This window comes from Bubalus kerabau, chromosome 16, assembly GCF_029407905.1.
Source record: "Bubalus kerabau isolate K-KA32 ecotype Philippines breed swamp buffalo chromosome 16, PCC_UOA_SB_1v2, whole genome shotgun sequence".
Classification (NCBI taxonomy): Eukaryota; Metazoa; Chordata; class Mammalia; order Artiodactyla; family Bovidae; genus Bubalus; species Bubalus kerabau.
In genome coordinates this window covers 64555826-64627914 of record NC_073639.1, presented here as the reverse complement: position 1 = coordinate 64627914, position 72089 = coordinate 64555826, and the positions used below count along the sequence as shown (strand labels likewise).

Sequence of the window (72089 nt, the reverse complement as noted above, 5' to 3'; positions counted from 1 at the left end):
TAATGTCAAAATGTGAAAGACGTGGCCTTCTCCATTTCTCTTTGCAGTTCTGTAGAATTGAATATTAACACCCTTCTATCTGATTGACAGGCCCAGCAGGGCAGGGAATCTTACTGATTAGTAAGACAGTTGAACTAAACAGCACCTATCAGCTACATCTAATGGAAAAAGTATTCAACAGCGCTAACACCTTCCTCCAAGTTCACATGGAACATTCATCAAGAAAGAGCACAATTCTAGGCTAGGCGAAAGCCAGACCCAGAGAAGGTGACAAATTGCTTATTGACGGTAGGACATGTGCTTATTTGGTTGTATGTATTATGAACATGAAAGTAAGCTGGTGCCCAGCTTCTAGCATAAACACCCACAGACAATGCTGACCTAGGATTGTTATGTCCACGTAGAGCATTTCTAAGTGTTCTGCTTTCGGGTTTGCTGTGTGTAATGATCTAACTCAGGGGTCAGACATGAGGATTAAGGCCAAACTATATGCCTCCCATGGAGAAGGCAATGGCACCCCACTCCAGTAGTCTTGCCTGGAAAATCCCATGGACGGAGGAGCCTGGTAGGCTGCAGTCCATGGGGTCGCTAAGAGTCGGACACGACTGAGTGACTTCACTTTCACTTTTCACTCGCATGCATTGGAGAAGGAAATGGCAACCCACTCCAGTGTTCTTGCCTGGAGAATCCCAGGGATGGGGGAGCCTGGTGGGCTGCCGTCTATGGGGTCACACCGAGTCGGACACGACTGAAGCGACTTAGCAGCTACACCTCTCAAGTTTGAGGAATGGGGCAGGCAGATTTTCCTAGAAGACTGCAGATTTGCTGATCCACTTTTTAGTCAAGTGCTAGAAAGACAGCTGGAGAAGGCAATGGCACCCCACTCCAGTACTCTTGCCTGGAAAATCCCATGTACGGAGGAGCTTGGTAGGCTGCAGTCCATGGGGTCGCTAAGAGTCGGACACGACTGAGTGACTTCACTTTCACTTTTCACTTGCATGCACTGGAGAAGGAAATGGCAATCCACTCCAGTGTTCTTGCCTGAGAATCCCAGGGACGGGGGAGCCTGGTGGGCTGCCGTCTATGGGGTCACACAGAGTCGGACATGACTGAAGTGACTTAGCATAGCATAGGATAACATAGAAAGACAGCCTTAGTTTTTTCCAGACACTATCCCCGCAACACAGACGCTACCCTTTTATAAGATACCAGGTGGGTATTTGCCACCCTGTCTACCCGCAGCCCCTGGGAACTGAAACTACTCAGATCCCAGCCCCCACCAATCAGGTCATATTTTTGTACCATGTGACTCTTAGCTGATTGGACTAAGGCAGCCACCTGATCCTGTAGCAGTTTGCCTATTGGCTGGTTGTTTACTCCCAAGACCCTGGTATGAAAGGAGGGGCTGGGCTAAATCATAGGCATATTTGAAATTAAGATGAAATAAATCAGCAGGAGGGACAGATGCTGAAAGGTTGTTTAGACACGAAATCAAAACTTGAAGCCTAGAAGGTCTTCAAGCCTCTATTTTGTGATTCAAATTCCCACCTGTGCCTTTTCAACACATTGTTCTCTTCTGCCTGGAATTCTCTGAGGGAAGCCCATAGATGGGAAGGACACACTGCTCTCTGCTGGGCTCATACCTCTAGGCTTGAAAGCTGGACTCAGTCCCCCCTCGCTATTTTGAGGTCAGTGGGTGCTTACTTCCCTTACACATAAGCCGCCGAGGACCAGGGTCTGGCAGGTCCTAGGAGGCTGCTGTGTTGGGAGCGCAGAATGTATGACTGCCTTCTACCCTGTGGACCGGACACAGTAAAGAACATTGCATGTCGTAAGGGGAGAAGGTGGAGGAGTCATCTCATGTGCGATGAATGGGCAAACAAGGTGGGTTTCTGGAGGGATCTGGAAGTCCTCCTTGGGGCAGAATTTAAGTACCTCCCCAGACTAAGCACCTTCCTCAACCTGACACTGCCATTGACTGGCCATAAAACAAGGCAGGGTAATTTGTAGCTCCAGTTACATAACTTCTGAGACTTAGCACTTCATCTTTAAAATGGATATGTAGTCAAGAACCCAGGGCTACGGAGACACAGAGTTTATGTAAAGCACCTAACAGTGCTCAAGACATTTAAGTGCTTAGGATATGAACTCCCATGAGACCTCAGCCATCTGTAGGCTGTCCCGTTGTCTTATTCTGCTCGCCTTCGGGCTCTAGCAGCTCCTTAGATGTGAGCGTCTTGTCTCCGTGTGCCCCACCGGTGACCACGAGAACACCTGCACGTAAGTGCTGAGGTATATAGTAATCAGTGTCTGCTTCGACAGGGCATGGAGGGGTCTTCAACCCACTTGAAATCTGGAGATGACCTGCTTAAGGATATATGGGCAGAAAAAAACAAACCAATGCAGTTGTGAAGTAGGGCGGGACATCATGAACTAAGACAAACTGACCTTTAAGATTGCCCCTCAAAGCCTGGGCTCGAAGGAAGTGTGCAGTTTTAGTTGCTCCTTGCATGTCCATCCTATGGACTACACACTCATGTGCATAATTAAAACTATCCTGCTTCACAGGTGGGGAAATAGAGGGCACCCCAATATGCCTGCCAGTGTTAGTAGCCAGACAAGGTCAAGAGGTTGCCCCACCAGTAGAACATATCCAACCTGTAGAAGAGGCATCTGTTAGGTTTCAGAGATCTGAAAGAACCTGGCATTTACACAAAATCCATTTCTAGCTCCCCCTTTTTTCCCTTTTTTAAAAAAAATGTCTATTGGCTGTGCTGGGTCTTTGTTGCTACGATTGGGCTTCTTATTGTGGTGGTTCCTCTTGTTGCAGAGCATAGACTCTAGGGCACACGGGCTTAGTGGCCCCACGGCATGTGGGATCTTCCCGGACCAGGGATCAAACCCGTGTCCCCTGAATTGGCAAGTGGATCACCAGGAAACGTCTCTCTAGTTCCTCTTAAAGAGCAATGAGCTAGCAACACTGGGTCTGCATTCCCACGTGACCTCAGAGGTATTGAGGGAGCCCAGCTCTGGTCGAAGACAGGTGTACTCCTGGCCAAGCCTCACATTGCCCATTTCATCTGCCCTATGTGTCTGGTTCCTATGAGTACACTTCCGTTTGAGAAATCTGAAATAAGTTTTGGTATTTATAGAATACATTAGGTCCCAAGAAGGGACGGGGTATCAGGGATATGACTTAGTAAACAATGCAGCTTTAAGAGTGGGACTTTGATGGGCTAAAGCCTCAAAAAATGACCAATTTTATGGGCAGGACATTCTGCTGAGTCAGTGTTAATCGGAAAATTGACAAATTTGGAAATTTGTCTTCAAAGACAACCAGATGACTAAAGACACTGCATCTTATTGGGGCAGAAAAAAAATATATATATACACACACACAACATTATATATAACATATTTATAACATTAAGCTATACTTGCAGTCTTTCTTTTGGCTACAGGCATGCAGAATTTTAATTCCCCAACCATAGTTCAAACCTGTGACCCTGCAGTGGAAGCGTGGTGTCCTGACCACTAGATGGCCAGAGACGTTGCCCATACTTGAGGTCTTCGTGTTTAGGAAACCCTCCTCTATGCACTAAGTCACAGAACTTTTATATATCCTTCAAAAAGTGGTTATTGCAACTCGAGTCTCTCAGTTCCTTGGTTTTCCAGGGTACGTCTTTACTCCCTTCTAAATAGTTAGATGCATTTTTCTTTTTAAACAAAGCTGTAGCTAAATGGTATCCCAGTTCACCAATACACTTTGACAATGACCTCCAGCACTTGCAAATGTGAGGCACACTGCAGGGGTAATTGTGAGGTCTAGAGTTAGGTTTGCTTCCTCTACAAGCATTCGTTGAGATTTCAGGTGAGGGTCCCCTAGATTAGCACTTTCAATATTGAGAAGACCTCACACAACTTTAAGGCTCAACTAAGATTTCTCCCTTGCAGGGAGTATTGGGGAGGAACACAGCTTCATGTCACCTCATTGTGCCTACCTGCTAAGTTGCTTTAGTCGCATCTGACTCTTTGCAACCTCATGGACTGCAGCCCTCCAGGCTCCTCTGTTCATGGGATTCTCCAGGCAAGAATACTGGAGTAGGTTGCCATGCCCTTCTCTGCTCTGTGCCAAGCACTGGTCCATGTGGGATCAAGGGGAAAGTTGGGAGTCCCTACCCTTGACCCAGTCATGTATACAAATCTGACTGTTAAGGCGCTGAGATAAATGCGACTTTGCTATGTAAGGACTAGTGGCCCAGTAGCACTGAGCTCAGTCTTCATGTCTGGGTTCAGTCAACAATTTGCAGCATGAAGTTCATGGAGAAGTATCTTGGCAATACATGATGTCTGTTAGTGCTTTCGGAAAGGTAAGTTTCAAAAGGAGTTCAGAGCATCAAAAACAGATCTTAATTCTTCCAACACCCCTCTCCAGTCTCCTCTGTCTCAGAAAGTGGCAACATTTAGTCACTACACTTCATGCCCATAAAATAAGCATTGTTATTTTGTTTGTTTGTTTTAAAAAGACAAAGGGTGTTATGGAAGTGTCAAGTCCCCTGCAGGTCAGAGCTCACCGACTGTTGAACCCAAATTCATCAACCTAGGCTACTTAAATATAAGCATTCTCCTCCATGAAGGCCTTTTCATCTCAAAGTGGGGCTCAGACTTGGGGTCACAATGGGCTTGTTTACTGGCCTCTATTTCCCCACAAGGAAGGAAGGAAAGGTTGAGAATGGATTCTGTGCCGAGTCAAGGCCCAGACTAGAAGGAAAAGACTCTCCTGGCTCCAGGGATGATGGGTGGAGAGAAGGTTCTGAAAGAGACACCTGCTGTACAGTGTCCAAGCATCAGAGGAAGGAGGCGTGAGGATCTTCCAGGTGTGCAAACCGCCATTACAGCTGGAAGGCTCCTTACTGGTCCTTATCTGGCTTAACAGTCTAGACCAAAGGTCCTCAACCTTTTTGACACCAGGGACTGGTTTCGAGGATTTAAGTGGACCGGTTTTCAGACCTGTGGCTGGGGGAGAGGGGATGGTTTGGGGATGACTCGGGCGCATGACGTCTATCATGCACTTCCTCCCTATCGTTCCACTGGCTCCACCTCGGCTCAGGTGTTGGATCCCAGAGGTGGGGACCCAACATCTAGACAGCTGTTACCAGGTGCTCCAAGGAAGGGGGTGCCAGGGCTGAGAGGTGGCAATTCTCCCCTTCCTTTGGCTTCTCCAAAAGCAAACAGCCCTCTAGTAGAATCCAGTGCTTCCACCTAAACCCAATCCCAATTGCAAATCAAGGTGAGCTTTCAGGGGCCCCCTCTTTTGAACCCTGAAGCAGCAAGTTTGCATTTTGTAAGCAAGATGGACTCACAGGAAAACTGTCTTTGCAATTTGCTGACTCTCTTTATCCAAGATGCTCCTGCGAGTCTTTTTTCCTCCATCCAGGGGCTGGACCACCAAGGTGAACTTTGTCAGCTTGGGAACTATTCCATTTGCTCTCCAGCTCATCTCAGAGGTGGAGAGAGGGAGAGGGAGGGGGTGGGGAGAGCACCGGGAAACTCAGGTTAGCTGGAGTCCCAGGCAGGTCAGGGAAGACCCTGATTTCTTCTCCAACCTGCTGTGCCAACCATCTGTCCTCATTAACTTGCACAGGTTTATGGGTTTTTTTTAATCCTTCCCACATAGACACACACTATGAACATACCACTTTCTTTTTATAGCCTGTACTTTCTTTCATGTTCTGATTGTTGGCCTTGGAGTTATGACATCCTGTAGGACTTGCTGGTAGACTGGAAATTCCACGACCTCAACAAGCATTGCTAGGGTGGAAAGGAATCTCTGACCCCCAGATCTGTGAACCTGTGTCTAGAGACACCTTTGAAAAGTCTCCGAACTAAGGTGTGATCAACCACCTCATGGCTGTGCTCGAGTTCTATGCATCCCAAGGCTCAACCATCTCTGCTTCACCTACACTCAACTCACGTTGAGCTCGTCACTGGCTGCCTAGGGGCTTTCTTGCTCCCTGCCCTGGCCAATAACTATTGTAATCCTTAGACCAGGGCAATACTGCTAGTTTATTGGAAGGAAACACCTGCCCTTGTGATGGTCATTAACCCAAGAGGTTATGAGGGTCTTCCTTCTGGTTTTCTTAGTAACTGATGAGCCAGCTGGAAGTCAATTCCTCCTATAACAAGTTCCTTCCTCTAAGTATGGAGGAAGGATTCTATACCCTGCCTGTCGATTGCTGTACATGATGGGTTGTTGTTCCAGGACTTGGTTTCACATATTTAAGATTCCCTATCCAATAAGTTGCTGACGTCTGTCACTGTCTCCGGGCTCTTCCTTTGGTCTGGTGGCTGGGCAATTCCATGACTTGCAGCCCAACAGCCAACCATGTTTATTTCAGATTTGAAGCCCAGTAGGACAGCCTCTTCAACCCAAAGCAAAAAACCATCCAAAGCCAAACTCTCCACTTCCTTCTCCTGCTGAGGCAGCTCCCCCAAAGTGTGTGGTGTGGGGAGGAACCAGCACTAAGGAGACTCCTCTCCCTAAATCGTTATTTGCCATCTAAAACATTCAAGAGTTCTCCATTCTCTTTAAGAGACTTTCTAGTTAAGTCTAACTCAAGTGAGGAAGCATTTTGCCAAGACCTGAGGATGACCTTCTAGTTTAAGCTTGCAGGAACAAACCGTCCCAATTAAGTTGGCCTTTTATATACCATGATTCTCTCATGTAGGATTAGTTGTCCAATTCTGTCTTCATCTGCATTTCTTTTAAAGGGAATTGTGCTTTTGTTCTGAAGAGGTCAACTGAAACTGTTTAGGAAAACCCTGGGATTTAAAAAAATGTCACTAGAACACACGATGGTCCTTTATCCTCACATGTGCCTGAGACAGGCACATCTTTAAAGATGATTATTTGATTAGGAGAAGACTGGTGTTGGCAGTTGGCAAAGAACCCAAATGGAACATGAGCTAACTTTGCATCATTCCTGCCTTATTGCAGGTGCTTCACCTTTTCTCCTTTCAGAGGTTAGGTGAGCATTTCCAAGCGAGTCCGTAGGATCCCGAGTCCACTGTTACCCCCAGAAGTTTGTGGTTACTAAGTCTGAGACTCTGGTTTATGCAGCATTCAACATTCCTTTCCAGGGCATGTCATAGCTTTTAATATGTAGATATGGACGTGAACTTCTAAGACGTTTATGACGTGTAGCATTCCCTCAAACTTATTTGGGATCAGAACCTTTCATCACGCTGCAAGAAAAAAGGTCAATTCTTGGATTCTACACACTGAGACAAAATTGAGGATTGGTTTTCTGCAGATCAAGAAGTAGAAAAGTTGTTTACCCAAGATCTTCGTGGCCTTAGACCCAGGGCAGATGCAAGCTTCCCCTATGTTCCTTATCCTTTTTCCTGCTTCAATTTTTCTTCATAGACCCTATCACTACCCAATGTTTTCTGCACATTGCATCTAGAACATACCACACAGGCAGGCGTTCTCCTCCACTGAATAATCAGCACCTACAGTAGTGTCTGGAGTATAGTCGGCAGTTTGAATTTGGCTTCCTCCACTGTAACATGCCCAGGCTTCTGCCTAAGGAGATCTGGAACCACATTTTCATATTCTGCTCTATAACCATGTCTTATCAAAATATCATTTCACATCTCAAAGGCTTCACTAAATCATGTCTGACTTTTTGCGATCCCATGGGCTACAGCATGCCAGGCTTCCCTGTCTTTCAATATCTCCAGGAGTTTGCTCAGATTCATGTCCAGTGAGTCAGTGATGTCATCTACCCATCTCATCCTCTCCTGCCCCCTTCTCTGCTTGCCCTCAATCTTTCCCAGCATCAGGGTCTCTTCCAATGAGTCTCATCAGGTGGCCAAAGTATTGAAGCTTCAGCATCAGTCCTTCCAATGAATATTCAGGTTTGATTTCCATTAGGATTGACTGGTTTGAGCTCCTTACTCTTCAAGGGACTCTCAAGTCTTCTCCAACACCAGAATTCGAAAGCATCAGTTCAAGAGAAGACTTAGGCTTCAGTCAATTTGATGTTGATTTGATGCTGACCTTTATTTAGTAATTTTCCACTTTGGGGCCTATGTAATCCCAGATTGAGATGCAAGGTTGGATCTAAGAGCAGTGTCCATCTGTGCATCCTGAACAGATCCCTTTGGAAGCCAAGACCTGAGCATGCTGTGCCCAGAGGACCAGGCTTAGTCATTATTCTTGGCAACAGCTTTCATGATCTCTGGAGGCCTGGAAAGAACATGGGATGATGTGCCTTGATGCCCTCATCTCATAAGCATCTTCAGGTTCGCCCAGAGTCAGCACCTCCCAACAGGACATGGTGGCCTTCAGAGCATCTGCAGTGCATCCAAGAAGGTTGGAGGACCCATATGTATACAGGCAACACCACAAGGAAGAGTCCCCATGGGAGAAATTAAGGCTCTTCAGCCTTCAGGGAAGAAAGTTAGATCAACTCATTCACCCGGCAGAGAACCATGGCCACCCACAAGGCAAAATCTCCAGAGACATGAAGGTAGACACTCATTCTTTTTTATTGGAAAGCAAGCCCCGAGAGGTTAAGAGACTCAGGCCAAGACCCACAGCTGTTAAAACTCAGGCTGGAACTCGCATCTGAGGTTCAGGCCAGGTCTCCTCCCAGAAGCACAATCGCTCTGGAGAATTTGGAAGATCTCAGCCTCAGGCCAGATGACAGCTTAGACTTTCCCCAAACTGACCCGTGAACCTGAGACGACCTTGACTTTGTCCTGAGATTATAACTCTCCAGCCTCATTTGTATGTTGAGCCTGGGTAAGAGGACAGAACTTAACAGCCAAGCTCCCTTTTATTCCCACTGGAGGTTTCCAGATGGAGATTGTACACGAAGCCCCTAGGCTGACCCATGATGCCAGCAAACATCACCCGGACCAGGAAACTGAGGACTGATTCTTCAGAAAGCCATGCTTGTGACTGCTTCAGGAATAACAGATATTAGGCTGCCCTAGGAGGCTGCATTGAGAAAAGGATTCCGCATTCAACAGTAGCTCACTGTGAACCAAGCACTGTTATGGATAACCTGAGACCCAGGGAGGAGGGTGAACAGATTGGCCGTGGGCATCACTGGGAAAGCAGGGTGGAGTCCCCTGTCTTTGATATAGTGCTGCCCTGAACCATCAGACTCATCTCCTAAAAATGTAAAGGAAAACATGGCTAGTGTCTTGCAAGTTTTTAAACGGCAGAAACATCCTCTGAGCGACTCCTCTGATGAGGGAGGAGGGAAGCAAGGGATGCATCGGCACTTGGCTTTTCTGACACTTGACTGATGAACACACGGATGGCCGGCACAATAACTACTCCCTGTGACCCACAGGGGGCAGCACTCACCCAACCATCAGGAGAGAAAGTATTAAAGCCCTTGGAGGAAAAACCCTTGGCTCCGTCCCTTACGAGGGGCATTTCAGTTCAGTTATTCTCATTATTTTGGATGAGCTCAATCTAATCACATGAGCCCTTTAAATGTGTCTCTAGGAGTCAGACATGGAAAAAGTCAGTCAAAGCACAAGTAAGAATTGTAATACACTGTTGGCAGCTTAAAGGAGGTGGGCACGTGGACGGAGGGTGTAGGAGGGCCTCTGGGAGCTGAGGGGCCTTCTGCCGCCAGCCAGCTAGGAGGTGACCGCAGTCATACACTGCACGTGAATGGATTTCATCAGAAGAGGTCAGGTCCGTAACACCCAGGGTGTAAGCTGTGGACCATGATGGCAGTAACAGCAACGGCAGTATCTTCCATGGGACTTTCACAGATGCTATGGACATCCTATACACTGAAGGGGAGGGTGCATTCTAAATAAGGTCTCAGAAGGCAGCCCGCTTGGTAAATTGAGATGTCTTGCCAGTGTTTTACGTTCCTAGTTTTGAAGGCTGTGTCCCCAGGAAGGAAAAGTTACTTCGAAAGAACACCCCTGGTTCTAGTACGAGACTTGCTCCTAGGAGCGCCAACATCTTCTATGCTCCAGTTCTGTCCTAGGTGCTGAGCACAGTGAGGGAGAGAAGACCTCAGTCCTCAAGGGGATCTAACAGAGGATCACAACCATGGATGTGGTTAAGTAGCACCCAGTGACTTCTATCCCATCCACACACCCCCTGGATAACCCTCTGGGTGTGAGTGAACTTCTGCATGAGACCAGTTCTGCGATTGTTACAGGGTAAGAAAACTATTCTACTGAGCATGACCTAATCACATGAACCCTTTCAAGTTTGGGTCTAGAAATCAGACATGGCAAGCCAGAAAATCAAAGCACAAGAACCATAATGCACTTGTTGGCAGCTTGAAGATGGAGGGGCACACACGAGTGGCCTTCGGCTGCCAGCCAGAAAGGAGGTGACCGCAGCCTGACACTGCGGGAAGCTGAATTAGACCAACAAGAATGAGCTTGGAAGCTGAGTTGACTCCTAGTCTCCCGATGAGGCTGCAACCCAGCTGACACCCTGATTTTGGGCTCGAGGCACCTGAGCCGAGAACCCAGCCACCCTGAGCCTGGTCAGCACCTGCGGAGGAGTGAGCTTGTGGAATTTTAAAGCTGCCAGGTTTCTGCTGTGCAGCAGTAGAAGGTTAATACCGTCTTCCTGTGCAGTAACGATCGTCGTGCGTGCCGTGAAGAAAAAGCCTGAATACACGTGCATTACAGGGGAACCACAGCTTGGCTGTGGGGTTTGGGACATCCCCTTTCAGATAACAGTGCCTGGGATGACACTCGACCCTGTCTCTGCTGTTCTCTTGGAACAATCAAGCCATCAGCAGAGGCTTAAAATGCTTAACGAGGCTCATCAGACCAGGGTTGGATTGAATCAGTGCAACTGAGGTCAGAAATGGTCAAACCTCCATTTAGAGGGCCTCCGTCAACTAGCATCGAGCTAGAATCTCCACCTTGTTATCTGTGAATGGAGACCTAAGCCACTGGGACCGTGCAGAGGGCTTCTCAGGAGACATTAACAGCTGACATCTCCCAGGTTGGAGCCACGCTCAGCCCCCTCTGATGTCCGTTCCTCCCATTAAACGTGAGTTTGAGTTTCTCAGTCAATCTTTAAGACTGGTTCCCCCAAGAAGAGAGTGTTTCATTTGGTAAGATGCGAAGAGAAATCCAATTGCTGAGGATCTGCTTTTGAATGCCAAATCTACACCAGGAGCTTCTTCGAGCCTCTTTGTTTCTTGGGAAGGGTGGGATCTTTCCAAGGATGGGGACAGATTCGGAGGAAGGAATTTGTCTGGCCTAAGTTTCACATCACATCTCGTCTTTGCTCCCTTAAATCTCAGAAGGATTTCTTTTAGCGAGTAGGGGGACAAGCAAGTAGAACTCTCAAGCTGAGCATGGGGGCAGAAAGTACCTTTGAGATGGAAGCCAATATCATGTACATGGAAAATCTCTGCAGCAAGTCAGTATCAAACCCAGTTTGATATTCTAGGGCCATCCTGAGCCTGAACTCTAAGACTAGCTGAGCCTGCTATAAATTTGCCATGAGGGAGCCAAATTTGCCGTGAGGATTAACTTGTGCTGATTTTTAGGAGAACAGAAGATGGAAGAAGCTTTGTTACCTCTCCCTTAATTGTCTAAAAAAACATAAAAGCTCTGTTCCCTGGGGCAGCGGGTGGGGGAAGGCAACTGGAGATATCTGCAAAGAATATGGGCTAAACCTGGAGGAAATGGCAACCCTCCAGTATTCTTGCCTGAAAAATCCCATGGAAGAGCCACCTGGCAGGCTACAGTCCACGGGGTCGCCGAGTTGGGTGTGACGGAGCATACACATTAGACACAAGGAAGCCAGCTTTGCCTCTAGGCTCTTCTGGCTGCTCTTATCCACAACTGTGCCTGTTCTTTGGCTTCTCTTTTGAACTTGTTCTGACATCTTAAACAGTTCCCTTACTGATTATGAGTTCAAAAGAATCTTTAACACATAAAATATGGACTAGGTATGGTGGTAGAGACTTGGCAGGGTCGAAAGACCAGAGTTGCTGTGTCCCACTGACTCGACATGTGGCCCAGTGACCAGACACTTGAATGTCCATCTCCATGTGAATTGCCTTCCTTGGCTTTGAGCTACCTAAACTATCCACCCCTCTCTTGTCCTTACTGGAGACGATCTATAGAGGCGAAGGCTTTGACCATTTTGGTGACTTAGTTTTCTTGAACCACTCCCACCTTAACCTTAACCTTTTGTTTTTCTCCAGTTCATCTGTCTCATGTTGATTTAGTTCTTAGAGCAGCCAGAAGAGTCTAGAAGGGTAGAAAAAAATTTCTTCCAACACTGGGACTGTGGACTGAGCTTATTGGACTAATACAGAAGTGATTCCAAAATATCATGGATGTGTGTGATCTTAAGGTTCCACGCCACCCTGGGAGAACATTCCTTTTTAAAAAACTTATCGAGGTACCATTGCTTTCTATGGACACCAAGGGAGGATTGTGGGATGAATTTCTTCCATTTCTATAGAGAAGCTGAGGCAACCTCTTGTCTCCCCCGGAGGCTCAGTCACTTCTGAGTGTCTCCATTGTTCTACAAACACTCCAGGATTTTGTTCTTGTCCTTTCTTCCAGCCATGTGTTTCTGCTCGGTGCTCAATTCTGGGAAACCAAACCTTGGCCAGCTTTCAGCACTCAATCCACTTGGACAAAGCTGGTGTGTGATCTACCTCAAAGTCTAGTCCATGGTGATTCAGAAAGCGGAGAGTTGCCAGTGTCCGTAGGGTACCGTGTCCTAAACACTTGCCAGACCCTATGGAATTTAACCCCTGCTCTCTCTTCTAGCTCACGGGGTCTGCTTTTCCTCACCTCAGGCTCTCCCCTATCTGGCCCCAAGGTCTGTGCAAAGGCCCTTCTTCCCTCAACTTGGGCTTCCAAGCTCCGATTTTTGGAGACTGAGCCAATGCAAGTGGGATCCCACAGAGACTACCTAGGGAGGCCCTCTACCTCTCCCCCCAAAAAGGGATCCACTGATGCTCAAAAGATAATAACCCCTCCCCAGGAGAGAAGGCTGGACTCTACGCCAGCAATTGGCATGTGTGCAATAAGTTCTGAGGGATGTAAAAGCAGGTACTTCTTTACAGAACTCTGTAGTAAGCTTCCCTGGTGGCTCAGATGGTTAACAACAACAACAACAAAATCTGCCTGCAATGCAGAAGACCTGAGTTCAATCCCTGGGTCAGGAATGTCCCCTGGAGAAGGGAATGAACACTCACTCCAGTATTCTTGCCTGGAGAATTCCATGGACAGAGGAGCCTGGCAGACTACAGTCCATAGGGTCTCAGAGTCAGACACGACTGAAGCGGCTAACACACACAGAGTGATGCTCGAGCAAGGCTCGAGGAAGGGCCAGGAGAGGAGGCTCACAGCAGAGTCGGGTCGGACTCTGCTGTTCCTGCTCGTTGCCTTTGCCGAAACCCAGGTGCACGTGCTTTTGTCTTGTCTGCTGAAGAATCATTTCAATTCCTAGACTTCACTTCACATTGTACTGACAGCTGTCCCATCCTCCCCTGGTTCCCCAATCAATGCCATGCCAGAACTGTGTCAGGGCGTGCATTATTTATCTCTAATGGGAGCAGAGTTACTCAAGGCGCCAATGAATCAATGGATTCAGATGTGCCATCAAGACCCTCCTCAATCAATAGGTAGAGGACAGATTCAACAAGGGTGGGGGGGAGGTGAGAACAGGAGGGCTGAAGATTTAGGACAGTAAGTGCTGGCCTGAGTCAGAATCTGAGCTGCAGCCTTAGCTCAGATCCCAACTCTTTCCCCAGATGGGGCCTCAGTTTACCTCACTTGTATAAAGGGGCGGTGAGGCTAAACCAGCTTACAACCCCTCTTTAGCACTCATCTTTTTTAATTAAGAGTATTGAAGTTTCCAGGGACTGTTTCCAGGACTAGCTAGAAATGTTCATGGCAGTTGAAACTAGTTAGTTTAACTAGCTCAGGAGCCTTCAGAAGTTGAGTTTTGGAAAAGCCATTATTTTTACAACATAAATGACTCACATACCCAGAGGCAGCTGAGCCCGGATCATGCTTTCCACGATGGGTATGACTTCTTGGATGGTTCTGCCTAGGGTATGGGTTGATCTCATTTTGGGTATGTTAGAAGTAATCCCCCGCTCATAAAAGATGGTTTGGAAAGTAGGGATTAGGAGGGAGGCTTTAGCAATACATTTCCCATGTCTTAGGGCTTGGTTTTGTATCTTCTTAGAATCATTTAATGGCGTTTAATGATATGCTTCCATGACTTGGACTCCAGCCTTGACTATATGCCTAGCAGACATTTGGGTTCAGTTTTGCTGTCATAAGTCTTTTGTTCCTGAAACTTCTGTCCTCAAGGGGTGAGGTTCTGGTTGTTGGCCATCGCTTTTTGCCAGCTTTTTCCTGGTGAGGTCGTTCTTACTCCCATGGACCACAGCTGTGCTATTGAGGCCTCAGGCTTACCTAGGAGACACCAGGCAGGTAGGATCCCCGTGCCCCCTTAGAGGAGTATTTGAGGTCCCCAACTTGTATTAGAACTAGTTAGAATACAGTCAGGGGCTCAGGCCTGATAACATCTCAAGCATTGCACCCCTTGCCCTTCACATCACTCATATTCCACCCTGGGCTTCCCTATCTCTGGGAACACTGCTCTACTTAGCCCACACTACTGGGAGTTCCAGCTTGGATGGCTCACTCCCCTTCATACCCAACAGCCCATCTTTTATCAAGTCCTATTTCTTCTTCTGTCCCCAATCCATCTTTATCTTAGCATCTTCACTGGTACGGGCTTGGACCCCAGTTCCATCTCCCACCTGGATAACTGGAGTAGCTTCCTGATCTCCCTACTTCTTGCTGCCTGTTATCAACTTGAGACAGCGCCAGTGATTGACAAACATTCACAGTTTTGATTGTTGATGTCTTCACCCATCATCTCTGGGATAAAGTCTGAAATCCGTTCACCATGACAAGATCCCACAGAACAGGGCTCCTGCCCCGCTGCTCTCATCTTAAGAGATGCTGCTGCCACCCCACATGCTTATTATACTCCAGTCACTGTGCTCTTATGCTTCATCCCAAACTGATCCTACCTCAGGATCCTTGCATCAGCTATTCCTCCCACTTTGGATGTTTGAGATTTTTGCTCAGACTTTAGCTAAGTCATGCATCCATTCATTCTCAGTTGAGAACTCTGAGCTACTCTAAAGTAGCCAGTGAGCTCTGTACTGGGTTCAGGCACAGGGGGTGTGAGGTACACTGTATAGTTAAAGTATTCCTGCATCAGGTATTATTTAGTCTCTAAATTGTGTCCAACTCTTCTGTGACCCCCCCAGACTATAGCTCCTCTGTCCATGGGATTTCCCAGGCAGGAATTCTGGAGTGGCTTGCTACTTCCTTCTCCAGGGGATTTTTCCAACCCAGGGACTGAAACCATGTCTCCTGTATTGGCAGATTCTTCACCACTGAGCCACCAGGAAAGCCCACACTGGGATATGGATTCTCCAAATTTGTCATAAGTGCCTTATCCCAACAGGATTAAGAAGCCTCATGCAGATGACAATCTTGAGTTAGGGAGGAATTTCTTGGGGAATCTTTCACAAGAAATGAACCTAGGCAGAGAGCACATTTCAGGAACAGTTATATGCCTTTTTTCATAGAACCATTCTCTTTAGATACTTAGTCTTATTGCCACCCCCAAAAGAGTCTGGTCCTCACACCCAACAAGATAAGGTTCTCATAAATCAAATGCTAGTATCAAAGACCAGATTGATGTCAGAATCCAAGTCTAGGTTTATGGAAAAGCTAGATCATTCCTTATTCTTGTTCTTGGTTCAGTGTCTGACATGTATCAGGTGCTTAAAGTTTCTTTCTATCCTCTTATTCAACCCTAGATACCAATGTTTTTATTGCCTTGGATCTCAGGTAAGATGTGCTTATTAGAAGCAAAGCCCTTAAGATCTAACAGCAAGAATGATCAGGTCTAGAGATCAGAACTGCTGTCCCTCCAGCCCAATCTTGGCTCTAGAAGGGACTTAAGTGTCCAATCTTTTCTAGACTTCCAACTAGGATGCCAGGGAAAGTTGACCATTCCTAAACCAGCATCATGCCAACTTCCCATGAGGCTCCCTCATCCGTGACTTGGCTTTCTCTCCAGAGCCCCCAGTTGCTGCACAAAGTGATGGGCAAGAGCCTTCAGGGCTCTGACAGTGTCACAAAGGTAGCCCCAGCTCTGATCCCCTTGCTCTGATTTCTGTAGGGCTGTTTGGTGGAGAAGTGATCAAAGCCATTAACTGCTGGGAACCCCAGAACCCATAGTTGTCTTGGTTATAAGGTACTGGGCACAAAGTCACATCCATGGCAAGTGAGTGAGACAAGATCCTGTGACTTCAATCTGACAGGTTATCTGGGGGAGAAAGAAGGGGGCACTGGGGGTGGGGAGAGAAAGGATAACCTAGGAGGTAAGAACGGGTGTGTGTGCTCACTTGTGTCTGACTCCTTGGGACCCCATGGACTGTAGTCCACCAGGTTCCTCTGTCCATGGGGATTCTCCAGGCAAGAATACTGGAATTCATAGCCATTCCCTTTCTTCAGGGGATCTTCCCAACCCAGGGATCAAACTCATGTCTCTTGCATTGGCAAGCAGATTCTTTACCTCTGCACCACCTGGGAAACCCAGGTAAGAACATAGAGGCAGTCAACCCGTCCCCCATCAGGCTCTTTAGGGGCACAATAAGGAGCTTGCAAGGGCTACCAGTGCTCATGTCACATTATCAAATGGCTGAGGTGTGATGAATGCCAAAATTTTGGTAGTTGCTATCTGCCTAGAGATTAATGAACATGCAGAACTTGGAAGGATACCATGGAGACACTTTGGATGGCCTCAAGCTGAGCTAAGCTAAATTCAGACTGAGTCACAGGACCCAGGGCAGATGGTTTCCTCCCCAGCTTTCCTCATTTGATGAAGGTGATGATGGTACCTAGCTGGCTGGGTGATGAGGGTCCACTGAGAAATGTCATCCCAATTGAGGCAGACATAGGCCTAGTAGAGCCTAAGCTAAACTTGAAGTCTCTAACATACAAGATTATGAATTTGGAGTATGGAACCCAGCTTAAGCTTCATCTTTAGGGTAAATCAGAACATTCAGAAGCAGATCAGTACTTAGTACATGCTAAATGCTCAGCACGTGGGAACTGTTATCGGTGACCTAGTTAGGAGAGGAAAAGTCATCCCAGAGCCGTGAAGTGCTCGTTATGTTACCACTGATGGGCTTTCCCTGGTGACTCAGTGGTAAAGAGCCCCCCTGCCAATACAGGGGATGTAAGGGATGAGGGTTCGATCCCTGGGTCGGGAAAATCCCCTGGAGAAGGAAATGGCAACCCACTCCAGTATTGTTGCCAAGGAAATCCCAATGGTCAAAGGAGACTGGCAGGCTACAGTCCATGGGGTTGCAAAAGAGTTGGACATGATTGAAGTGGCTTAGCATGCATGCATGCAATTCATAGATTATCTAGTGTTTGGCTACAAGGAATGGGTGCAGAGGGAATGAGGCAGGAAAACATGAAAATAAACTGAGAGGGGGCCCTATAACGCGTGACAGGGTTAAGAGAACTTAACTTCAGGTAGAACTAGTTGAGGCTTAATGACAGACTTTGTAGCTTACGAAAATCTCAGTCTACTGCAAATGTAATGCCCTCAACAGCAGCTGAGACTTGAGAGTGGGGTAAGCCTCACACTAGAGGTTGATCAAGCAGGGGGGACCCATGGGGCACAAATCTACTCCCAGGTCCCTGGACTTAGTTCCAGCTGTGCTGAAAGGTGGGCCCTGGGGATGGGAGCGTTGGGCCCTTTCAAGGGTGTTCTCAAATTAGCTTTTTTTGTAGGAAAGGGGCTCCCACAACTTGGCATAAGTTGTCTTGACCTCCATTGGGTCCACAGGGTGCCTTGGGGGGAAAAAAGACAGCTGTATAAGGAGGTCTGAGCCACCAAGCACCCCCACTTCCTTCCTCCCTGCCCTGTGCACAAGGAGCTGAATTCAGAGAAGAGGCAGCAGAAATACAACCACGGGGATCCTTGGGGACCCTCGCCTGAGCTAGTTGGGGCTGCCTCACCAGAAAGCTCTTCCCGCTCACAGAAGTTTGAAGTGAAAGAACTATTTTTTGATTTGAGGCACCACTCTTGCTTTCCCCAGATTAAGGGTCAGCTTTCTCTCACCTGTGCTTTGTACCAACACAAAGACTTGATCATTTGAGCGATATACCCATTTACTTGACATTGCATGATGATGTACATATGGCACATATATATTCCCCAGTTTAATGAGGAAAACTTTAAAAGTACCAGGGCGACATGACTTGCCCAGGAGGACTTCCAAAGGAGTTGCCAGGCTAAGGTTTCAGCTTGCACAGCTGACTTCAGAGCCCTAGTACCCAATACCCTGCATGACTCGGACTCTCAGTGAGAAAGACTCTGGGCTTTCAACCTTACTTTGTGCCAACCCTCCTGCTCCCCTGACCCCTCCTGGGTCATTGTTGACCTGCCTCCCTCAGCTGTGAAAAGTTTGGAGATGGAAATGAGAAATGCCTACCGAGGTAGAACATTGTGAGGTTGTAGTGACCAAAAGCTTTTCCTTCCCCAAAGAGAAAACCCAGATAGCTTTTAACCCATGCCAGGAGCTGCTCCCAGCTGTCCAAAGTTGAGCTGTAATTAACCTTCTCCACCTCCTGTCCCTTCTTGCATGCTTTGGAAGGTAGGCTTTCAGAGCCCAGCATCCCTACAAGGTTACATAGTAGCCAGCGTGGAGCACCTCCCTGGAGGAACTGGACTGGAAGAGGAGCAGGTTCACAGAGCGTGCCCTCTTTGGTCAGACAGCCCCGCTAGTAGAAATAGAAACTCCATTTTTTTCCATCGCATTTCCCTATTATAGTCAACATGCCCCATGTGGAGCCTACAGACTGCTCAGAGGCTGGGGTCCTGCCATAGACAGGACCTCAGGGAGAGCTTTGAGATACCTAAAAGTAGCTTTTTATTTCTTGCAAGTTTCAAGAAGAGAACAAGGCTAGCTGAGTGGCCTCCCGGACAGACAGCGTGACTCCTTCCTCTTTCAATTCCCTCTTCAATTCCCTTCACAGCCCCTGGAGGACAAGCAAGACTTGTTAGGGGTGTCAGAGCCTAAAAAAAGGTTCCTTGTAGACAAATCCCCCCTCACTATAACTCTGGACCACCCGTGCCCCCCAGCCACAGTTCCAGCATCCTTCTCGTCTCTGATTCTAAGGAAGTTCCCTGCTGCTCTTTCTTCCTCCTCTCGGTCAAAAAAACGTTGAAGCCTACACCAGGATTTTCTTAAACTCTAGAACATCTTAAGAAAGAGAAAGCCTAACCAGCAGCCACCCACCACCCACCCCCTACCCCCAATAGGGCATCCTTGGTTTAGATAAAAGAAAGCATCTTCTATACTGACCCCTGCCCCTTCCCCTAAAAGGATGGCAGGCTCCAGAGAAAAGAGTTGAGGACGGGCCCAAAGCGGTGCTTTTAAGGCTTCCCGTGGTGCTGTCCGTGCTGCCTATTGGCTGGTTATGTTCCTCCCAAATGCCGTTCACCTGGACCCACGAGTGGCTCCTGCAAGTATTTCATTCCAGGTGTTGCTTATTAGGACTGTGACTGGAGGCTCCCAGTTGATGCCAGCTGTCCTGGTGTAATTAACAGCGCCACCTTCCTCCGTCAAATGTGTCCCTGTTTAGATAATAAAGGGATGCTCTCCCTAAAGATATGTGTCCTTCTATAGCCAATGTGAGCCTGTGGAAGCTGTCTCCCACCAGAAGGTCATCATCAAGGACAGAGCCATTTGCAGGGGGCGAAGGAGGTGTTAGAGTGTCCTGGCGATTTCCCCAGCTCCTGTGAATAAGCTGGGGCTGTGAACTCAGCTTCCCAAAGCCTGGCCAGGCTCTAACATAACCAGAGCCCCCACATATACCCAATTTTAGCTCGACAGTTGCTTGAATTTAGGGTGTTCTCTTGAGAGCTGGGGGCTTCCCTGGTGGCTCAGCGGTAAAGAACCCACCTGCTAAGCAGAAGATGCAGGTTCAATCCCTGGGTTGGGAAGATCCCTGGAGAAGGAAACGGCAGCCCTGTCCATGACGTTGCAAACAGTAGAACGAAACTTAGCAACTAAACAGCAACTCGACAGCTGGATGTGAGATTTTCATCTATGGTTTTGTGTAAGTTCTCCCTTCTTAAACTGTTTGTATTGGGTTGGCTAAAAAGTTCGATTTTTCCTGTTATATCTCACAGAAAAATCCAAATGAACCTTTAGGCCTAACTAATACTAAAATCCATACCACTGCAAATCCAAATTCCAGTTCTGCCAACTGAATCACTGTGAAGTCTGGCTAAGTTCATTCACCTTCCTTTGCCTCCATGTCCCCCTCTGAAAATTCTCACAACCTAGGGATGTTATGGGAGAAGGCAATGGCACCCCACTCCAGTAGTCTTGCCTGGAAAATCCCATGGGCGGAGGAGGCTGGTAGGCTGCAGTCTATGGGGTCACTGAGCGACTTCACTTCCACTTTTCACTTTCATGCATTGGAGAAGGAAATGGCAACCCACTCCAGTGTTCTTGCCTGGAGAATCCCAGGGACGGGGGAGCCTGGGGGGCTGCCATCTATGGGGTCACACAGAGTCGGAAACAACTGAAGTGACTTAGCAGCAGCAGGGATGTTATGAGGATGAAATGAGTTAATATCTGGAAGTCTTCAGAACAGAGCATGGGATGTAAGTACTATAAAGGTCTCTGAAAAATAAGCAGAAGGAAAAAAGAAACAGAAAGGATAATTCATCTATGAGCTGGCTTTTTAATTCACGCCCAGCATTACGGATTGGAGAAACTGCTGTTACCAACATCCGCGCTTGGCAGAAAATTAAGATACAGAGGTTCAAAAATATTCACAAGAGTACCTAAGAAGAAAGTGACAGGTTTGATTTAAAAAGAATGAAATAATACCATTTGCAGCAGCGTGGATGGACCTAGAGATAATCACACTAAGTAAGCCAGATGGAGAAAGACAAATATATGATAACGTTATCCATGGAATCTAAGAAAAATGATACAAATGAATTTATTTACAAAACAGAAATAGACACACAGACATAGAAAACAAACTTGTGGTTTCCAAAGGAATAATGGGGGGGGATCATAAATTAGGAGTTTGGAGCTAAGAGACACACACTACTATATATAAAATAAATAGATAACCAATAAGGACCTACTCTGTAGCACAGGTAACTCTGCTCAATATTCTGTAATAACCTACATGGGAAAAGAATAGATAAATATGTATAGCAGAATCACTTTGCCGTCCACCTGAAGCTAACACAACACGGTTAATCAACTATACTTCGAATAAAAAAAAAAGTGGCAGGTTTGGATTTGAATTTGGGTGCTGCCAATTCCAAATTGCATGCTCCTTTTACTGTACAACCAAGCATGTATTTTATGTATGTTCAACTTAAAACCCCCACATTGCAAGGGCATCTCCTTGTTTAGGCATATAGGAATTTGCTAAGGCCAGCTTTCCCCTATTTATAACCCCCTGATTGTGCAGACTTTGATCACATGCTCCTTTGGCCATCCTATTTCGAGACTGAAGAGGCGACACGATACAGTTACTGAGTCTTCTGGGTATGCACCCATACTTGAGGGGATTCCAGATCCTTTTAAGAAGGATGTGGGGCAGAAGATTGTAAAGAGGGATCATTCAATTGCTGTTACTGTTAATAATAATTAAACAAATTCCTCCAGGCTTGGGAAAATATAAAGCCTGTAAGGATACACAATCATTATAACAAAGGAGCCACTACCGTGTCAGCTCTGTGATGGCAGAGGGTTTATTCTGTTTCCTTCACCTCTGAGCCTAAGAACAATTCCTGGCACATGGGCTTCCCAGGTGGCACGGTGGTAAAGAATCCGCCTGCGAATGCAGGAGATGCAAGAGATGCAGGTTCGATTCCTGGTTGGGAAGATTCTCTGGAGTAGGAAATGTCAACCCACTTCAGTATTCTTGCCCGGGAAATCCCATGGACAGAGGAGCATGGTAGGATACAGACTATGGGGTCACCGAATCAAACATAACTGAGCATGACAAAATAGGTATTCAGAAACACTTCTATAATGACGATGAATGTGTGACTGAACAGAGAGCACAGAATGAAGGAAACAGTGTAACCAAATGGATATGAACATACGTTTTGACATCAGACATGTGAACTGAAGCTCTAGCTCCATCCTGGCTTACCCAAGACCATCCCAGGTTTTAACGTTGAAAATCTTGTATCCCAGGAAAGCCTTCTGGATAAAACAGGACTGTTGATCACCATATACACTCATCGTGAAAGTCCCCTGACTTCTCCGAGCCTCAGTTCCCTTAACTGTAAATGGAATAGCAATATTATGGAACCTTATGGGGTTGCTATGAGGATGAGATAACTGCATGGAATACCTACCACGGGTGCTTTGCACATGGAAAGTACTTCCATCTACTTCCGGATCTTGAAAATGCTTCCTGCTTCTTGATACATGTCCCTGACCCTGCTGAGATTAGAGTCCTTGGTTTTAGGGCAGAGGAAGGAGGCGAGCCACCTAAAAGCCAAAAAGCTGGTGCCTCTTGGCGGTTTTCCTCGGCAGGGAAGTGGCCTCCCCCTGTCCCCCACCCCCACCACCCCCAGCTGCTTTTTTAGCCATCATATCTGGCGGCTCCGTGCTGATTTCCAACAGATGTTCCTCTAATGAACCACACTGGAATCTCAGGCCCTTAATATAGTGCCGGGGTGTGATAAGTTCGAAATGGCTGTCATCATGGCCCGTGAGGATGGTCTGGCCATTGTTTTAGACTGTCTTCCTCTGATTGTTCTGTGAAGGGGAATTTATTTTCTTCCATCACCTCTTCGCCCCATACAGTCCCCTGCCCCCCTCCCTACCCCCTATTCTGGGGCCCCAGCTCCTGCCCGAATTAAAAGTCTGAACCTTCGAGAGAATGCTCAGTGTACCACAATGAGGGGGGATGACAGAGCGAGGGGATGGGAAGGAGGGGTGGTTCAACAGAGACCTGAAATCGATATTCTCGGGGTACGATCATGCAGATTCACAGACTCCCAGGCGAAGAGCTGGCTCCTGGGGGACCTGATGCAGATATTCTCTGAGCAGGAGGGATTGTGGTCCAGGGGGGAGGCCCTGGTGTCTTGCAGCTGGGACTCAGCGGGGGGCGTCCATTTACACAGGCGCGGACCTTCTGGATGAACAGGGAGAAAGAAGCCAGGGATGGGGAGAGGTTTCCAGTCCCTGTCTGGTCACGTCTGGTTCGTCTGAATGATCTCGGTGCCCTGGTTTGGTGGGGTCAGGAAGCCTTCCTGAGGGTTTCCTAAGTGCCAGCCACTGATACACACAGTCCAGAGACAGACTGCCCTGAAGGTGTGACAGCAAATAGCTCATTGATAGAGAATCAGAACCCCTACCCTCTGGCTGGATCTGTTTGCTATTTGCATCAACAGCAAGAGGCTGGATGCTGTTTCTCAGAATACATAATTTCTGCCAATAACAATAAATCAATAAATAGCAAACATTTCTGAGTTCTTACCAAAGCTCAAGGGCCTGGCTAAATGTTTCCTATATATCATCCATGTAATTCTCTCGATGACCTCATGAGGTTGTTGCTCTCATCTCAATAGGTAACAAAGGCCCAGAGAAGTTAAGTCACTTGACCAAGACCACACAGCCAGCCAGTGGCCAAGGCGGCATTTGAATTTGAAGAGAGCTGACTCCAAAGCCTAATTTTAACCACTCTCTAAAGCGGGCATCCAAATTCTGACTATTCCAAATTTCTGGTTGTTGAGAAACTAGGAGAACAATTTCACCTATTTGGTTATAAGGTACTTAAAGAAGTCTATTTAGCTTCATTCTTAACAAAAGACTAGGACTGGGTTTTTCATCATGTAATCAGAGCAACACAGAGAATTCAAAGAATCTGTTGCATCGAGGTTTCTCATTTTATGGGAATTAACCTATGATCCGTGGTCTTTCTCCTGACAATAAGTTCTTCAATCCTCTGATATTCACTTGGGGGAAATTTAATCCATACAGAATTCACACTGTACAGCAACCATCCCTATAGAAAGGACCTTACAAATTATTCCTGTATGGAAATATCATTGCTATCCACAATATTCGGGGGGGATTCGAGGAAAGGTAAAAACCAAACACAGCAATAAGAAGAGAGAACATAAATAATCCTCACTCAGGATCTTCAATGAATCGGTGCAGAGGTCTACAATTTTTTTCTGCAAAGGCCCACAAAGTAAATATTTTAGGTCTGGCAGCCACACAATATGTCACAACTCTTCAACTGTGCCATTGGAGCAAGAAAACAGCCATAGACAAATGAATGTACAAGTGAATTAGAGTGGCTGTGTTCCAATAAAACTTTATTTATAAAAACAGATGGGGAAGGGGCTGGCATAGTTGATAACATACAGATAGGAGGATTTGAACCTGGTGACCTGACTTGGCAGTGTGTTGATAAGCTTTTAATCTAATAAATTTAAATGTAATATCAAAATGAATAATCCTAATAGATAGCCTTATGTGAAAGCTTTATAAATGCCAGTTTCTTTGTGTGTTAAACACACAAGGGCTTCTCTGGTGGTCCTTGCAGTGCAGGGGACACAGGTTTGATCCCTGGTGGGGAGAAATAAGATCCCACATGCCATGGAGCAACTAAGCCTGCGTGTGCTGCAACTACTGAAGCCCATGAGCCAGAACTAGAGGGCCCGTGTGCAAGGAAAGATCCCACAACCAAGACCCGGTGCAGCCACATGAATAGATAAATAAATAAAATAAATGAAAAAGAATTAAATACACAACAAGTCCTACATGTTCAACCACTGAGCAGTCATCCAAACCTCATGATGTAGCTCCTGTCATTCTGGTTCTAGGGCAGTACCTGCCACCTAAGAAGGACTCACTCCATCCTAGCTGAGTCAATCAATTTGCATTTTAGGGATGGGGGAACAGAAGCTCAGAAAGTTTAGTTGTTTGCTCCAAGCTTTTGAGCCCATAATAAACACTCAGTAAATTTCAGCTCCAAGACAGAGCTAGAATTGGAAACCAATTACGTACTAGCAGGTGTGAGGCTTGGGACTATTAAAGGTAGTTTATGAGGGGGGCAGACTGGTCCTAGCAGTTGCCTGGACTTTGCACTTGCCCAAGTGTGCAAAGGCTCATCTATCCACACACACTGCTATGTCTCCCGCCACCTGCAGCTGACTTTTTTGCCTTCACACGGCTTCCTAAGCACAGATGTTTTGGGAGACCATCTAACCCAGCCAAGCCAGCCTAGCTCCTACTCTCAAGCCTTTCTTGCTCTTTGGTGAAATCCCAACTCTCTTGAGTGAAGCTTCTTGAGGGCAGGGGAGGGGAAATGGGCCAAAAGGGGCTCTGGCCACCTGCAGGCAAAGAGCAGATGTATATTGAGAAGCAGCAAAATGCCAGATCGTTGTCTAGACAGTGGACCCCAGCACTGCAAGCTATCCCAGCCCCCAGTGAGATGATGCTATCGAACACATCCTCCTCTTCATCCTATAAGTCGCTTCAGTCATGTATGACTCTTTGGACTCTATAGACAGTAGCCCACCGCGCTCCTCTGTCCATGGGATTCTCTAGGCAAGAATACTGGAGTGGGTTGCCATTTCCTTCTCCAAGCGATCTTCCTGACCCAGGAATTGAACTGGCATCTGTTATCTCTCCTGCATTGGAATGGAAACTGAGTGCACCCATCAAGATCTTGCAGGAGGTCCCCTGGTCCACTGGCTAAGACCCCACACACTCCCAATGTGGGGGGCCAGGGTTCGATCCCTGGTCAGGGAACTAGATCTCCCATGCCACAATTAAGTATTGGCATGCTGCAGTGAAGATTGAAAATCTTTCATGCCATGACTAAGACCCAGTGCAGCCAAATAAATAATAAAATATTTTTAAAGATCTTGCAAGAAGCTGATGGTCTATTCATGTGGTAATAAGAGATGAGTTTAATAAAGGGATGATTTACAAAGGCACAAGTGGATTTGGTGCAGCGCCCCAGAGGAAATACCAGGAAGGAACCTCTGTACCTCACTGTGGTAGACAGAATAATGTTGACCTCTCTCCCACTAAAAATGTCCACATTCTAATCCTAGAACCTGTGAATACAATACCTTACATAGCAAAGCAGACTTTGCAGGTAAGATTAAGCTAAGGATCTTGCAACGAGGGAATGATTGGGTGGGATCAATGTAATCATGAGCCTCCATCTGAGAGGGAGGCAGGAGATGTGCCTTGGAACAGTGGGAATGCACTTTGAAGATGAAGGAAGAGGCTACGAGCTGAGGAATGCAGGCAACCTCTAAGCATTGGAAAAGGCAAGGAAATGGATTCTTGCTCAGCACCTCTGCAAGGAACGACCCTGCTGATACTACAACTTTAGCCCCAAACTGATTTTTAAACTCATGACCTCCAGAATTGTAAGGTAATAAATCTGAGTTGTAACAAAATGATAAGACAACCCACACATTAGGAGAAAATATTTGCAAATGATGTAACCCATAAGGGATTCGTCTCCAAATTTTACAAACAGTTCATGACACTTAACAGCATCAAAACAAATAACCTGCTCGATAAATGTGCAGAAGACCTAAGCAGACATTTCTCCAAAGAAGACAGATGGCCAACAGGCACATGAAAAGATGTTCACCATCGCTAACTATTCAGTTCAGTTCGGTTCAGTTCAGTCGCTCAGTCATGCCCGACTCTTTGCAACCCCATGAATCGCAGCATGCCAGGCCTCCCTGTCCATCACCATCTCCCGAAATTCACTCAAACTCACGTCCATCAAGTCGGTGATGCCATCCAGCCATCTCATCCTCTATCGTCCCCTTTTCCTCCTGCCACCAATCCCTCCCAGCATCAGAGTCTTTTCCAATGAGTCAACTCTTCGCATGAGGTGGCCAAAGTACTAGAATTTCAGCTTTAGCATCATTCCTTCCAAAGAACACCCAGGACCGATCTCCTTTAGAATGGACTGGTTAGATCTCCTTGCAGTCCAAGGGACTCTTAAGAGTCTTCTCCAACACCACAGTTCAAAAGCATCGCTAACTATTAGAGAACCCCCAAATCATAACTAAGAGATATCACCTCACACCAGCCAGAATGGCTATCAACTGGAAATCCACAAACAATAAATGCTGTAGAGGATGAGGAGAGAAGGGAACCCTCCTACACTGTTGGTGGGAATGTAATCAGTGCAGTCATTATGGAGAACAGTAGGAAGGGTCCTTAAAAAGCTGAAAATACAGCTACCATATGACCCTGCAATCCCACCCCTGGGCATATATCTTGAGAAAAACACGGTTCAAAAGGACACAGTCACCCACCCCAGTGTTCATTGCAGCATTGTTAACAATAGCCAAGACGTGGAAGCAATCTGAATGTCCACTGACAGAGGAATGAATAAAGATGTGGTAGATATATACAATGGAATATTACTCAGCCATTAAAGAGAATGAAATAATGCCATTTGCAGCAACAGGGATGGACCTAGAGATTCTCGAACTTAATGAAGTAAGTCAGACAGAGGAGAAGCATCGTTTGATGTCCCTTACATGTAGAATCTAAAAAGATATGATAGAAATGAACTTACTTACTAAACAGAAAGAGACTCACAGACTTGGAGAAAGATCTTATGGTTGCTGGGGGAAGAACTGGGGGAAGGGATAGTTAAGAAGTTTGGGATGGACATGTACACACTGCTGTATTTAATATAGATAAAATATGACCTACTGTATAGCCCATAGAACCCTGCTCAATGTTATGTGGCATCCTGGATGGCTGGGAAATCTGGGGGAGAGTAGAAGCGTGTATATGTATGGCTGAGTCCCTTCCCGTTCGCCTGAAACTATCACAACATTGTCTGTGAATTGGCTGTACCCCCATACAAAATGAAAAGTCTTTAAAAAATAAATCTATGTTGTTTCAAGCTGTTAAGTTTGGGGTAATTTGTTACAGCAGCGACAGGAGACTAACACACATCCCTAGACCTGAAGGAGCAGAGAGAGGAGTACCTGAAGGGAGCTGGGTTGTTCGAGAATATAGACAGCCAGCCAGAACTGAAGGATCCAGAGGGCAAACACCCTGAACTCCTGCCCCTCCGTCGGCTCTCCCACCAGGCCCCCACTGGCCAACTCTAGCTGGAGGACAGAGGAGTGGACAGTTGCTGGGGAGGGGTGGTGAAGAGCTGGGTAGACAGATATCTAGCCCAGAGGCAGACAGAACTGTTAGCACTGGGCTCAGAGAATAATCGCTCACCTACGATGACACAGTAAAGGTCAGATTCCGAAAGGATGTTGTCAAAGACAGCATGAGGAAGGATGTAACGTGCTACTTTTGTGTAAGAGGGAGGGGAATGAAAGTTTATCTGCCTATTTACTTGTTCATGCATAAGAAACCCGAAAGAATGTATAATTAACTAAGAACAGAGGTCACCAGGTGGGGGTGGGAATTGGGCAGACAAAAGGCCTGAACAGGAGGTAACCTTTTACTCTATTTTCTGGGATATGAACAAGATAATTTCTCAGGAAAAAAAATGGAAGAAAGAGCAGGAAAGAAAAGGAGAGGAGAGGAAGAGAGAATATGAACATTGATTCTCTCCAGCTAACCTTGGACACATTGCTTTTCTTTTCTTTTCTTTTTTTTTTCTTTTGCAAGGACTGCAACAAAATAGAATTGCAAGAAAATATAAGCTTCCTAAAATGTTTTTGGAACACAGTGAGGGTGAAGAGAGAAGGGAAGAGATGGAGAATAAGAGAAGGAAAGCAAGAAGCTTCCAAATGTTCTCCCATGAAATTAGAGTCATATAGTCACAGAAATCTAAGCTTGACTTTATTTTTATTTACTTATTTATAATTCTTTATTGAATTTGTTACACTATTGCTTTTGTTTTTTTATGTTTTGGGTTTTTGGCCACAAGGCATGTGGGATCTTATAGCTCCCCAACCAGGGACTGAACCCACATCCACCTGCATTGAAGGGTGACGTCTTAACCACAGGACCACCAGGGAAGTCTCTTGATTTTATTTTTAATTGAAAAAAAAAAACAACAACCAGTTCTGAATGATATACCACATCACGGTAGCAGTTGTTATTTTATGGGCACAGATTGAACTTATCCAATCTTCCCTCCCTTTTGTAGGTTTGATATGTGATTTGAGGAAAATGGTTTATACCTCTGGTTAACAAAATTCCCCCATTCATGTGAGATGGGAAGACAATTTTCAAAAAAAAAAAAAAAGTTTTCTCCCATGCAAGGAGTTTTTGCAGTTTTGCTCTGATGATAATTCTAGTCATTTTCACACTATAGCAAAAGAAATCAGATGGGTCATTCTTTTGAAATACATAAACCCATTAGCAATATAGAGAGGCATAAAGAAAGGCAGAAAGCCAAAATTAAATATAATCAACTCTTTAATGTGGACAACATTTAATATGATAGGTGTGTAGAACTCCATACTGTTCCTACATGACCATACTTTGCAGAAAAATTGTCATCCAATCTATTTTGAAACCTGTCTTTGTGAGTTAATAACATGCCATTCAAATGTGCTGGTCATGAATTCTCATTCTACAACCTATTTTAAAATAACTGCTTTGCCTTCATCTTACAAAGGACCGTGACTTAGTCAATCCCTTGCATTAGACATTAGTTATTTTCCTTCACGGTTATAAATACTGCTACTGTGAACGTCTTTCATGTGTTAACTGTGTGTGCATCCTTGATCATTTCCTTAGGATCAATTCATGGCTGTCAAATTTCTTCATCCAAGACGACAATTTTATGGCTCTTGTTGTAACAGGGTAAATCCCAAATTTCAGAAAGGCTATACCAATTTAATTGCTTCACTGTGGCCTTTCAAAGGGATCATTAGGGACTCTCATTCTGCTTTGGTTCACCAAATGAGCAGAGATTTCATTTTTCCCTAATTGGAAAACATTCGGTTAGGAGCATAGCCTAACAATGGTCACTAATAACCCCTTTGATCTGCCCCAGGGAACGTCAAAACAAGTTTGCCCTCCTCCCTCTGAAGGCAATTGGAATTCAATTGTCCAATGAGCTCCTCTTTCTGTCCAGTCATTGCTGACCTTTGGGACATTAAGGACTGTCCCAAGATGCCTCTGGAGCCAGGGAACTTGGCCTCCTTGGTCTGGCAGTGGCAATGGACTGTCCCTGACCCCACACCCTCCAGGGGCCAGTGGTCCAAGGCACCTAAAATGATAATACATTCAAATTAAACCTTATAGGATGAGGAATTTCACAGCCATTAGACATACCACCATTTAAAAAAATTATACATGGAATATGTCTTTTGTTCGACTTAGTCCCCTGGGCTGCTACAGCTAAATAGCACAGACCGGGTGCCTTATTAATGACAGATTTTATTCCTCATTGTTCTGGAGATTGGAAGTCCAAGATCGGGGTGCCACCACAGTGAGGTGAGGGCCCTTTTGGGGGTCACAGACTTCACCTGTGTCCTCGCAGGGTGGAAAGGAATAGGACAGTGGTTCCCAACATTTTTGGCACCAGGGGCCAGCTTCATGGAAGACCATTTTTCCACAGAATGGGGTTGGGGATCGGGGAGGGGGAGGAATGGTTTCAGAATGATTCAGGCTCATCACATTCACTGTGCATTTTGTTTCTGTTATTATTACATCAGCTTCACCTCCTTAGATCCCAGGGGTTGGGGACCCCCCAGGAATCTCTCTGGGTTCTGTTTTATAACAGCAGCAATCCTATTCATGATTAGTGAATGAAAATACACATTCACTTCTCAAGGCCCCACCTTCTAATACCATCACATTGGGCTTTAGGATTTTATCATATGAATTTGGAGGGCACACAAGCATTCAGACTATAGCAGGCTCCCTAGGGCTGGAGCCTGGGATGGAAACTTTTGTTCAAATGCATTATTGAGGAAGAACTCTCTAGAGAAAAGCCAGGAGGGAGGTGAGGGAAGCAAGTTCAGAAGCCACGGTATCTTGTGGTTCAGCTGAAGTCTGGCCTTGACCTGATCTCATGAGGAGTTCAGGAAATCAGACAGCATCACAGAATCATTTCCCAGACCCCTCGAGGCCAGGGGTCTTTGTACCCTTTGTTAGTCAGTCATTCAAACTGCCTGCCTCTGATGTGGGGGATACATGATAGGCAGGAGAGAGATTCTCCATGGAAGGAAGGAGCTCTGAGCTCTTAGCAGCCAACACTTCCAGCAGCTGGGAGAGCGGTGCACCAGCCCAGCAGAAGGATCTACACCAGGTGCCAACAGCATCTACGCCACATACGAATAAATCATCCGCATGAAACACGGCAACATTTCCGATAAGACTCAGGTCACAGAGGATGTTCATAATAAGCCCCAGGAACTTCCCTGGTGCTCCAGTGGTTAGGGACTCCAAGCTTCCACGGCAGGGGGCACGAGTTCAATCCCTGGTCAGGGAACTAAGATCCCACTTGCCTCGCAGTGTGGCCAGAAAACAAGCCACAGATTAAAAAATAATTAAATAGGGACTTCCCTGATGGTCCAGTGACTTAAACTCTGCACTCACGATGCCAGTGCCCGGGGTTTCATCCCTGGTCAGGGAACTAGATCCTGCATGCCACAACTAAGACCTGGTGCAGCCAAGTAAATAAATACAAATAAATATTTTAAAATTAATGAGTTTAAAAAAATAAATAAATAACAAGTCCTGTTCCTTCCATCTCAACACAGGAGGCACCGCTGTTCACAGTTAGGTATCTTTCCAGGTTTTATTGGTCTGTGCACCTGCACGTATGTCTAAAGAAAACAATAAACAACATCGTTTGCATTCAGAAATTGCTTCATACTGACTGTCATAGGCTGAACTGTGTCCCGATCCCCTCCCCGCCTGAGGCCTAAATTGAAATCCTATCTTCTGGTCTCTATGAATGAGGCCTTGGGTAGAGACAGGTTCTTTACAGAGATCATCAAGTTAAAATGAGGTCAGTCAAGAAATCCTGCTCTATCCTTTGCTACTCATATTATTTGCACAGGTTAGCCAAACACTATGCTGTGAGCCAGGCTTCCCCCGTGGCTCAGTGGTAAAGAATCTGCCTGCAATGCAGAAGACTCAGGAGATGTGGGTTCGATCCCTGGGTCCACCCTACTCTAGTATTCTTGCCTGGAAAGTCCCTTGCACAGAGGAGCTTGGCAGGCTACTGTCCAGGGGGTTGCAAAGAATTGAATACAGCTGAACAGTTATGTGTTATAAGCTCCAAAATACAAACTATGAAGTTTCAGATTCCACATATGAGATAAAGGCACTGACATTTGCATTTAAAATTGGCCTTGCACCACATACAGAAGGGTACAATTCATGCTCATGGTTTTTGGTGTTGTTCAGTCACTCAGTCGTGTCCAACTCTTCGTGACCCCATGGACTGCAGCACGCCAGGCTTCCCTGTTCTTCACCATCTCCCGGAGCTTGCTCAAACTCATGTCCTTCGAGTCAGTGATGCCATCCAACCATCTCATCCTCTGTTGCCCCCTTCTCCTGCTGCCTTCAATCTTTCCCAGTATCGGGGTCTTTTCTAATGAGTCAGCTCTTCACATCAGGTGGCCAAAGTATTGGAGTTTCAACATCAGTCCTTCCAAAGAATATTCAGGCTTGATTTCCTTTAGGATGGACTGATTTGATCTCCTTGCAGTCCAAGGGACTTTCAAGAGTCTTCTTCAATACCACAGTTCAAAAGCATCAATTCTTGGTGATGGTTTACATCTTTATTTATGTTTAACTTTGAACCATATTAAATAGCAAATAAAAACCATGACAACAGGTTAAGAAGAAGAAACCATAGGAGAAAGGAAAAAGTTTTATAATTTAGTACCTTTCCTGGGACTTTCCTCCTGCTTCTTAGACAAGAACCCTGCGTTTTAACTTTTTTATGGGCCCCACAAATTGTGTTTCTGGTCCTGACCTGGAGATTTCCCTGAGTTTCGACTTCAGCTCTATATTTTGTTAAAATGCTATTGCTGTCCTTTCTTATGGAGGTGTCTGTGTTCCTTGTTCCCCCATCAGTGTTTAATTTGTTCTTCTACTCTGCTCCTGTCTCCCAGCCTCTATCTCCTTTCTGCTTGTCCAGACTGTCGGGTTGAGGTCTGAAAACAGACCTCAGATGGAAACTGGGAAGTCACTCAGTCTAACTCACTTCCCCTGGAAATGCAAGGGTGGGTCCTGGCGAAGGACTCTGAATTTCACTTTGAGGAACAGTAAGGCTCTCCTTTCCTAGGACTTCTGGGACCCGCACCCCACTTCCTGCCTCCTTCATCAGACCAGCTCCTCTACCATGCTTGTCCTGCACCCACAAATCCCACAGGTGACTTGGGGAGAGGTAGGATAGATCAGGAAATAGGGAATCCCAGGACAGAGTCTGGGATGAGATGAGCTGGAAACTTAGTCATAACCAGGTGCCCTAAATGGGCAGGCAAGGTGCCTTCTATATAAGGGCATAGAAAGCCCTGGACGGACCAAAGGGGGAAGAACTGGGCAAAGTCACTCCAAGAAAATAGGGGCAATGCTGGGCATTTGTCCAGCTCTGTTCCTCAGCCCAGGGCTCCTTTAGTAAGGCCCCAGATGGTCTCCAGACATTCCAGGGTAGTTCCTAAGAACCAGCTTATGCCATCACTCTGGGAACCAATAGCCCTGCACCTGGAAACTCACATACAACCCCAAATGATATATTTAATGAAGAAAGCAGTGGGATGGGGGTACTGCCCACTTTCCTCTCTCTCTGTCTCCCCTCTTGGTTCCATGCAGTCCGTATTCACCTATGCGGTACTCACCCAGATCCTATCTCTACAGTCCTGATTCTGGAACATCCCATCACTCGGCTAGTTATTTATCCTTTGGAAATGGAGAAAAGTGCATCAGGAAGGCTGCCAAGAACCAAAAGATCCACCCTGAGAGGAAGCCCCTGGCCACCCACACCCAAGTTCTCAGATTTCACCCCATGGCCTTAATTAAAACTATATACCATAACTGTCAGAGGCTCCCCCAGCCTCTCTGGCCTCCCTGCCCCTACCTCCGTGTGCAGTCTGTTACTCCCCAGGCTGGTCTGGTTCTCCAGGGTCTATGCATTTGGTCAAAGAAGAAATATGAGTTTTGAAATCAGATCATCCTGAGTCCAAATCCAGCTCTATCGTCTTGCCAGGTAAGTGTCTAGGGTCAGGTGATTTCATGTCTCCAAGCTTCAATTTTCTCCTCTGGAAAATGAGACAACAACAAGACCCACCTCAAAGGATTGTCAAGAAGGTTGGATAAGCAGTATTTCAGCATGCATGGCTTCCTGATGGCTTCATCGAAGGAGGCGTGGGTTCAGTCCCTGGGTCGGGAAGATCCCCTGGAGGAGAGCACGGTAACCCATTCCAGGAGTCTTGCCTGGAGAATCCCATGGACAGAGGGGCCTGGTGAGCCATAGTCCATGGGGTCACAGAGTTGAGCACAACTGAAGTGACTTAGCATGCATGCAGGCAAGATTTGACCACTGCAGACCTCTCCAGCCACAACCACAACGTGCAGCCACCCTCACCCTTGCTGGGTGGCCCCAGTCCTCCTCCCTCCCCCTCTGGCTCTGTCAATTCCTCTAATGGGCTGTGCTCTCTACTGCCACAGGGACCTTGCACATGCTGTCCCTCTGGCCCCTCCCCTTGGATTTTAATTCCATCTCCAATGTTACCTCCCTGGGGGCAACCTTCTATGACAACATGACCTAATTCACATTCCACCGTTACACACGCAGCACCACACACCTGTTCTTCATAACGCTGAAATTTGTGTGGCTTTACGTTTAATGAGAGCAAAGAGCTGACTCCTTGGAAAAGACCCTGATGCTGGGAAAGATTGAAGGCAGGAGGAGAAGGGGGAGATTGAGGATGAGATGGTTGAATGGCATCACCTGCTCAATGGACATGAGTTTGAGCAGTCTGAGAGAGTGAAGGACAGGGAAGCCTGGGGTTGCAAAGAGTTGGACATGACTGAGCGACTAAACAACATCTGTCACCCCTCTGGAGCATGAGCTTCATGAGAATGGGGACCACATATGATTCAACATTGTGCCCCCTTAAATCCCCTTACCAGCCCAGTCTAGTAGAACCTACTTCCTACTGCCAAGCCCTAAACTGGTCTTTCCTCTTAGGGTTTATTGGTTTAGGCATCTATCTCAGAGTTTACTCTGGTACTGAAGTCTATGTCTGCCCATGCACAAGGCCCAGTATTGGGTAATTAACCAGGTGCAGCCTCAACCAATGAATGGTGGGAGTTGGCATTTGCACCCTCAGCTCCCTCATCGCTTGGGCAGGGTAACTCTGGGGACATGCCCAATACTGGTTCCCTGAATTGCCCAAGTGGGATTAAGCTCCATTTTTCCACCTGAATAATCCACTCTTTTTTTTTTTTTTTTTTTTTTTGGCTGCAACACACGGTATGTGAGATCTCAGTTCCCCAACCAGGGACCGAACCTACATCCCCTGAATTGAAAGCAGGTCATCTTAACCACTGGGCCACCGGGGAAGCCCCTGAATAATCCACTCTTGATCATCTGCCTTCCTTGCCTGGGTTCACATCCTCCTTTCCCTGTGCAGACTTCCATCATAGCCCACTTACCCTCAAACACTTCTCTAAAACCTTGGGGCTTGTACTCGACTTGTACACAAACCCTCGGGTTTCTGAAGAAACTCAAACTAAAACATCACTATTTCCCCAGGACCTAACATGGCACCAATGCCTAATAAGCGCTCTGTAAAAATCTTGCTTGAGTGAATGACGGAATGAATGCATGCATGTAAAGAAAATTCCACCTGATAACAACTCCTTGGTCTCTGGTTGGGCTCACAGAAGACCCTCGGGTCAATTGACTACCCCTATCTGGGCCTCAGTTTCTCTATGTATAAAATCAGCAAGGTTGAAGCTGGGGATTTGGGGAGCGTAGACCTAGGAGGACTTTAATCAAGCAGCTCTCACAGGGGAAGATGTGAACCATCCCCTGACCCCTGAATATATTTTTCAATGTTTAAAGACAGTTTTGGTTGTTATCATACAAGTCGGGGAGGCCAGGGATGCTGCTAAACACCGTACAAGGCACAAGACAGCCCCCGCCTCAAAGAATCATTCAGCCCCAAATGTCAATAGTTTTGAGGCTGAGAAACACCGTTTGAACTTCTTTCAAACTCTAAAAAGTCTATAATTCTAAAATGGCAGACTTCCCAGGTAGTCCAGTGGCTAAGACTCTGCACTCCCAATGCAGTGGGCCCAGGTTCAATCCCTGGTCAGGGAACTAGATCCCACATGCTGCGGTTAGGAGTTCACATGCCATAACTAAAGATCCTGTGTGCTGCAACTGAGACCTGAGGCAGCCAAATAAATAAATAATTTTAAAGACAACCAAAGAAATAAATAAATAAAATGGGATAAAAGTCAAACCCAAAGGGTATATTCGCCTGAACTTTCTTTTAGGGGCACAGTTACTGTGGTTCATCTACTCATGCTGCTGCTGCTGCTAAGTCGCTTCAGTCGTGTCCGACTCTGTGCGACCCCAGAGATGGCAGCCCACTAGGCTCCCCCGTCCCTGGGATTTTCCAGGCAAGAGTATTGGAGTGGGTTGCCATTGCCTTCTCCATCATCTACTCATAGGTGTACATTTTTCACTTCTTTTTATCTCCGAAATCAGGATGTATCTGATAATCAATGGTGCATAATAGTTGAATTGGCAGAGGTCTTATTCCTTATTCCTTTGTTAGTCTGGGACTAACAAAGTAACTGCATTTCCTCTTCAATTTGACAACATGTGGTCCCTTTTCCCACTCCTGGATGTATATTTCATTGGAAATGAGAGAGTACCTTCCTGTTCCAGGAATGTTTGAGACTGTATCTAAGCTTTGTACATAAGAACCCACCCTTTACCAGACCATTTTCCCACTAGAAAGTATTCTCTCAATATGTGATATCAACAGACATTAAAAAAAAAAAACTTGCTCTAGAGCCTTGCACACTAAAAAAAAAAAAAACCTAACAAAATCAAACAAACAAGAAAAAACCCAACTTGCTCTGATCCGAGTCCTTATTTTCTCTCTCCACACCCACGGGGAAAGCTGTTCTTGCTTTATACCATCAACATTCTCATTCTTGAGACATCCTCTAGATGCCTCCAGACCTTCAATCCTCAGAGAAACCCGTTTGTCACAATTTTAATAAAAGTCAAAGCACTTGAGAGGGCCTCCCCGCAGAGCCCAAGACTCCAAATGGTCTGTGTAGCATGAGGCACTGTTCATCTAAGCTGAACTGTTCTAAGGATCTCCAAAAGGGGTGACCCTATGAAACACCCTTATAATGATGCAACCTAGGGTAGACCAGATGTTCATGCCCATTCTCCCCACCAATCACTATAACTTTGTCTTAGACTTAGTGGTCACCTGGGAGATCATTAAATTCATCCTCCTGGTTCCAGGAAAGGGGCTTTTTCATTATTTATCCTTTATGATTCAGTTCATGTTCTAACACCTCTATGAAGCCCAATGAAGTTGAGTTAATGGCTGGCTCCTCTCTGTGTTCCCACAGCCTCTTAGATTTACCTGGACCACAACTCTCATCACAATAAATTGTACTTGTCTTTTGACTTGCCTCTCTCCCATTGGGCCAGTGTACTCAAACTTGAGTCTGCATCAGACTCCCCTGGAGGGCTTGTTAAAGCACAGAATGCTGGGCCCTTCCTTCACATACTTTGGATTCAGGAGCTCAGGGTGGGGACAAGAATTCACTTTTCTAACAAGATCCCAGGTGATGTTGATGCCGCACTTTGAGATCCACTGACATCATCTACGAGTTCCTTAAGGTCAGAGATCTTGCTTCCTTGAAATCTGTACAGTCCTATCCCATGGTAGGCAGTTGACACATTTGTTTAAAAAAAAATTAAATCAGGTATTAATTAAAGGTATTAATTAAATTAATTAATTAATAATGGCATTAAACTGTATTTAAAAGATGCATAAGAGGAGTGGCAACAGGTGCTTTGTCTTTTGGGAGGTACTAACCCAATCAAGTGTCTAATACAAAGATGCCTTACATGGTTTTTTTGTTTTTTTTTTTGCTCCTCAGAGTCTATACTTGGCACTTCATACACATTGTCTCTTTCAATCTATCCCCACAAAACTCAGTGACATATGTTTTGTTATCCCTGTTTTTTAGTGAAGTTGGCAAAGACTTGGAAAGTCTTTAATTTTCAATGTGAATTTTCTTACCCCTGGGGTCCTTGGATCTGACAGCAGGCATTTAATTAGAACCATGTGTTAAATAGAATAAATTTTCCTAGAGGTTAAACTTTACTGAAGGAGCTGGAAAAGGGAGAAGATGTTTTGACACATGCATATAAGTAAATTGGCAGGGTTCTGTTTTGCCATATTGACCATATCAGAATAATTTTTATCACAAACTATAACACTTAAAGGGCAATTGGCCATGATGCTCTCACAACTTCCTGGTAGTAAAATTCACTCTCCTCCAATTCTGGCTGTATTTGAATGAAGTCACTTGCCTCAAATGGGATTCAAAAGTGTGCTAGTCTGAATTCCAAGCCTATGCTTTTAACAACTTCCTTTTTAAGGGAAAAGGGACATGGCTGGTACAGAACAGGTCGACCAGTTAACTGAGCCAATTTTTTTTTTACATAAGTCCTGGGAGTCTGATGTGTAGAAGGTGAAGTTGAGACTATTTCAAGCAAGCGTTGTGGAATCTACACCCATTGTCCCATCATCCTTGCTAACAATATAGCAGTTTGGTTTGGGGTATCAACAACCCTACTGATAAAACATCCTCCTTGTAGGCAAATCATTGCTAATGCATTCTAGTGTGTCAGATACTGTCATCGATGGGCTCCCTCACAACTGGGAATTACTATGTAATCCCTTTCTGGGAAGGATAAGAAGACAGAGCTTTCAAGGAACATTTTGTATCCTTTCTCTTTGGGGATATTTGTATGATATCTGGAGCTGTGGCAGCCACCTTGAGACTGTGAGGGGAAAAGCATGGTGAATGAAAGCCAGAGGATAAGAATGGCTGAGAACTGGACTTTAACACTATTGTTAAAAGCTCTTATAACTGTCTTAGACTGCATTCCTCGGGTCTCATCTGAGCTAACAGGAAATATTCTTTTGGTTTAAGCCACTACCTGTCACCATAAGTATTCCTATCTGATATATAATCCCAGAATTCATCCTTCCAACACACGCAGGGCTTTGTTCTCCTGCATAGAGAATGCTGTGGAAGAGATTAGGCTAATCCATCCTGCCCATTCATTTTCCTTCACAGCCCAAACTTTATCTCTGAGAAATCTAAATTTCAAGCAATGGTTTTCCTAGGTTCCTTAATCCAATAGGCATCTATCGAGTACCTTCTCCATGCCAGGCACTCCTCAGGGCATTGGCATACGGCAGGGAACAAAAGAGATGAAGTCTCTGCTTTTATGGTGCTTACATTCTAAATAGGAGACAGAAGGCAAAACACAGAAATATGTCAGGTGATGATTGATGCTACAGAGAAGAGAGGAGGAAAAAGCAGGCTTAGGAGAGAGAGAGAGGCTGTCTGGAGGGAGGGATGTCCTGCAGACAGAGGAGATTGCAAGTACAAAGGTCTTGCTCATGTTCCACGTGCAGCAAAGAGACAGCTGTGGCTGGGAATGCTGGCCTCATTCATTCAGGTGGCGCTAGTGGTAAAGAACCCACCTGCAAATACAGGAGACGTAAGGGACAAGGGTTCGATCCTTGGGTCAGGAAAATCCCCTGGAGGAGGAAATGGCAACCCACTCCAGTACTCTTGCCTGGAGAATCCCACAGACAGAGCAGCCTCATGGGCTACAGTCCATAGGGTTGCAAAGAGTCAGACATGACTGAAGAGACTTAGCACATGTGAGTGATGGGAGAGTGAAGGAAGCTGAGTTCCCAGATGCAGTGAGGTCTTGCAAGCCATGGTCAGATTTTCTCAGCAGACTTGGAAGCAACAGTCTTTTTACCTCTGGCTCCGAGTTCCTCCATGACACTCCGTGCTTTCCTTTTCCTCTCATGCCTGCTCTGCCTCTGTTTCCATTTGCTCCACTCCAGGCCAACCCTAGCACAGTGCCTGATACATGGCACTCAACAAAGAAAAAGAATTCTTGAATGTGTGAATGAACATCCTTGATATATATATAAAACCCACTGATGAATAAAAATCCCCTCTCTGTGCTCCAACTCAACCTCTCTCTGCCTCAATTCTCTTACCAATAAAATGGTTGTTGTTGTAATAGCCTTCATGTTTTTCTAATTTGCTTCCCTGGTGTTGCAGATGGTAACGCGTCTGCCTGCAATATGGGAGATGCGGGTTCAATCCCTGGGTCGGGAAGATCCCCTGGAGAAGGAAATGGCAACCCACTCCAGTACTCTTGCCTGGAAAATTCCATGGACAGAGGAGCCTGGTAGGCTACAGTCCACGGGGTCACAAAGAGTCAGACATGACTGAGCGACTTCACTTTCTTTCTTTTCTAATTTATTTACTTTTAATTGAGGGATAATTGCTTTACTATATTGTGCTGGTTTCTGCCATACATCAACATGAATCAGCCATAGATATAAGGTATGCATCCTTCCTCTTGAACCTCCTTCCCACCTCCCATCCCATCCCACCAAGCCTTCTTGTTTTTGTAAGAATAAAAATAAGTAAATAAAAAATAAAGCCATAGGTACCGTTCTAAATGCCTACAATCCTGTGAAGAGGACCATCTTATCATTCCCATTCTACAGATGATGAAACTGAGGCACTGAGCGCTTTTGACCTTTGCCCGAATTCTCACAGCCCTTAAGTGATTGAGTTAGAACTTGAACTCCCAAGCTTGGGGGCAGTCTTAACTCTGACTATAGAGATGACGCATGTGGATGAAGAGAGAGCTTTGCAAACTCTCAACCAATGGTAGCAGGAACCATGTTGATGGTGGTTGTGTGTTAATGTCATTACTGCTTTTAGTATTGTGCTCAGCTGTCCCAGGTAGCCAAGGACAACCCCACTCAATTGTTGTTGTTTGGTCACTCAGTCATGTTCAACTCTTTGAGCCCCCATGGACTGCAGCACGCCAGGCTTCCCTGCCCTTCACTATCTCCCGGAGTTTGCTCAAACTCATGTCCATTGAGTCGGTGATGCCATCCAATCATCTCATCCTCTGTCACCCCCTTCTCCTCCTGCCCTCAGTCTCTGCCAGCACCAGGGTCTCTTCCAAACAAGTTGGATGTTTGCAGGATGGGTGAAACAGGTTACCCATTTAGGAGAATAGAACAAAGAAAGCAGAGAGAATTCTGCCTGCCTTGTGAGAGATCTGTATATCCCTCCAGAGGGCCCAGGGTTGGGGTGGGCGATGCAGAGGTGGGGGCGGTGAAGAGATGCAGAGAGGAGACAAGCACCTTCACCTCCACCCCCTACCTTACGAGCCAGGCAAACCACACACCCCCAGCTGAGGAATCACATAACCATGGCAGCTGTCCAGACAGGAGAGGCCCGCACCTGTTTGCAGTGTTATTTAGCTATTATCAACCTTCTCATCCAGCTGAAATTCAAAGACCGAGGAATGAGGAGGGGGCTGCATGGGGGGAGTGGGGGCAGCCGGGGAAATGGAGGTTAAGAAGTTGGAGAGGAGAGACGATCAGATGTCCTAAATTGCTAATGCCTTATATAAAAATTTCCTGTAATGCATGTTACCATAAATAAGGGTTTGCTGAACAAGCCTCGGGCAAGACGGGTTTCTAGCGGAATTCTCCCAGAGGGAACATTTGGAGCCAGCCTGCTTGTGCCCCACCTCTCAGATTATCTCATTGTAAAAAGTCTGACTCCCAGGGCCTCCATTTACTGGGCTGAACTCAGCTACATCATGTCCTTTGCAGAACACTGCTTAGGATTCACTTAGCGGAGGGCCGGTTCCCTTACAGACTTCATCTCTGTTTACAGAGCTGTTGGGGGGTGAGGGGGACGGGCTCTCTCTCCAGCTTCCTCCCCATCCAAATCCAAACCAACCTGTCAGAGCTGGCAGAGGACAACAGCATAATCCCCAGTCCTGGCCCAAAGGAACACAGCCAGATATTGGGGTCACTGGGGCACACTTTGACAGTTCTTAAGGGAAAGCTCGCAGGATGCACCTGGACAATTGGTCCCAGTTTCTCTAGAGGGAAAGATGGAAGAGGCAATTTCTGTGTTGATAAGATTCAGATTCAACTGGTGGTTTATCAAATGCCTGCTGAATACCCAAGGATTGACCTAAACTAGGATAGACGTGGTGGTGGTGGTGGTGGTGAAGATGGTGATGGTGGTTGGCAGCGGTAGAGGTGGTGATGGAGGTGGTGGTTGGCAGTAGTGGTAGAGATGATAGTGGCGGTGATATATAGGGGAGACTGAGAAGGAAGGGCTAACATACAGTATCACTTACTACATGCTCTTAACATGTACTGAATCATTTGATTTTCTCCCAATGACCCTAAGAGCCAGACACTATCATATACCCATTTTACAGATGGGAACAACAACAATAAGCAGGTTGCCCAAAGATCACAGTCTTCATGGTTTTGACTTCACTTTCACACCAGTTTGGGGCAGGTCAGTATTAAAATCACCATGTCTTGGCAAAGAAAACAGAAGTGAAGAGTGATGAGATGAGTTTGTTGGCTCCAGGATTACAGATTGAGTCCATCCAGCATGCCAAACACTGTTCTGGAAACTGCAGTTATGTCAGCAAACACAATGGACATGCCCTCTTGCTTGTGGAGCATGAATTGTAACACCTGAGTCACCTGTCAGTGTCCCGCTGGCAAGAGAATCCAGGAAAGCAAGAACTTGGCATTCTGTTTCTGTAGACAGAGGGGGTGTCTGCCTTCCCCAGGATTCATTAAGTGGGGCGTTCCCTGGACACTGGAAGGGGATTTGGAGGCTGAGCAGCCAAAGCGAATGCCTAGTGTCTATACTGCATACGGGCAAACAGAATGGAGTTCAAACATTGGGTGCTGGGACCCAGAGGTGACTCTGATTGTCCCTTTCCCTGTGTGAAATTTTCCCATCTAAGCTCAGAGGTTCCCTTTTGCAGTCAGCATTCCTCTTGGCCATAAAGAGGTAAAATCTAGGCTTAGGGAGAGGGGGACATTGATACACCAAAGGCCATTGGATGGACAAGCAGGATCTCTTCTGCTGCAGCCCAAGGTGTGAGCAGAGAAGCCCAGAGCACCAGCAGAAAGAAGGCTGACCACAGTGCATGGCTAAGAATTCCTGGGGCAGGTTTACTATAATAATAAATCTCATTTATTCCTCAAAGGCTTACTGAGCCCCTCCCACATATCAGGCTTGCCTGAGACACTGAGAGTATGCTGACTTTACCCTAAGTCACTGCTCCTTGTCACACCCGCTTCCTGGCAGCATGGAGACATGGCTGTGTGCTTGCACTTGGCCATCAAAGTGCCTGAGTGGAGGACCTAGATGGAGGACCATGGCCGAATGGCTTACTCTCACTTAGCCTCTGTTTCCTTCTATGTAAAATGAGATCAGCGATAGCTGCTTACCTCCTCGGGTTCATATAAGGATTCACGGAGATAAAACAAAGCAAAAAGCCCAGCATGAACTTTGTTCAATAAACATTCAGTTCAGTCGCTCAGCCGCGTCCGACTCTTTGCAACCCCACGAATCACAGCATGCCAGGCCTCCCTGTCCATCACCAACTCCCGGAGTTTACCCAAACTCATGTCCATTGAGTCAGTGATGCCATCCAGCCATCTCATCCTCTGTCATCCCCTTCTCCTCCTGCCCCCAATCCCTCCCAGCATCAGAGTCTTTTCCAATGAGTTAATTCTTCACATGAGGTGGCCAAAGTGCTGGAGTTTCAGCTTCAGCATCATTCCTTCCAAAGAAATCCCAGGGCTGATCTCCTTCAGAATGGACTGGTTGGATCTCCTTGCAGTCCAGGGGACTCTCAAGAGTCTTCTCCAACACCACAGTTCAAAAGCATCAATTCTTCGGCGCTCAGCCTTCTTCACAGTCCAACTCTCACATCCATACATGACCACAGGAAAAACCATAGCCTTGACTAGACGAACCTTTGTTGGCAAAGTAATGTCTCTGCTTTTGAATATGCTGTCTACATTACTTATCGTTATCATCATCCACTGGGAGATGCGGGGTGAGTATGGGTGGTACCCACTCTTGGCTACCTGAGTCTCACCTTATAGTTCTTATTTTCCATGCCCTGCCAAGGACGTAACTCATTACTGTCACTTAGCGGTGATTACAGTAAGAAATATGTTATAAAGCCACAGCAATAACAATCATGGACTTCCCTGGTGGTCCAGTGGCTAAGACTCCACCCTTCTGATGCAGAGGGCCTGGGTTCAATCCCTGGCCGGGAAACTAGATCTCATGTGTTGCAATTAAGAGTTCACATGCTGCAACTACAGATCCCACGTGCTACAAGGGAGATCAAAGATTCTTCCTGCTGCAACTAAGACCTGGTGCAGACAAATAAATAAAATACTAAAACATTACAATCATAATAGCAACTATAATTATTGAGTACTTGCTAGAGAGCAAATGCTGAGCTAAGCTTAAGGTCTCCTATTCAAAATACGGTCCTCAGACCAACAGCACTGGCATCCCCTGGGGGTTGAAATGCGGACTTTCAGGTCCCACCCTGGACTGCTCTCCACCACCCCGTCCAAGGTGGAAGTTTCCAATCACTTCTGCGGCCTGAGCATTCAGGCAGAGTCAGGTTTTGGCAGGTGAGGGACAGCGACACAAGAGGGATAGCACAAAGCAGAGATCTGGACAGCAGCGAGAAAGATCCCTGGAGGATGGGCAGAGCAGCAAGCCCTGTGTCACGAGGGGCCAGATCCTTCCACACTGGAGGAGAGCAAGATGACAGTGGACTGTGCATAGTCTACTGAACCACGAAGAGAGGACTGAGTCCGTCCTGCTGCCTGGAGCTCTTTGTGTTTTCAAGTGCACTTTCAAAAATAGATGACAAATATCCTTGCGCTTTCCCAGGTGGCTCAGCGGTAAAGAATCAGCCTGCAAAGCAGGAGATATGGGTTCCATCCCTGGGTGGGGAAGAGCCGCTGGAGGAGGGCATGGCAGCCCACTCCAGTATTCTTGCCTGGAGAATCCCCCTGGACAGAGGTGTCTGGCCGGCTACAGTCTGTGGGGTCACCAAGAGTCTGATAGAACTGAGCACACAGTGGACAAGGGATTACTGCACTGGTGATTCCGGGCTTGCAGTTCCCCAGTTACAGAATTGTTCTTCCTGCAGAGCTTTCCAAATTCAAGATCTCTGCCCACAGCGCAGGGTGTGTCTTGTCACTGCAAACCAGAAAGAAGAGAACTGCCCTCGACTCCCAGCAGCAGCACAAGGGCAGGCGTTCAGAGCTCTCTGGTTCACAGCTTTGAGTTGAGGGCTTCAGACAGGGCCCCACCTGGATGTTTGAGAGAAGGAATAAATGGTTGGTCCAAACTCACAAAAGTTGTGCTAGCCATCATTGAGAAGCAGTTTTAGCGTGAATGCCAGACCCAAATCAGCAAGTTGCTGGACAATCAAAATAATTTATAGCAGCTGTTTGCAACTGCTGATCACAAACAAAAAAGGTTAGATGCCCTCAGTTAAAACACACACACACATACACACATATACCCACACAGCTGTGCCTTACTATGCTGTACACACAATAAATTTTTTTCACTATATGCAATGCTAATTATTATGATTGTAATAATAATAATAGTATTATTATACCAAATCAAGCATCAGAAATTGTTCTCCAGTTTATTGATTGCTTCATTTTCTTGAAACTTCATATTCTATTTTTATTTTTGATTTTTATTTTTTTAATTGAAGTATACTTAATTTACAATATGGTATTACTTTCAGGTATACAGCAAAGTGATTCAGTTATACACACACACATTCTTTACAGATTCTTTTCCATTATTGGTTATTTAATTTTATTAAAATATATAGTTTATTGAAGTATAATTGACTTACAATGTTTAGGTACACAGCAAGGTGATTCAGTTATACATATACACATATATTATTTTTGAAATTCTTTTCCATTGTAGGTTATTATAAGATATTGAGTATAATTTCCCTGTGTTTTATTATATGTCCTTGTTGTAAAGATTACTTCCTATTCAACACTCAGACAGTAGAAGAGATGCTTGTGGGGAAACTTATGGATGAACCCTGAGCCACCTTTCTCCCATGTGGAATCATCTGTCTGAAGCAGGACAAATCTTGCCAATCCCACCACTGGCTTCATTTGTCTTTAGAGATCAGAGAAACCTGTCCTTTGAGAAAAGCCAGGCTGGCCTGAGCCAGGGGGGTTCTGCAGGACCTCAGAGGGAGGCTCTCATCTCAAGAACCGGGTTGCCCTTTTAACCAGCCCTTCATCTCTGGCCTGAAGCACAGACAGTTGACATCCTCTCCAGCATCCTGTTTCTCTGAGGGCTCACAGAGCATGCCCCTGAGATACAGATGGAAGTGTGAGAATCTTCTGGTTTTGTTCACCAGTATCCGCTCGCTTACCATGGTGGATGGCAACCTGGAATGGAAAAGGAGGAAGTGGGGGAGAGGAATGAGGGAAGGGAGAAAGGAAGGAATGTAGAAAACAAAAGGAAGGATGGATTTCACAGTCATTCACACTCCTTAGCTAGGGGCTCTGTGTCTCAGAAAACTACATTTCCCAAGCTCCTCTGTTCTCTGGATAGTTGGCCCGAGGGAGGTCCTAATAGTAGATACCCTAGGTAGATATTTAGGAGAATCTCTCTCTCTCTCTCTCTCTCTCTCTCTCTCTCTGCTTCCTGTGGCATCTCCAGTCTGGACTGGGTCTCCTCTGGGACTCCAGCTCCCTTCAGACATTCTCCTCCTGCATAGTCCCAGCTCCTTCCAAGCAGCCCTTATTCTGGTTCCAACTTACTCTAGATGTATCTGACTTCTGGTAATATCACCTCCTCTGTTTCTCCAGCCCTAGGGCCAGTATCAGCTTCTTGATGTTGCTAGTCTCTGGGTAACGTCACCATCCCTTGCTTGACTGCTGTCAACTCCTGTGTCTATGATGTAACCAAGTCCCTGTTTTAAATTCCTTCTGCTTGAAAATCCTAGGGTGTTTTGCTTTGTTTCATTTTCTTTTCTTAGCCAGATCCTGACTGGTGTGGATGGTCTCATTAACCCAATTATTAAATGTTGGGTAAATATGTACACATATCATATCCTCATATTATACACCTTGTGTGTGCTCAGTTACTCAGTTGCGTCCGACTCTTCATGACCCCTGCCAGGCTCCTCTGTCCATGGAATTTTCCAGGCAAGATTACTGGAGTGGCTTGCCATTTCCTTCTCCAGAGGATCTTCCTGGGATCCCTCTTCCTGGGATTGGCCCAGGGATCAAACCTGCGTCTCTTGTGTCTCCTGCAGGTGAATTCTTTACCACTGGACCACCTGGGAAGCCCTATTATACACCTTAAGCTAATACAATGCTATACATTGATCATCTCATTAAAACTTGGCATGAAGTGTGATGTAGATAAGGTCTCTCTCTATTATTATTCTACCTTCTTTTCGACTACCATCTTCCACTCTCCTGAATGCCTCATCTCCAAACGGCCTAAACTCTCAGGCTCTGCTAGTTTTTCCTTAAATGTAACCTGTTCTCAACTAAACTTCACTCCATTTGCTATTTTTGACTAAAATGTGAGCCACAAAACACTTCCTCTTTACCTCTTCCAGGAATCGCTGCATTTGAACCAGAAGTTAACTCTTAACATGAAGAGCTTTACAGGAGAGGGTCATGGGCAGAAGCTTTTTCTGATCCCTTTAGAACACGCTTCAGGTGCAGAAGTCACTGTGGCCACTTGCAGGACAATGTCAGATGATATCTGGAGAGTGAGAGCTGGTGGGGTGGTGAAAACAGGGTCTCACAAGCTTAAGTGTGCAACAGGACCACCCGGCTAGTGCGTTGTTAAAACACAGACTTGTGGGGCCCCACCTGCAGAGTTTCTGATACAGCAGGTCTGGGATGAGACTCAAGAATGTAAATTTTCAAGTTACGCTGATGCTGCTGGCCTGGGGACCACACTCTGAAAATCACTGGGTTGGAATAATAATGTGCACTCAGAATTTATTATATACCCCCAAACTGTTTTAAACCCTTCACAAATACCAAATCTTTTAATCATCACAACAACTAAACATGGAAATCGAGGTACAATGAGGCAAAAAAAAGTCTTCAAAGGAATTCCCTGGCAGTCCAGTGGTTAGTACTCTACACTTCCATTGTAGAGGGCACAGGTTCGATCCCTGAGGGGAATTAAGATCCCACAAGCCATGTGGTGGGCCTTCCCTGGTGGCTCAGTGGTAAAGAATCTGCCTGCCAATACAGGAGACCCAGGTTCTATCCCTGGGTCAGGAAGATCCCCCAGAGAAGGAAATGGCAACCCACTCCAGTATTCTTACCTGGGAAATCCCATGGACAGAGGAGCCTGGTGAGCTACAGTCCATGAGGTCACAAAAGTTGGACACGATTTGGTGACTGAACAACAAAGCCATGTGGTATAGCCAAAAAATAAAAATAAATAATTTTTTATCTTTAAAAAAGTCTTCAAATCACATTACTCATACCTGACAGATTTAGGATTTGAATACAGAAGGTCTGGCTCCAAAGTACATGCTTCTAGCCATGGTGCCGCTGTGTGTCCCAGTGTCCAGGCTGTGGGGAATGGAGAGACTTGGATTCTGGCTCTCATTTTGGTGTGTGGTCCTGGGCAAGTCACTTGACCTGTCTGTGCCTTGGTTTCCTTGTCCCTCAAAGGCACATCCTCACAGTATCTGCCATGTAGAGCTGTAACCACGATTTCATGAATTAGGCAGATTCAGATTCCTGGCTCCACAAGTCCTTCGCCAGCTCCCAGTCCATCCCCAGCTGAAGTTCAGGGTTCCTGGGCTGGCTGGTGGTGCCCTTCTTTTCTGCCTAAAGGTGTTCTCCCATGCCACTGTGGGGTGCGCAGGTGTCCTGAGCCTCTCTAGGGGCAGTTCGGAGGCGTGTTCTACATGGCTCCTCAGAGAGACATCAGGGAGATCTGCTCACGAACATGCTGTCTTGTCCGTTCAGGTTGCTCTAACAGAATACCATAGACTGGGTGGCTTAAACAGCAGACTTTATTCCTCACAGTTCTGGAGTTTTGGAAGTCCAAGACCAAGGAGTTGCAGATTCAGTGTCTGGTGAGGGCTCTCTTCCGAACTTGCAGAAGGCCACCTTCTTGCAGTGTTTGCATGTATAATCCCACCATGGAGAGCTCCTTGCTACAGACCTCATCTAAACCTGCCTACTCGCCCAAAAGCCCACTTCCTATACCATCCTACTGGGGGTTATGGTTTCAACCTATGAATTTGGGTAGGGGGTGGTGCACAAATGTTCAGTCCATCACAGACCTCTACTTGTCTTAATCCCTGCTTTTGCTCTCTCCTAAATTTCTGCTTCCCAGAATCAGCTCCCACATTGTGCATGCTCAATCACTAAATCGTGTCCGACTCTGCGATCCCATGAACTATCGTCTGCCAAGTTCATTTGTTCATGGGATTTCCCAGGCAAGAACACTGGAGTGGCTTGCCATTTCCTTCTCCAGGGGATCTTCCTAACCTGGGGATCGAACCTGGGTCTCCTGAATAGCAGGCAGAGTCTTTACCACTAAGCCACCAGGGAAGCCCTAAACCACCTACATCTATTTTCTGATGTCAAGATTTGCTTTTGGGGAAACTAAGATAAAAGACATGTACAAACTATGTAAACTATTTAGTTCAATGACTGGCAATCAGTCCAGTACTCTTTCCAGAAGAATCCCCATGGACAGAGGAGCCTGGTGGGCTACAGTCCAGGGATCACAAAGAATCAAACATGGCTGAGTGACTAAGCACAGCACTGGCATGTATAATAATAATAACAACTACAACAATAGAAGTACTCACAGAGAGTACTTCTTTTATTTATTTATTTTTGGCTGCCCTGGGTCTTCACTGCAGTGTGCAGGCTCTTGTTGTAGAGCACAGGCTCTAGGCGCAGGCTCCAGTTATGGTAGCTTGCAGGCTGTAGAGCACAGCCACAGTTATCGTGGCACATGGGCTTGGTTGCCCTACTGCATGTGGGATCTTCCTGGACTAGGGATCAAACCTATGTACTCTGCACTGGCAGGCTGACTCCTAACTACTAGACCACCCAGGATGTTCTGAGAGTGTTTCTTAAATGCCAGGCCTTTTATATATTTTAACTTATTTAATCTGCGTTGATAAATGTATGTGCTATTGGCTTCTCATTATTATTATTATTTACCTCTAATCTCCCTAGCTCCTCACAAAAGTAATATTCACCTCAAGTCATTTTTCTCTCCTTTGTTGTATTTTATATTACCCTTCTTAATCACTGTTATAGCAACTATGGATCTGAATGTATCTCATCCATTTATTTGTTTCCATGTGGATGGCTTATCTCCCTCACTCAGGGCCGAATGATGAATTTCCCTGCCCTCATGCATTTTTGCCTTTGTGGGCTTCTCCCTTCTATCACAGTAATATCAACATTAGAAATTGTTTTTGATGTCACTTTAAATACTTAAGCATTTTATTTTTCTTTCCGCATAGGTAAAAGTCAATTTTCATGGCCTAAAAATTTTTTTTTTTTGCATCTGCTAATCTCAGACTCCCAATCCATCCCTCCCCTCCCCTCCCTCCCTCCCCCTTGACAACCATGAGTCTGCCCTCTATGTCTGTGAGACTGTTTCTGCTTCATCAATAGATTCATTTGTATCATATTTTAGATTCTACATATAAACAATAAGGCCCTACTGTATAGCACAAGGAACTATACTCACTCTCCTGGGATAAACCATTTATCCAATGGTTTATAAACCATTATAAAAATTTATAAATATTTATATTTATAAATATAAACCATCTTTATATTTATAAAGAATATAAAAAAGAATGCATATATGTATAACTGAGTCACTTTGCTATACAGCAGAAATTAGCACTATAAATCAACTATTCTTCAATTAAAAATAATTAATTTTAAAATATTTTTCTGATGAGAGAAAAATGAAAACATTTCTATAACTATTTTTTTCTTCTGATTTTAAAGAATTGAAAACATTATGCCTAGTGGGTAAGCAGGTGCTTCCTAGGATGTAAACCCCAGGAGAATAGGAATCACTTCTGTCCCTCTCTCAGCATGGCTCCCAGAGGTAAGCACCCCACCCCCTACCAGCCCAGAGCTGGAATTGGACCCCCATCCTGGAATCCCTCCCTGGACAGGGCTGCAATAAGGCATCCTGGGAGACTCTATGCAAATAGGGCCTCTGGGCTCCACCCCCAGCTTGACTTTTACGGGGAGCAAAGCTTTGGGCTCATTGTCACCCTGATCCTGTCCCTGGGACCTGATCCCTCCAGCGCTGGACAGTAAAAAACACGCCTGGTGGCCCCTAAAGCACATGCTCCGTGCCTGTCCTAGCAAGGATGGAGCTGCTGACTGATCCTCGCCCTCCTTCCCCGCCAAGTCCCTGGCAGACCTGTTGAATGGGGCTTTCATTTCCCTGACCCCGGGGTCATCTGTTCTCAGAAGGTGAAATATGGCGGCCTGGCGGAGGACAGAAGCCGGGGAGATAAGCGCCAGGGAGGAGCCTCCCGTCCAACAAGCCGTGACTAATGATGATTGGGACATGTTTGGTGGGGCAGAATTTATTTGGCTCCTGGTTACCTGGGGATTAACTCTTTGTAGGATCTCGTGCCCGGGCCTGGAGGTGCCTGGTGTACACACACACGGGGCTCTAGAGCCTGTTCACCCAAGCATAGATAGGCTTTGGTGCAGAGCAGGCGTTCAAGAAATATTTGTGGTAGAGAAGGAGGAAAGGAGGGAGGAAGGAAAAGAGATGCACATATATTCTAAGCTTTGAGCATAATAAAATCAGTTCACTTTTATCATGTGCTTCCCGTGGGCCAGACACTGACAGCTGAATGATTTCCACACATCACATTTAACCCTCACGAATCTACCAAGCACATACTTAGAGCAACACATTTAATAGATGAGCAAGTTGAGAGTGGTGGATTATCTTGTATGCTTTAAAAATATATATATATTTCTTTACAGCTGTGCTGGATCTTTGTTGCTATATGAGCTACTCTCTAGTTGCAGCAAGCAGGTTTCTCATTGAGGTGGTTTCTCTTGTTGCAAAGCCCACTCTAGACACATGGGCTTCATTAATTGCAGCATGTGGACTCAGGAGGTTACGGCACAGGAGCCTAGTTGTTCCGAGGCATCTTGGATCTTTCTGTACCAGGGATCAAACCCATGTCTCCTGCATTGGTAGGCAGGTTCTTAACCACTGCGCCACCAGGGAAGCCCTGTATGCTTTGTTAAACCATGAAAAAGCAGAGTTGAGAGTGGTTATGTAACATGACAGTCACACAGTGGCAAAGTAACAGCACAGGGCGGGAGCTTGAACCAAGACTTGGTATTTCTGCCTTCCATTCTTGAGCTCTGAGCCAAACTTTCCAGTGAAAACTCTGGAGTATTTCCACCTATTGCCTCATTCAGGGTTGCTGTACTTTCCTTTGTAGTAAACAACCTCAAAATCCCAGGAGTGTACAACAACTAACATTTATCTTCAGACTTGTGGGTCTGTAGGTTGGCTGTGACTTGGCTGGGTCAGGCTGGGCTCAAGGCTTCCTACTGAAATCAGCGTTTTTCTATCCACTGCTACTGCTGCTAAGTCGCTTCAGTCGTGTCCGACTCTGTGCGACCCCATAGACGGCAGCCCACCAGGCTCCCCCATCCCTGGGATTCTCCAGGCAAGAACACTGGAGTGGGTTGCCATTTCCTTCTCCAATGCATGAAAGTGAAAAGTGAAAGTGAAGTCACTCAGTCGTGTCCGACCCTCAGCGACCCCATGGACTGCAGCCCACCAGGCTCCTCCATCCATGGGATTTTCCAGGCAAGAGGCTCATGCTAAAGGCGCAGCTGTGACTTGAAACATACCTTCTTCTTGGTGGAGCCCAAGAAAACAAATCCAACCCATCTAATGCCTTTGCTCCGCCCACATCCCCTAGCATCACATTGGCCAAAGCAAGTTACGTGGTCAAAGTCAAGGGGTGGGCCTTCATCTCTCCGCCATGATGCCAGGAGAAGGATGCGGGAAGTACAGTTCTGTATTATTGAAAGAGTGAAGAATGGGGATTAACCGATCGACATGTGCACCATATGAGAACAAGTGAGCAATATTCGATGAGGTGGGAGCTGCAAAAACACAAAACACATGGTATTACCCCTGCCTTATTAACTTCCCTGGCTCTGTTTTTATATACAGATGGCTTCACAATTCACACCCAACAGAAAAACACACACGCAAGTACACACCGCCGCAAACAATTGTCCATCCTCTGATTGGCTGGCCACTTTAAAGTCAGGTGGAGCAGGGACTTAGTTAGTTTGCCTCCCCTCCACCATCACCACCGCCACCACCAGGGGAAGTTTGGCGATGTCTGGAGACATTTGCATTGTCGTGACATTTCACTTGATGAAAGTGAAAGTGGAGAGTGAAAAAGTTGGCTTAAAACTCAACATTCAGAAAACGAAGATCATGGCATCCGGTCCCACCACTTCATGGGAAATAGATGGGGAAACAGTGGAAACAGTGTCAGACTTTATTTTTCTGGGCTCCAAAATCACTACAGATGGTGACTGCAGCCATGAAATTAAAAGACGCTTACTCCTTGGAAGGAAAGTTATGACCAACCTAGAGAGAATATTCAAAAGCAGAGACGTTACTTTGCCAACAAAGGTTCGTCTAGTCAAGGCTATGGTTTTTCCTGTGGTCATGTATGGATGTGAGAGTTGGACTGTGAAGAAGGCTGAGCGCTGAAGAATTGATGCTTTTGAACTGTGGTGTTGGAGAAGACTCTTGAGAGTCCCTTGGACTGCAAGGAGATCCAACCAGTCCATTCTGAAGGAGATCAGCCCTGGGATTTCTTTGGAAGGAATGATGCTAAAGCTGAAACTCCAGTACTTTGGCCACCTCATGCGAAGAGTTGACTCATTGGAAAAGACTCTGATGCTGGGAGGGATTGGGGGCAGGAGAAGGAGGCGACAGAGGATGAGATGGCTGGATGGCATCACTGACTCGATGGACGTGAGTCTCAGTGAACTCCGGGAGTTGGTGATGGACAGGGAGGCCTGGCGTGCTGCGATTCATGGGGTCGCAGAGTCGGACACGACTGAGCGACTGATCTGATCTGACTTGGGTGGGAGTTGTTATCAGCATGTAGTGGGTTGAGACTAGAGATGTTAGCAGCACCCTCCCTGGCACGGGTCAGCCCCCACGACGAAGTTATGTGCTCTCCAAATGCCAATAGAGCCAAGGCTGAGAAACTCCGTTGTCGAATATAGCAATTAACCCAAACTGGTGCCTGGAAATCCTGTTAAAAATACAGATTCCAGGGGCCCCATTGTAGACACCTTGATTCAGAAGGGCTGGGATGTGTCCCCTTGGAGTCTGTATTTCCAAATACAGAATCGCTCTTCAGGAAATTTAGATCCACTGATCAGAGCCTGGAAACGGCTTCTTTAGGTCCTTGTTATGTCTGGACGGGAATCCAGAACCAAAGAGGACTTGAGGATTTAAACAGAAGAATCTTTTTTTTGAGCACTTCTTAACGTTACCCTCACCAGAAACCCGGCAAATGTTTGCTACCCAGCCGGCCCATGGTTCACGGTGTTCGCCCACGAATCGAATCTCCAAACAGCCCGGGCAAGCTACAATTTCTCCTGCTTCTCTGCCTTTCACTTTTAAAACCAGGAGGAATTTGAGGGAAATGTAAGCCATATGTTTCAGAATCATTTACACTTAAATCATGAAAGTACTGCCGTGGTTTTTAAGAGCTATTTGATGTCCAAAACACCTTATGAGGATTTTCAAAATAAGCTTTTTAAAGTCTCTCTTTACTTTCAGTTGGATTGCTCCCTGGGTAAGTGAATTCAAATGATATGAAGCTGGGGGAGGGAGGGAGGGCTGCTGGAAACCCCAGACCAGGAACTTGAAGGAAATTTGACACTCAACAAATCAGGTCTTCTGCTGTCACCTAAAGCATCCATTTCATGCAATAAAATCGATCTTATTTTTCCTGATGATTATGGATTCAAGCGGTCACTCACTGAGGTCTTTAGACATCTTCCTTCTCATTTAGCGCCTCACTGTTCCTCAGGTTCCATTTTTAAACCATTGCCACTCACTCTAAATGGAGATCCAATTCCTCCTTCCAGTGGGCTTGTTATTTCTAAATCACAACCCCATTCTGCTGCCAACATCACATGTCACTCTTCTCTCCTCACCCCAGGGGGACCGGGGTGGGAGGCCGAATCCTAAAACTGACCATCTACTCGCTTACAGCACAGGTGGGCCTGCCCATTTGGAAAAGCCATTTGGCAAAATATCTAATCCAAGACATGCTCATTCACCACAATTCTGCTGTCAAGGATCAAGCCCAGGGAAATAATCCTAAGGGTGAAGGGAGACATAGCTACACCTGGAAATATTCAGCATCGTTGATCACAGAGAAAAAAAGGAAAACAACCTACCAGAATAAAAATAGCAAGTGGGTTCATTCAATGATGGTTTCTCTGCTTAAATGCCAACATAAACACTGATGGATATTCAGGTTGCATGCTAGCCATAGAAAAGGGAAGAGAATGAACTCTGTCAGCTTAGAGGAGCTGAGTTATAGGTACCCCAGGAAATTCTTGGGAATGTGTTGGAATTAACTGGACAAAGGGAAGAGGGAAAGATATTCCAGCTAGGTGGGATAACATAAGCGGAGGAGAGAGGTGAGTGGAAAAAGACATGTAATTTAGTGCTCATGGAACTCAAGCTCCAGGCAGTGAGGAGAGAACTCTAAGGTCAGAGAAGGGACAGAGGGCAGAGCATGGGGTCCCCATGGCCACTTGGAGCAACGTGGAGGCAGTGAGGAGCCACTGAACTTGTTTGAACTGGAAAGGGACACCGCTGAATCTACACTTTTATGAGATAGCTGTGGCCCCCGTGTGGAGGCCAGGTGGCAAAAGATGGAGAGGAGACTAAGAGACTTCACTGGAGACTTTTTAAATGGTACCCGAAAGAGATGCTGAACGCCATGAGGAGTCAGGTTAGAATTCATTCATTCTGCCATCATTCATTGTGTTATCAGCAGAGGTGGGATTTGTTAGACTCACGTCTATAGAGGAGAGTGGCTGAACCTTATGACTAACAGGCCATGGGGAGAGAGGCAGAGGGATGGGATGGTTCTGGAATCTCTGGTTCAAATTTTGGGTGGGTGCTGGTGTCATGCACTGAGCTAGAGGTAAAGGAGGGTGGGACAAATTTGAGGAAAGACACTGAGTTCAACTTGGGGCCACGTGGGCTAAGATGAAGATGCCCAGCCAGAAGTTGGCTGTTCATGCCTGCAGCCTTAGGACCAGGTGCGGGCAGAGAGACCCACAGGAGAGGTGACACTTTCTGGTTGTGTTTGAAACCATGAGAGGGAATGAGCTCACCCAGGAGGGGTTGTGCTGGGAAGGCTAGGACCAGAGATACCCTAGGGAAGGTTTTTATCAAAATGTCATAAAAAGCCTGTAGGTCCATTAAAAAGGCAGAGGGGCAGGTGGTGGAATTTTTCAAAAAGACATTGCTAAGCAGGTGCTCTCTTTGGTCTCCTAGCTGGATGCGTGTGAAGACATCTATGCAAATCACACAGTGGGGAGAAAAGAAAAGCAGACATGAACCAGGCAAGGATTTCAGTGAAAACATAATTTAAAGAGAAGCTGTGGACATGGATAAGACAGTGTCCATGGAGGGAGGAGCAGGGACAGAGGATTGTGGCACAATGGGGGACATGGACAGGTGAGAGAGGAAGAAGAAGAGGGTGGGGAGATATGGCTTTATGAATGAATGAACCAAGAAAGGAAAAGAGAAGAAAGGAAGAGAATAACAAATGCTGGAGAGAGTGTGGAGAAAAGGGAACCCTCCTATACTGTTGGTGGGAATGTGAACTGGTGCAGCCACTAGGGAAAACAATATAGAGGTTCCTTTAAAAACTAAAAATAGAATTACCACATGATCCAGTACTCCTGGGCATATACTTGGACGAAATTTTCATTTGGAAAGATACATGCATCCCAGTGTTCATTGCAGCACCATTCATCACAGCTAAGACATGGAAGCAACCTAAGTTGACAGATGAATGGATAAAGAACATGTGGTACATATATACAATGGAATACTACTCAGCCATAAAAGAAGCATTAAATAATGCCATTTGTAGCGACATGGATGGACCTAGAAATTATCATACTAAGCGAAGTAAGTCAGAAAAAGAAAGACAAATACCATATGGTATTTGTAGAATCTAAAATATGACACAAATGAACTTATCTATAAAAAAAGGAACAGACTCACAGACATAGAAAACAAACTTATGGTTACCAAAAGGGAAAGCGGGTGGGGAGAGATAAATTACGGGTTTAGGATTAGCAAATACGTATTACTATATATAGAATAAGCAACAAGGTCCTACTGGATCAGTTCAGTTCAGTTCAGTTCAGTTGCTCAGTCATGTCCGACTCTTTGCGACCCCATGAATTGCAGCACGCCAGGCCTCCCTGTCCATCACCAATTCCCGGAGTTTACCCAGACTCATGTCCATCGAGTCGGTGATGCCATCCAGCCATCTCCTCCTCTGTCGTCCCCTTCTCCTCCTGCCCCCAATCCCTCCCAGCATCAGAGTCTTTTCCAATGAGTCAACTCTTTGCATGAGGTGGCCAAAGTCCTACTGTATAGCACAGGGAACTGGTTGGCCAAAAAGTTCATTCAGATTTTTGTATAACACAGTCCAGAAAAACCCATAGGAACTTTTTGGCCAATCATATATTCAATATCCTGTGATAAACCATAATAGAAAAGAATATGGAAAAGAATATATGTATGTATAACTGAATCATTTTGCTGTACACCAGAAACTAACACAACATTATAAATTAAGTACACTTCAATTTTTTTAAAGAAAGACTGTAAGAGACCCAGGACCTGGGACTTTTCTTCTGTGATCCTCTCCTGCCAAGAAGGGTGGTGTAAAGTCCAGCTGATCTGAGATGAGGGGTCCCCAGGAACCTGATAGGAGTGAGCCAGGTGGGGAGTGACCACAAGCAACCAGGAGCCGCTCCATTCCTGCCTGCCTCTCAGATCCCAACACGGCTTCAGCAGTCTTCTCCATCTGCCTCTGGTATCAGCACGCGGAGCTCAAGTTGAAGTCTTATGGCCTCGCATCTCCAGAAGGGCTGCCTCTTGGGAGATGAAGCGAGTTGATTCCAGGTGGCCCGGTCCCCTGATGGAAATAGAGTGTGCAGATTTGAGTTCTAAAGAAAAAAAGATTTTAAATATGTCCAGTGGTGTTACAGAGAGGACAGCTTCACTAGGTAGTGAGTGCCTTGTGCCCGAGGAATTTAAGCTGATGCTGGGTGAGCACTGAGCATAAGCTGTTGTGGAATGGATTCCTTAGCACCTGAGGACACAGTCCACCTTTTATTTTCACCTTTTCGCATTGTGCTTAGTATGTAGTGAGCACTCAGTAAACATTAGCTATTACAGTGCTTTCGAACTGTGCTGGCAAAGGCTCTTGAGAGTCCCTGGGACTGCAAGATCAAATGAGTCAATCCTAAAGGAAATTAACCCTGAATATTCATTGGAAGGACTGAGGCTGAAGCTGAAACTCCAATACTTTGGCCACCTGATGCGAAAAGCTGACTCATTGGAAAAAACCCTGATGCTGGGAAAGATGAAGGCAAAAAGAGAAGTGCAACCAAGGATGAAATGGTTAGACAGCATCACAGACTCAGTGGACACGGATTTGAGCAAACTTCAAAAGATAGTGGAGGACAAAGGAGCCTGGCATGCTATAGTCCATGAGGTCACAAAGAACTGGACACAACTTAGCAACTGAACAACAACAGTATTATTGTTAACATTCTCATATAGTTAAGTGTTCAACTTGAAATGACCGTAGGTCAGTAGATACCCTAAGTGGTAAGTAATGGGAACTCCTTAACCTGGACAATGGCTATCCCTCCAGCAGTCCTGCAATACCGAAAAGTATTCTGATTTTCCAAGATAATCCAGAAATCCAGATTATAGGTGAGATTTTTAAATATCGCTTCCAAGAACACTGTGCAGGTCAGGTCTGCCTATGGCCCCCATTTGTCACGTCTGAACTAATGACTATCAGTCTGCTTTTTCTACCTGCCCAGTGTGTGACCTCCAGTAAGTTACTTAACCTATCTGTGCTTGGTTTCCTTAGCCACGAAATGGAATACTCACAGCTTGCCCCCCAGGGCCATTGTGCGGGTTAAATTAGATAATGCAGTCCAAGCCTCTGTGGAGTGTCCACACATGGGAAGACTTAGGAAGTGATAATTGTTGTTGCTGCTATTGATTTTTCCTGTGTTCAACTCATGTTTTATGTTCCAGGCAGAGAGATTTCGTGGCAAATAGCCCACCCGCACCCCATGCTGAGATCTGGTCTTTTCCAAGCGTGTTGCCCTGGATCTCGGCCGGCAGCTTCTTCCTATTACAGGCGTGCCGAGTGATTGCTGGCTTTATACGTACCTGGTGACAACTTTAACCTGGCTGCTGGGGATTTAGGGAGGGGCGACAGAGGCATGAAGGGGGCTGTTTGGGAAGAGCTGAGTGATGAAATCTTAGTCCCAAGAAGATGGAGACGGGAAGAGAAAGGGGCCCTCGTGGCTCCGCTGCTTCCCCGGGACCTGTGGGCTCCACAGGGAGCGCAGTTCTGCTTATGCTATTAAGTGGTATTGGGGGCATATTGTCAAATACTTGTCTGGCTCTCCAGGAACCCATATTTGCATGTGTGTGTGAACCAGCTGGGAATTGTGTTCAAATGTTGATGATAACTTCCCGGTTGGGTGGGGCCCAAGATTTTGCATTTTTAATGAGCAGGAGATGTGGGTTCAATCCCTGGGTGGGGAAGATCCCCTGGAGAAGGAAATGGCAACCCACTCCAGTATTCTTGCCTGGAAAATTCCTTGGACAGAAGAGCCTCATGGGCTACAGTCCATGGAATCTTAAAGAATCAAACATGAACTGAGCAACTGAGCACACACACAGAGCACAATCTGTGATCAGTGTGACCCATAAACCCCCTAAAGTCAAACGCAAAATTTTATACATATGTGTTTTTCCCAAGGAGCGGGTTGATAGCTTTTGTTCAGATTCTCAAAGAGACTCATAAATAGAAAAAAAAAAAAATTGAAAATCTCTGCCATGCACCCCTTCTGTCTGCCTGTCTCCTTTCTCCCCTCTCCCCACTCCCCTCCCTCTCTCCCTGGTTCCACCCAGATACAGTATGGTGACCCTGAAAGGAGGTGAAATGAGATCCCTCTAGAGAAGTCCCAGGACATCTTCCTGCAAGCTGGAGACTCAGGAGAGCTCGTGGCTGTGGTCCCCTCTAGAGAGGGGCCTCTGTTAGAGACTGCAGCTGCCAGGGTAAGGGTGAAGGCAGGCACAAGTTGTTGACTCCTCTCCTGCCCAGCAGTCTGCCTGGATACCCGGGTGGCATTAATCCACGTCCGTGGGTACAGCATCCCTTCCCTGGCTCTCTCTCTCCTCCATCTTGCTCTTGAGCAATGAGAGGCCTAATCTCACTCTACAGGAAATCTCCAAACATTGGGGTCTCTCTATCCATTTTTCACCCTTGGCTTTGCAGCTGGGGAAATGGAGGCTCAGGGTTGAAAAGGAGGATCTTTAGCAACCTACAGTGGGTGGTGGGTGTGTTGCATCAGATCTCAGCCCCCTCAAAGCCAGCCTAGCGCTGTTTCCACCTTTCTCAACTCCATCTCACCCAGACTTACCCTGACTATGCTTTTATCAACCAGGAATAAAGGCAAATCTGCCAATCCACTGTCAATCCCTGGCTAGGATCCAGAAGATTTTAATGTCGTGAACTGCTTTAATGTATTCCTTTAAAAATCAAAAAAGCCCCAAAGCTCTCTCTCCAATGTCACCCACTGGACAGTCGGCAGGCTTTATCTGCCAGCACTTAAAAAAGAAAAAAAAAAAGAAGAAGAAGAAGGGAAGATATTGCGGCTGAAGAAGAATCCGAGGCCCCCGGAATCTTAACAAGGCAGCTCTGTTTCTTATCATCTTCAAAAAGCCTTTATTAAGCCTCTCTGGGCCCATGTGGCTGAGCGAGGCACTTTACAGAATCAGATCAATCAGCGGTCCGTCAGCGAACGTGTACAGCGCACCTACTGTGGGAAACTGGCAATGTGGGGGGTATTGGGGCAGGAAGGTGTGACCCCTGACCTCACGCAAGGGATGCCCAGGATCTCTACTGCCTGAGATGCCACCTAATCCGAGTTAGGGTGGGACAATCACTGGACATTGTCAGGAAGTAGAACGAGAAAATGCATCCTCTTGCTTGGAAGAGGACAGAGATTTGAACCCCAAGGCAATGAAAGCCCCCAGCATCCCCTCACTGGACGGTTGCTGTTTTTATCAGCTCTGTCTCTTTGGGGCGCCTTCCCTATAAGGTATCCTCAGCACCCAGCGGAGAAGCCTGGTGCTCAGAAATGTCTCCCAGACAGAAGCCCAGTGTGCAAGGCCAGAGAAAAATATTGAATTAAAATACAGATTATTGGCTGCCACAGGGGGAGGGGGTTGAGGGGTGAACAGAACGGGTGAAGGGAGTCAACTGTACTGTGTGGATGGTAACTAGACTTGTGGTAGTGGTTACTTTGTTGTATATACAGATGCTGAATTATAATGCTGTACACCTGAAACTTACAAGAACAAAATATTGTATAGCCAAATAACAAACAAAAAAAAAAAAACCTGAGTCCAAAAAATAAAATACTAGAATAACTTACATTTGCTCAGTGATTCAGATATTCAGAGCATACTCAAGAGTGGTCACCTAAGGCAGATGTTGTTGTCTACATTTTTCACCTGAGGAAACGGAGGTTCGGAGAAGTCACCCAACTTGCGTAAGGTCCCATGGAGAGGAGAACAGCTGACAATAAGTCTGCGTGTGCTCACTTGTGTCTGATTCTATACGACCCCATGGACTGTAGCCTGCCAGGCTCCTCTGTCCATGGGATTTTCCAGGCAAGAATACTGGAGTGGGTTTCCATTTTCTCCTTCAGGGAATCTTCCCGACCCAGGGATCAAACTCCAGTCTTCCTGCATCTCCTGCATTGGCAGGTGGATTCTTTACCACTACGTCACCTGGGAAGCCCATGGTCTGTACAACATTTATTGAGCATCTATGCTGTGCCTGGCAGGGTTTTAGACCGCAAACCTATTGAGACAGGAGATAGAGATTATTTTGTGTATTATTTTATCCACAGCATCCTTCTTTTTTATGGCACCTGGCATGTCGTAGCTGCGTATATTAGTTTTCTATTTTGCATAACAAAGTCACCACACACTTAGAATCTTGAAGCAATACACATTTATTATTTCATGATTTCCTTGGGCCAAAAGTTTGTGCCCAGTTTAGCTGGGTCTTCCACCCAGATTTCACAAAGCTGCAGTCAAGGTGTCTACCAGGCCGTGTTCTCATCTGGAGTCTTGGCTGGGGAAGAATCTGCTTCCAAGACAATTGAAGTTGTTGGAAGAATTTATTTCCTGAAGTTGAATGACAGATTGCTTCATAAAGGTTGGCAGGAGAGAGGCTCTGACTCAAGCAGGACCCAGTCCTTGTTTTAAAAGTTTTCACCATATTAAGCCAGGCCCACCCAGCAACCTCTCTCTGCATTAACTCAAAAATGCATAAATTTGGCATTGTAATCTACAGAATTCCTTCCTCTTTCCCATAGTCTATTGGCCAGAAGCAAGTCATAGGGTAACACCCAACATTTAGGAGGAGGGGATTAAATGAACCCCAGGGGTTAAGAGTCATGGGGGGCCACCCTTGGGTCTGTCTGCCACAGTGCTGACAGCTGTCTGTTGAATAATTAACTGAGTGAATATAAAATTAGTATATTATATATAATAATACAATATAAAAATATTGTATTATTATATTGAATACATGAGTGGATACATGAATGAATAAATGACTCTATTAATGATTTCATAAATACTAAAGACACAAATATGAACTAGATCATCATCTGGCTCTAAATATTGCATTCTTTCTCTACAACACACCACTGACCTCATTCCCAGAGGTGCCTGTTAGCTTTGAGATTCTGAATTCTGTGAACCAATGTCTGTTACCTCCTGCCTAAGCCGCCAGTACCCAGAAAGCAGGGAACAAGAACCCCAAACAAAGAAGCCACAAAGAAGCAGGAAGCCTATACATCACGCGGCAGCCTCCATGCTGGAAACCCTGCTGAAGTGCAGACAGCACTTTTATGTTAGTAGAATGGTGGTAATGGGGACACATTTTTAATAAATACTGGCAGCATCGAGGTGTCCGGTAGGAGCTGCTTCCTCACACTCATGCTTGGTCTTGATTACTGACCTGAAGCCGCCTCTCCTGGGAACTGTAAGTTATGTCTTTCCTGGAATTTTGAAAACCATTCCAAGCTCTGATGTGGTTCTCAGCTCTCTCAATGAGAAGCCAAAAGATTTTTTTTTTTTCAGGAGGGGAGAGGATGGAATGTTGGTCCAACGTGAAATACACAGAATTAAGCGTCTGGGTATACAGAGACCTGATACATTGATATGAATGACTAACACTCCCCAGCACTTGTCATTGCATGTACATTGAGTCATCTCAGCTTCTCATCAGCTCTGATGTTGGTGCTATCATTGTTCCCATTGTCTCTCTAAAAGAAATGGAAGCGCAGGAAAGGTGAGGTAATGACCTGGGACCATCTGCTTCCTCAGTGACAGAACCAAGATCCAACACCAGGCAGTTAAGAAGCTGTTCTCTCCTGCTGTCATTGGGGAGGTGTTGGCTGATGTACTGGCTTGTCTGCTTCTAAATCAGGAGAAGAAATCACTGTCTTACAAGCTGCAGAATCAAAAAGGCTAGTGCATGTCCTGGCTCCACCATCAACTGGATGTGTGACCTCCGACGGTCTGTTCAACCTCCTTGAGCTTTAGTTTCCTCATCCATAAGATGGGAACAAACCAGTCCCACCTCACTAGAGTCCCATGAGGCTTGAAGAACATATGAAAATAGGGGGATTGTGCCTGGAATGTGGTCCCTTCCTCCCTCCCTTCCTCCTTTCCAGCAGCCACCCACCCACTCACTCACCCACCCACCCATCCACTAACTTATCCATCCATCTAGCCATCCTATCAACCATCCATCCATCCATCTAGCCGTCCATCCAGTCAACCATTCTTCCATCCACACATACATATGTACATCCTCTCCTCTTCCCCACCTTTGTTCCTGTGTCAGTGGTTCTGACCTCCACCATTTCCTATTTTGGACTCTAAAATTCACCCCTTGCACTTGAAGACAAATTTTCTGACCCAAGTCCCCACAGCCCCTCAGGACACAGCTGACATGTTCTGCCTATCCTTAATCTGAACAGTGTTAGGAACCACCTAGTCCCAAGATCCAGGATCCAGCTTCACTTCCAGATTTGGGGTTGAGGTCCCCACAGCTTCCATCAATGTCCCTCTGATTTCTCTGGACTTCCTCCCAGCATCTGGCCACTCCTTCCCCATCTGCTGTGTGGGTCACTTTCCTCTGCTCCTTCCTTGGCTGCAGATGCTCCTCAGGCGTCTCTCTTGGCTTCCTTCTCATTGTGCATGTTGGGGCTGGACTATTCCCACCACATTCCTGACCATCTGTGCTGGGGATTTTCTCCATCCTCACCTCCAGATCCAGACTCCACCCTGGACTCCTGCCCAGGAAACTGGCAGAAAGCTGGCTTGCCTGGATGTGTCAACAGGCCCCCTTGCCCTCTGACTTCAGCTGGGAGTACCAGGAGGAGACTAGATGGGTAGGAGAGAGGGAGCACAGGGAGGCTGGGTTGTCTATTCCCTGCTGCTTCCTCCCTGCTGGTCTGTGGGCTGAATGGATCCCTCTTCCAAAGCCTCTGACAGATAGCCCCTCTTCCTTGGCCTCCGCTCTCATCAGATCCTGGTAACCAACCGCATACACACCCCTTCAGGCCACAGGGCAGTGGGACATGTCAGCTTGGTTAGGCTGTGCGTGCATGCTAAGTCGTTTCGGTTGTGTCTGACTCTTTGCGACCCCATGGACTGTAGCCCGCCAGACTTCTCTGTCTGTAGGATTCTCCAGGCAAGAATACTGGAGTGGGTTGCCAGGCTCTCCTCCAGGAGATCTTCCTGACCCAGGGGCTGAACTCACATCTCTTATGTCTCCTGCATCGGCAAGCAGGTTCTTCACCATGAGCGCTGCCTGGGAAGCCCTTGGCTAAGCTATAGTGCCCTGTAACTCAGTCACAGGCTCATCTAGGTGTGGCCGTGAAAGTATTTTGTAGACGAGGTTCATTTCTAAGGTCAGTTGGCTTTAAGTAAAGGAGACCACCTTCTGTAATGTGAGTGGGCCTTGTCTAATCAGCTGAGAGGTTTTAAGAGCAAAAACTGAGATTTGCCTGAAAATGAAGGAATTCTGCCCCAGAGCTGAAGCAGCTGTGCCTATCCAGGAGTTTCTAACTTGGCCAATAGACTTCAGACTTTGCAGCCTTTGACTTACAAAATAGTGTAAGTCAAGTCTTTGAAATTGAAAATTTTTAAATTTTTATGATGGCTCAGATGGTAAAGAATCTGCCTACAATGCAGGAGACCTGGGTTCAATCCCTGGGTAGGGAAGATCCCCTGGAGAAGGGAAGGGCTACCCACTCCAGTATCCTTGCCTGGAGAATTCCATGGAATTCTGGCAGGCTACAGTCCATGGAATTACAAAGAGTTGGACACGACTGAGTGACTAACATTTTCACATTTTCGCTTCAGATACATATATACACATATTATATATATGGTTGCTTGATTTCTTTTTTCCCTTTGCCATACCATGTGGCATAGAGGATCTTAGTTCCCCAAGCAGAGATCAAACCCATACCCCCTGCACGGGAAACACAGAGTCTTAAACACTGAACCACCAGGGAAGTCCCTGTGTACATATTATTTGTATATCTAAATCTTATCACCTACTAGTTCTGTTTCCCTGGAGAAGGCTTTCTGATGCAGGTGGTAAAGGCTCCCATGGGTGCCAGTCCCAGAGGGCTTCTTCACTTCTTCATGAGTTTCCCTTCCAGCTCACATTCTTTTTTAAATTTATTTTTTAATGTTTTATTTTTATACAGTTTTATAATTGATGTACAGTTGATTTATAATGTTGTGTTAGTCTTAGGCATACAGAAAAGTGATTCACTCATACATGCATATATACCTTATTTTCAGATTCCTTTCCATTTGTTGTTCTTCAGTCGCTCGGTCGTATCTGACTCTTTGCGACTCCGTGGACTGCAGCATGTCAGGCTTTCCTTCCTTCACCATCTCCAGGAACCTGCTCAAACTCACGTCCATTGAGTCGGTGATGCCATCCAACCATCTCATCCTCTGTCGTCCCCTTCTCCTCCTGCCCTCAATCTTCCCAGCATCAGGGTCTCTTCTAATGAGTCAGCTCTTCACATCAGGTGGCCCAAGTATTGGAATGTCAGCTTCAGCATCAGTCCTTCCAATGAATATTCAGGACTGATTTCCTTTAGGATGGACTGGTTTGATCTCCTTTCAATCCAAGGTCTCTCTTATAGGGTATTAAAAACTATCAAGCACTTTTATACAATTCTTATTTTTTTAATATTTAAAGAATTTTTTTTTATGTGGACCATTTCTTAAGTCTTTATTGAATTTTTTTTTTAACAATATTGCTTCTGTTTTATTTTTGGTTTTTTGGCCAAAACACATGAGGCATCTTAGCTCCCCTACTAGGGATTGAATCTACACCCTCTGGATTGGAAGGTAAAGTCTTAACCACTGGACCTCCAGGAAAGCCCCCTATATACAATTTTTAAAGGTTGCTTTCCACTTAACATTGTCACGAAACCTGCTCATATTCTTATAAACAGTCCCCTCATTAAACTCTTCCCGGTTGCCCAGTTTGGATGTGGATCTAGTTCCTCCCTAGGCCCTGCCTGACAGTGCATCAGCTTCAGGACAAGGCCCAAATCTATAGTTTCAGCCCAGAGCTCACATCTTCAGCCATGAACCTGGTCACTGTCTCCCCTTAAACATCCTACCATATTCAGGACTCTGAACATCCCAAAAGGAGCCCATCAATCTCCTTCTGGTACCCAATGAGGAACCTGGATGGTCCCTCTGCAACACCACCCTCCTTCTGGTACCCAATCAGGAACCTGGACACCACTTTGCAACACCACCATCCACCCATCAGTCACCACCCCTGTCCGTTCTCCTTGCTGACCAAATCATGAGGATAGCCATCTATTCCCTGAGCTCCTGCTGTGTGCCCAGAACCATTTGGGGGCTGGGTATCTGGTGATGGGCAAGACAAACAAAGTCCTGGACATTTGGGTCAGGGAAACAGGAAATAAACAAATGACTATGTCAGATAGTGATGAGGAGGCAAAATGGGAACCCAGGTCTGACTCCATAAGATTTGATGGTTTAAAAAAAAAAAAATGTATTTGGTCTTAGTTGCAGCACCTGTGATCTAGTTCCCTGACCAGAGATCGAACCTGAGCCCTCTGCATTGGGAGTGCAGAGTCTTAGCCACTGGGCCACCAGGGAAGTCCCCAGAGGCTTTGCTCTTAACTGTGGCTTCTTTTGACTTAGAATCTCCATGACCTTCCCCCTCACAACCAGCTGGCCTCTCCTGTTGTTCACCAGCAGCTAGTCTTTGGACCGGGGACTCGGCTCACCTCACCCTTCTCTTTGCTGGTGCTATTTTTCTGCCCAGACCACTGCCCATGGATACTCCGGCTCCACATCCATGCAAACCCTATCCATTCTCCAGGGGCCATTCAGATTCCTCTCTCCTTTCCCTAGCTCTTTCTTCTCCTCCTAAAAATAAACCTCCACTGTTCCAGCCTTCCCCAAGCTGTCCCTTCCCTGAACCATTTGACCTTGAACAAGTCACTCTCCTCATCAGTAAAATGGAGACCGTGAACATCTCCAGGGCCCCTCCCAGAGGCTTGAAGGTGCCCGTGAGAATGAGGCACCCTGAAGATGTTTTCATAGGGTCATACAATTTTGCAAAACCAATCATTTCTCTTTTTTTCCCTTAAAGATGACCCTTTAATTGAATAATCTTTAGGCCCCATAAAATGTGGATCTCCTTCTGCCTGTTTTCCATGACCCACTTGTCTACCTTTTAGAGTTTCCAGGGAATCGAGTGGAATTGTGTGTCTGGAGCTCTTAGCACAGTGCTTGGCATAGACTAGATACTCAATAACTGTTGGTCACATGATGGCCATTACCTCCACCACCGTCAATGGTAGTCATTAGAGGCAAGCAAGAGAAACTGGCTTGGATTTAAAAAAAAAAAAAGGAATTATTGAGAGAATTTCTAGCAACACCTAAAAATCAGCAGGAAGGCTGGTGAGCCAAGTCCAGGAGACAGACGGCAGCAAAGGTTGGTATCCTGGCAGACAGAGGGATCCTGCCTCTCATCTCTGGGGTTCATGATCAACAGCATCATTCCCTTTTATGAGTTTACTTCTCCCCCCTCTGAAGAGGAGTGTTCCGGGCTTTGCAGATAAGACAAATAGGTCTGCCTTAAATATTTCTATTACTTAAAAGTTCATAAATCTATTGGTTTAAAACTGTCAGCACGATGGGAAAATTCTGAGATGGAGCCAGGCTTATCACCAGGCGAGGAATTTGCCCGAAGCGGGGGCAGGGTACTGAGTGAAGGACAGTGGCAGTGCCCAGAAGTGAACTGTCTCCTCGGCCCACCCATGACTCTTGCCCTCAACAAGAAACATTTAAAAATCTGGTTCTCATAGCCAGATGAAAAGCTTTTGCGGTGGGGAACTTGTCCATCATCGATTCCTCTCACCAATGCCAGGGTCTTTTTGTCTGGCATGAGTTGACATTGGGGGCTGATGCTTACCCACTCTCCCAGCCGGAATGGCCTTGTGTCTGGAAAATTAAAAGTACTTTCCACTTGCCCATCATTCCCTGTTGAGCAGTTGGAAAAGACCTGATGTATCGGTGAACGTTTATTAGCAACCTCTCTTGGATAGGGGGAGGCCCTAATTTGCTGGTGTAAATATTTTCAGCAAGGCTGATGTCACTGAACACAGCAGGAAGAACTGCCACATCGCACCCATTATATGGAATTTTCACCACTCAATTTCAACAGGCAGAAACGACCTTGAGAAGATAGGAAGCGATATGTTTTGAGTAGTTACTACCTTTGTTTTGAACATATTTTATTTAACTGGGAATTTACATAATTTAACTTTTCATAATATCCATGTTTAAACAAAGAATTCATAAACGTTCTAGAAATTAAACAGCTGACTGTTTCATGTTGGTACAACCCAGTCCAACACAACACTGGGTCTGGGCTCCCCTTTGGGATGTGGGATTGAACCATGACACCTCCAGTTGCTGGCTCTGTGACCCCGGGCAACTTATCTTATTTCACATGAGGACCTTCTCTGAGCTAAGGCTCATACAGAATTCATGATAAATCAAGTTCTCTTCAAAGTCCTGGATTTGATCTTTGTGAGAACTCTAGTAGATAGACAGATGGAGAGACTGAGGCATGGAGAGACCATGTGACTTGTCCAAGAGCCCCAAGCTGGTAAGTTACAGGGCTGGGATTTGAACTCACGCCCTCTGCCTTAGCTCTCTGTTCTAACCATCGCCCCATCCTGCCCCTCTTTTCTGCACAGCAGCGCCTTGCTCTCTGCGTATAAAATGCAGATGTGTTTCTGCATCTCCTGGGGTGGTGGTAAGAATATAAGGAATACATGAATTAAACCAAGAGACCATTTGGTGTAGCACCCGGCATTCTGGACGCCCCCAATTCACGGTCATCTCCAATGAAAGGAAGAGGTTTTGCCTGAACCAAAGGGGGAAGGCTGTGCCATCAGCTGGCTATGAAGAACACGGATGAGTCATCAGCTGTCATTCTATTATTACCCAGGCTTCAGGCAGCCAGCCTCTTATCTCTACTCCCTTGGTGAAACTATGCTGTCTCCCCACAGAGAAACCTCAGCACACAGCGCTGGTGGATTTGGAAAACGAAGTCAATTTGAAACTTCAGTAAGTGTCCGGATCTTGCCATCTGACCCACTGGGTGTCACACAACTGAAATTTAGCCTTTCCCCAGCCTTCCAAGGTTGCCTTTGAGAAGGATGGGCAGATACCTCCATCAGCAGCTGTCACTCACCGTGTCTGTATGTGTGTGTGTGTGTGTGTGTGTGTTAGTTACTCAGTCATGTCCGACTCTTTGCAATCCCATGGACTGTAGCCCACTAGGCTCCTCTGTCCATGGGATTCCCCAGGCAAGAATACTAGAGCAGGTTGCCATTCCCTTCTCCAGAGGATTTCTGCGACCCAGGGATTGTACCTGGCTCTCCTGCATTGCAGGCAGATACTTTACTGTCTGGGCCACCAAGGTCATTCACCATAGGAGAAGAAAAAGCCTGAGTAGCAGGAAACCCAGGATGCCCTCAATGGTCCCTTTGAACCGCAGGCTGGAAATTTCTTCCCTTTCCCTATCAGTGCTCTGAAAGGCTATGCTTCTTTGTCCTCTAGCTTCGTCTTGGATTTTGCCAAGAAAAGATTGATAGAAGAGGGTAGGAGGAAAGAGAGAGATGGGGGTATCTCTTCTCCTGCCCTACCGCCACCCCTCCCTGTGCCAGCCCAGTATGGGTTTGGCAGCCACTGTCTTTCTCTACCCAAACCTGCAGCTTCTTCCAGGCGGTGCTCTCCTAAACTGTTGTTCTCTCCAGGTACCAGAAACCTCTACGTCACCTGCCTCATTGGGTCTGAATCCAGCAATAATTTCCCCACATTTGTCAGCCTCCGGGTTCTCTGCCACCCCTCTGAGTTCCCTTAACCCAACCTCTGCCTTTGCAAACAACTCTTCCTTCAACTCCCTTTGACCCCTCAAGTGTGCATCTATTTCCTGTCTATTTCCTGCCGGGATGTCAAGCCCCTCTCTGAACCTCAGTTTCTCCATCCACGAAATGGGATAGCTTCTGCCCAGCTCACCTTGCAGAGGTTGCCTCAGGGGCAAAGCAGATCCTGGATGGGAAAATCCCCTGGGGAAAAACAAAAAGTTCAAAGTGCCACCCAGGAGCCAGGCATTAGTGTTATTAATAAAAGCCAGATAGGTCTCCTCCATCCACCTCGACATCCCCCTCCCCTCTCACGCCCCCTGACCCTTCCACGGCTCAGCCTGGCCAGCCTCCTCCCCTGGGTGATGTTCCCACTAAAGCCATCTTCCATTCCCCCGCCAGCCCTGCACCTCCGTGTCTGCCGAGGGATGAAGTGCCCGGCTAATATAAGCGTGTTTACATTAAAATATAAGGACAATTACACCAGCCGATCTAATAGTCGGCTCTGTATATGTTACCAAGTACTTAGGGCTCTCTTTTGGAAAGCCATTATGCCCATGTGATTTCCCTCAAAGCCTTTCTTGAGGATTTTGTTTTGACAGGAGGGCATTAAGGGGTTGAAACTGATAGCATAAGCACACCACTTACACACTTTGATCAAATCGGCCCATAATTCTCCTAGAGAAAGTCTTGTATATATTAGGAAGGAAATTAATTTTATGACCGCTGTGGCTTTGCTGGTTAATGGCCCAGCAAGTCAGCCTGCCCCAGAAGGCGGGCTGTGGGAGGTGAACTCACCACTTTCCTCCCAGGCTCACCATCCACGGGGGAGGATGCTCCACAAGGAAGGACAATC

General features: G+C 46.2%; 2 long non-coding RNA genes and 1 other non-coding gene across 4 annotated transcripts; 1 reads left to right on the top strand and 2 right to left on the bottom strand.

Annotated features, from left to right (window-relative positions):
• Nucleotides 1-18681: 18681 nt before the first annotated feature.
• On the bottom strand, nucleotides 18682-23723 carry LOC129630124 (uncharacterized). Its single transcript, XR_008703544.1, has 2 exons — nucleotides 22496-23723; nucleotides 18682-20786 (listed from the first exon to the last, which is right to left on the bottom strand). It is a non-coding gene; the product is annotated as an uncharacterized LOC129630124 (long non-coding RNA).
• A 12618-nt stretch (nucleotides 23724-36341) lies between these two features.
• TRNAG-CCC (transfer RNA glycine (anticodon CCC)) lies at nucleotides 36342-36414 on the top strand. Its single transcript has one exon. It is a non-coding gene; the product is annotated as a tRNA-Gly (tRNA).
• A 1826-nt stretch (nucleotides 36415-38240) lies between these two features.
• LOC129630012 (uncharacterized) lies at nucleotides 38241-41509 on the bottom strand. Of its 2 annotated transcripts, XR_008703465.1 has the most exons (3): nucleotides 40850-41509; nucleotides 40388-40467; nucleotides 38241-40260 (listed from the first exon to the last, which is right to left on the bottom strand). It is a non-coding gene; the product is annotated as an uncharacterized LOC129630012 (long non-coding RNA). The 2 variants fall into 2 exon arrangements; XR_008703464.1 differs by having other exon boundaries at nucleotides 38241-40467.
• Between the last annotated feature and the right edge of the window lie 30580 nt (nucleotides 41510-72089).